Source organism: Lactuca sativa, chromosome 8 (assembly GCF_002870075.4).
Source record: "Lactuca sativa cultivar Salinas chromosome 8, Lsat_Salinas_v11, whole genome shotgun sequence".
Classification (NCBI taxonomy): domain Eukaryota; kingdom Viridiplantae; phylum Streptophyta; class Magnoliopsida; order Asterales; family Asteraceae; genus Lactuca; species Lactuca sativa.
The window spans coordinates 79,074,267-79,146,355 of NC_056630.2; the positions used below are offsets into that span (position 1 = coordinate 79,074,267).

Sequence of the window (72,089 nt, forward strand, 5' to 3'; positions counted from 1 at the left end):
AGGAAGTGTGCCAAAACAGTTTCCATAAATCAATTTCTGGAAATACACTTAATTAGAGGATTAAAAACATGAATTTCAAGCTTAATGGGCTAAAAATGAAAATTTCGGCCCAATGAGGCCCATTATGCGAATTTTTCTGTTTTGGAGGGCTAAAACTGTGATTTTATGTAAAACAGTGGACTATAAGTGTTCCAAACCCTTTTCAAAGGTTTAAAATGCTTTTTAAATTAATAAAGACCAAAGTTGCAAAATTTTTCCAATTTGGGCCAAAATTGTCAAAATTGCGAAAAGAAGGGATTAAAACCGAGAAAACTGCTTTTTCAGGGACTTAAACTGTTTTCTATGATAAATATGCTGAAAAATGATAATTTCAATAATTTTTGGTGTTAAAATGTCAAGAAAATTAGTTTAAGGACCAAACCGGGAAGTATTAAATAAAAGGGTTGAAAATGTAAATTTTACAAATAATGAGGGGCTGAAAACAGAAATATTTCAAGGCTAATTCAATATACACAATTTGATCAAATAATGGCACCGTTACTATCGACGAAATACAACTCATTACAATACCAAAAGTCGTTGTTAAACGAATTGGCTCGGTCTCGAGCCAATAGAAATCTACAACTACTAACTCTTCGATACTACGATTCATACAAATAACGTTTGGTAATACATATACATACGAGTGTGCACAGACGTCTACGCACCATCTTTGGGCCCCACAAGTGTAAAATCTTGTTCGTTGAGCCTAGCTAGCCCAATGACCTGATCTTAAGGCCCGAAGACGCATATTTTTCTACGAGGTGTTGAGTTTCACCGACTTGGCACAACGTAGAGGGACTTTCAATGGCTTGTATACCACTGGTCCCCAAGGGTCCTTGGTATTGCTAGAAAAGTCTGCATATTTTACGAGGCGGGTCGGGGACCCCTCGCACGCATATTATCCCCAACCGATTTATAGAGTCATCGAGGCCTTCGTGTCCTCTTTCTCTTCGGATGTGGGACTACACCTAGTCAGGGCGATTGGATAACGCGATTAGTACTGACGACGCCTTCGGGAATCGTTAGTATAACTATAAACTGGGCGTTTGTGTAACGCGGGTTTGTAGTAAATAATCCTGCTCGAGAACCTTCCAACGTCGCCTGGGACTGACACTTCTATCTTTGTAATGGTTTCAACGCAACTTAATGGATTTCAAAGGAACTAGGGGAACATCGGGTTTTCCTAGGGTTTTTAATACATACAGATTTGAAATGCATACATCTTCAATGAACATTTTTTGTCACAAGTATAGAAACAAACAAGCATACTTATGGATCTTCACAAACGTTTTCAAAAGCTTCTCTTTTCAGAAAATATCGGATTTTCTGGTGGTTTTTCAAACAATACAAACATTCGATTTCAAACACTACTTATGAACTCACCAACATCTCATATGTTGACGTTTTTCAAAATACTTGTATTCTCAGGGAACCAGTGAACCAAGGGAAAGCATATTCAATGATGGTTGCAGTTTATTTATGTACGAATCAAACAATTTAATTTTTGGGAATGTAATGTTTAAACAATGTATGACATGTAAACACTACTGGTTGTACTATGTTAATGAATGGTGACGAATGTTGTTATGATTCATATATATTCAATGTTATGGTATGCAATTGAGTCACGACAGCCCCCGGACGTTTCCGCCGTCTGGTTCGGGGGTGTGACAGGTCTCATCTCTGCTATCTCGACTTCGATACTTGGGCTTTGAGTCTTACTCAACTTGGCATTGCTTTGGATTGGTAACTCCCCTTTCTTGGAATTCTCCATACTAAAACGCTTTAGTACCTTGTCTAAGTAAGTATTCTTACTAAGTCCTATTAGTCTTTTACTCCTGTTTCTTACTATCCTTATTCCCAGAATATAGGCAGCCTCTCTGAGGTCCTTCATAGCGAAACACTTCCCAAGCGAGGACTTAACCTCCTATAGGGTCGGGCCGTCGTTTCCTATGAGTAGTATTTCATCGACATACAATACGAGAAAGCTAACTACACTCCCACTGGATTTGACATATACACATGACTCATCCTCGCTTTGCAGAAAACCAAACTCTTTGACTTTCTCATCGAAACAAAGATTCCATCTACGAGATGCTTGTTTCAATCCATAAATGGATTTCTCAAGCTTACACACTCTATTAGGATGTTTTTGCATCGACAAAACCCTATGGCTGACTCATGTAAACATCCTCAGCCAACTTACCATTAAGGGAAGCGGTTTTGACATTCATCTGCCATATTTCGTAATCATGAAAGGCAACTATGGCTAGCATCACCCTAATAGATTTTATCTTCGCAGCCGGTGAGAAGTTCTCATCATAGTCAACTCCGGGAGTTTGAGTAAAGCCCTTCGCAACCAATCGCACCTTATAAGTGTGTACCTTCCCATCCATGTCGGTCTTCTTCTTGAAGATCCACTTGCACCCGACTATCTTACGACCTAACACATTATCAACCAAATTCCAAACTTGGTTGTCATACATGGACTGAATCTCGCTGTCCATCGCCTCTTTCCATTTCGCAGACTCTGGGCCTGCCATGGCTTCCTTGTAACTGTTAGTTTCATTCAAAATTATTAGTGTACTATCACTAATAAACGTATCACCCTCACTTGTTATATGAAAAACATACAACACAGGCGGAACACTAACTCTACTGGAACGTCTAAGAGGTAAGTGATGGGTTTTGGTCATAAGACATCCTATGTGCTCATACAAACCCTAATGCTTAGATCTAGGTTTCTCTATTGTACATGCAAGTTATCCAAGACTATAAACCCTAATTCTAGCATTCAAGTAATCATATTAACATGAGAATAGGTTTAAGATGTTACCTTGATTGTTATGTAGCAATAACAATCCCAAATCTACTTGTATTGACTTTAGAAAGCTTAGAGTCACAATTGTCACTCCTCTAATGGTTCACAAACACCATAAGCAAGAGGATGAAGAGGAGAGAGGATGGAGGCTACCCAAAACATGTTCTAACCCTAGAAGAAAGCTTCACAACGTTTTTGGGTCATAAGGGTCTTATATATAGTTAGGCAATTAGGGTTATCTAACAAGGAAACCCTAATTTGGATGATTAAGCCCTAAGCAACCCATGGACTCCTTTAATTAGGGCCTTGGACGATTTCCTTATGGGTTTCCCCATAGAATTCGTCCACTCCTTAATTTAAGACAATCCATGGCCCAAATTGCAATTATCTTATAATTACAATTCCAGTCCCTTAAGTTTAATTAATCTCTTTTAGTCACAAAACTAATTACCAATTAATTATTGACTAATATTAATTAAACATTATGATTTCTCCTTTAATATATTATTCTCATAATATATTAATAAATCATATTTAATCCTTTCTCTCCATAATTCATCCTATCAAGTTGCTTTGGTGAAGGCAACCCAAAAGGACCATGCACCATCGGGTCAAGTACATACCAAAAATAGTTATGGACTTAGACACTAATCCAACAGTCTCCCACTTGGATAAGTCTAGCTAATAACTATTATGCGTATGACTTCAGATCGTGATCTACAATCGTAGCTTTCCAAAGCCGCTGTCAACTCTGATCCTATCAGATACGCGTGTCCTTAGATAAGGGATCATATATTCCTCCATTCTAGATATCATATGAGATATGATTTCAAATCATTCTCTTTGTACTATATCTCGATTCCCGATTTATGACGACTGACTAATTGAACAAATCAAATTAGCCCTAGCCCGGCCGAGCATTTACGTTTGTCATCACAAAATCATCGAGGGGCCCAAAGATATCGCTTTTATCCTACTTTGGATAAAAGGAACGGATAAACTTTGATTCAATGCTTGCTTGCACTTACTCACCGAATCACACACAACAATATGTTTTATGACACCAAGTTACTAGTGCGTTTACATATTATCAATGTGCAACCGATTCGCAAGATACAACTCACACATCTCGGTTTCAAGAATATAAGATGTTATCGTCTCACCAATCACTCGTGATACAATCCATGGTGTGATCCAAGTGAGCGTGGGTTTAATCCAATGCTCAAATCATATTCATAAGCACTCACGGACATTGCAGCAAACCTTTGCTATGTCTAACACGCTCTAGACAATCTACAAACCAATTCATGACAGTCTTCATTCATACTTACTTCCAACGTATGACTAACTGTGGTCCGTTTGAATAATTCGATTATTCTTAATAAACTCAATTATTCTGGAAGTCAAAACATGCAAAGTGAAACACAAGAATAATACTAATCTCATATGGCCTCAAACCTTTGAGTATAAATAAAACTCCTTTTATTTATCCCCATATTGATTACTCATTATTTTTCGTTTCGGGTAATCAACTTCTTACTTGAATTATTACACTTGTCCCATGCTCCTAGCATGCACACAATGTTTACCTATGGTTCTTACTTTGTGAAATAGATCAAATTGAACACATTTCCAATCATTCTCATTTCACAACTCCAAATCCTTTTCCATAAGTGTAAGAATATCAAATTCTTGCCACTTATAGAATATGTTAGATTTTAACATTTTATGCAATGATCCTTTCGTAATGTCACTGCACCAAAGTCACAAAGACTATTGCCAATTATATTACAAAGTTCTCTATTGGAGATAGTTACAAGACAATTCCTTAGATATGATGTCTCTCACTCAAAGTACATTCCTTTGAACATCCTTTGCATAAAAGTTTCTAATCTAGTCATAGATTTTTCAATATTCAATTCCCAATATGGACACATTTCCATATTTTCCATATGACAACTTATTCTTAATAGAATCTTATCTATTCGTAATAATGTCAATATGGTCCATCCAATATGGAAACATTTCCATATTTTCCATATGACAACTCATTCTTAATAGAATCTTTTCTATTCATAATAATGCCGATATGGTCCATCCAATACCATGCTTCCAACTACTCACAAGCGACCAATCCTCGTCGAACTTTGGATTGTCCTTTGATAGTTGTTTAATTAGTTTATTCAAAACCGATTCTAGTCCCTTTTCCTTCTAAATGCACTAGACATTTGGAAAATTTTAGAATGGTCAAATATCAAAGCATTTGCAATCGATCTTATACCCGAAGCGTATGGGATACGATGCATAATGTTTTATTTGCTATGTTCTCAAAATTCGAATTGTGAAGAGGAATGTCGTAATCATAATCGAAATTTTAAGAACACACTATGTATTTTTTGACTAAATTTATTAACATTTCTCAACCTAAGCCTTTAGATTTGAAATGAAGCATAATATTCTCTCCCTTAATTATAGCAAAACAACTATACAACCCTTACGAATTTGCAAGGTATAACTCTTGTTTTCTATAATTAATATTGCCAACTTGCAATACGTGCCTTAATAATCATACAATCATAACATTTATGCTTCCACTATCATGATGATTATTATAAACATAACACTTATGCTCCCACTAGCTTTGACATGTATTCAGAAACCAGCTTAACTTCTAGAAAATCAATACTTATTGAATTTCTTAAGTTCATGTTTCTAATACTTAGTGCTTTGATAATCTTTTATCAAGGCTTCTTGAACTTATACACCTTTGCCTTAGATATTTTATATGTGTGTCTAAACAATTAAGACTAATTGCCAGACCTCACAATTCAAATCATGGAAAGGGATACCGTAACCATAATTGAATTTGAGAATGCAATTTTACAATCACTATCTTCTTAAAATCTTTCTTAGTGAAAGCATTTCCTCACAATCATTTTCATGAAGGAGGAAATCTTATGACACTTAGATTTAAATGATGTATGTGTTCCTATCCATGTGAATTTGTCAAAACCAAAGTTTACGACAAATTCAAACTCATATGGACCGAACTTTCTTAATCTTGATTTCTTGCCTTATGGTAGCACAGCTGCCCACCACGTCTTCCAAGTAGCTAAGCAGCTCACCCTTTCCTATCAATGTACTCTTCATTGATCCAGGTCCTTGCCTTTTATGCATTCGAACGAGAACTCATAGAACTCATATGCATAACTAACTCAATTGGAACGACATAGAAACAAAATAATGTCAACACGATAGGTTGTAAACCTCAACTCGTGTGCTAGTGATGATCGATGAGGTTTATTTGATTTGTTCTTGAAACCTTTCAAGACCATTAAGACTCCCACTGACTCCTTGACATATAAGATTCTCTTGTCAATAAACATTTCTTGACAAACAAATATTCAAGAGTTAGTGTAGCTTTTATCAAAACACTTCATAAATTGGTCTTAGTTGGTCTTTGTCTTATCCAAGACATCATGGCTTATCAATTTCAAATGTGCGAGAACAAGAAAACCTTTTTCCATATTCTACATTTGATGAATGTTATAAACCTTCTTAATACTTGTCACTCATTGTCACAATCTTAACTTTAAGACTTGTTATTGGAACGAAGTATGATTGACTTCTTGATTTAACCATTTCTTCAATCCTTGATTCCTCTTCTTAAACATACAATTGTACTAAGACTCACTTAGAGGATCAATTGAGATATGGTTCTTAATCATTAAAACCTATCATAAAGCTTAAAAGGTACTCTCCCTTCTTCTTAGAATGGAGAAGCTTTTATCTTTCTGCCTACTTGATTCTTCTTATTCGCTCTGCTATTGATTTAAACTTTTTCAATCAATTCAGAATTACACTTAATCTTATAAGTACAGTCATATTTACTAAACCTTTAGTAAATCATGACGAATATTTTGTTATTCTTATGGTGGACTTGATCAACACGCAACTTTGTGTACTCGATCTCCTAGTCCTTCACTTGACACTTTGTCAATGAATTAGTCTAATATCCAAATATGAAATTTATCATTCATCGTGCAACCAAGTTGCATGATTCCATGTTTCTGCCAATTGAAACTTGGGCGATGAGAAACTCTCCCTATTTGGTAAATTCTCGACTTTCCATAAACATCATAAACAAGAATCATATCCACTTGTTGTAGAAATATGCAAACATCAATTTTCATAATGATTTCATTGCAAGGAAATAAACAAATAAATAAATAAGTCAAACCAAAATTTATTTTATTTATAAAAGCAGCGGAAAACATTTGTCCTTACAATGCAAAATCAACTGAAAACTATGTATTCAAAAGGAAAATTCCTAACAACTCTATCATAACTATATAAGCTCAAAATCTAATCTTCAAGTCCATGCGATATAGATCCATTTCTTTGTGATTAGATTCTTCCTGCTCTCTTACCAAGCTTCCTTTCTTTTCATCGATCCTGCAAAACATTAAAATGCAATCTTATCACATCATGTATCAAGAATCAATGAATAGGAACTTGACGGAGTTAGATAGTGGATTTTACCTAAAGCGCAACCATACTCTTTGACTCTCCCATCTTCTGGACTCTTCAGGCTCTTTGGGCAGACTTGTATCCAACGCCCTTTCTCTTGGCAGCAAACGCATGTCGGTTCTCCTAGAACGTCCTCGGAAGTATGGTCGGTTGACTTTCCCAACAAATACGCTCCATTGCTTCGCCAAATCATTTTTGATTCAGCAGCAATGAGCATGTAAGTTAGGTCAATGAGGTTATCGTCATGATCCATCATATAATACTTTCTTTTGAACTCATTATACGATTCAGGGAGTGACTGCAAAACCCAGTTCATAGCCAACTCATCCGGGAATGACACACCCAACATTATCAACCTATCAATGTGTGATTTCATTCCTAGAACGTGGGCACACACGGGTTTACCATCTTCATGTTTCATTTCCAATAGGGCTTTAATGATATTGAACCTTTCAATTCTTCGATCTTGTGGGTTAGGGAGAACAATTGGAGGAGGTGGAGGAAGTGAAGCATGATTTCTTGTTCCTCGATCGAATCGTGGAATACCATCTTCATGTGGAATGCTTGTTCCACGGAATTTGGGAAGACCATAGTTGTCGAACTTTGACATCTACAACACGGGAGAAAACGAATTCAAGTTAGTTGATTCATTGAGTCCTTAGTAAATCACCCAAATGAGATACTAAGGCTAGGACCCAACACAATATTCTACAACTCGGGAGAGGGATGTCGTAACCCATATTGCAGAACATTTGAAGGTAAGTGAATGACGATTCACTAATTTCCACCATGAAAAACGAAAAAGAAATTTAAGTTTTAAATCTATGAAAACTCCTAGATCCTATGAGATTCATTGAACATTTCAATGGCATGTTTAAATCTCGATATGCCCCTCTTGTTTGTGACTGGGATGCCGAGGATCACAAAGCGGGTGTGAATAACCATGCAAACTTACATGGTTCCCTCACATGTTAGAGTCACCTATTCGATGTGCCGGTAAACCACACACGCTCCATCGAACTATGACAAACATTGAGTCACCCTTTGCTACCTTTGCTTAGAACCATTTAGTGTGCCGGTAAACCACACACGCTCCACTAACGTCTTCGCAAGGGCACAAAGTGTAATTTCATGGAATTGCATCAATTCACTTTGCCTAAGTAACTAAGATTGGGAATTTGAAAAATATTTAGTTACTTTTATATTTCACTATACTTATAATGGAAGGTTTTCGTCCTATCCTACCCGTTCGGCTAACGACCCTCCACTAGTCAAGAGTGCGGTGGGTAAGAGTGGATACCCATTCAATCGCCATTTTATAGGCAATTTCCTTAAACACCCCTTATAGACCAGCTTAGTGAATGAGGCCTACTAACGGTAAAACTGACTTTTACTCATACATATATATAATGTTAGACTTTTAATGTTATATATAGTATATGGTGTATTTTACACTTTTAAAATATTAGGTGGTCAAATTTAATAATTATACCTTTAATTCAATTAAATTTTAAACCAAAACTTTTATGGATTTATTAAACCTCCTTTAATTATACACCTTAATTAATTAATAAAACCATAAGGGTGCGATTTGAACTTTTCAAAAACAATAGTAGGGTTTTAGAATTTAACATTCCTAAATTAAACCTTTAATCAACTTTTAAATTCCAAAACTTGAGGGCAAGTTTTGAAACATTTCAAAACATTAGGGTTTAGAATTTAAATATACATCAAAATTAAACTATTAATCAAAATTTAAATTCCAAAACTTGAGGGCAAGTTTTGAAACCTTTTCAAAACATTAGGGTTTCAACTATTTAAATTTCAAAACAACAAAACTTTTGGGTTCAAATTTAAACTATAAAACCTAAGGGGGAAAATATGAAACATTTCATAACACAAGGTTCAAATAACAAATAACCTAAATTAACATTTAATCACATAATTATCCATATTTGATTTATTTAATGATTTCTTGCAAAACAATTTACCAATTTAATCAAAATACTTAGTCAATTATCACATAAGGAAACAAATATTTTATTAATTGATAAATATCTTCAATTAGATCAAGAATATAGTCATATATATCATAAAATTGGATTTATATTGATCTAATATGATAAGGCAACTATCCTTAAGCAAAAACAGCAAGAAATCCCGGTTTTCCCTCCATCTGACCGGCCGACTCGCCGAGTCAGGCATGGACTCGTCGAGTCAGCATGGACTCGACGAGTTCATCTATGGACTCGGCGAGTCCAGCCTCCAGAACCACAAAAATCGAATTTTTTCAATCATATAATGCATCAATACAATAGAAACCAGTCTAGGCTCTGATACCACTGATGAGTTTTGGTCATAAGACATCCTATGTGCTCATACAAACCCTAATGCTTGGATCTAGGTTTCTCTATTGTACATGCAAGTTATCCAAGACTATAAACCCTAATTCTAGCATTCAAGTAATCATATTAACATGAGAATAGGTTTAAGATGTCACCTTGATTGTTATGTAGCAATAACAATCCCAAATCTCCTTGTATTGATTTTAGAAAGCTTAGAGTCACAATTGTCACTCCTCTAATGGTTCAAAACACCATAAGCAAGAGGATGAAGAGGAGAGAGGATGGAGGCTTCCCAAAATGTGTTCTAACCCTAGAAGAAAGCTTCACAACGTTTTTGGGTCATAAGGGTCTTATATATAGTTAGGCAATTAGGGTTATCTAACAAGGAAACCCTAATTTGGATGATTAAGCCCTAAGCAACCCATGGACTCCTTTAATTAGGGCCTTGGACGATTTCCTTATGGGTTTCCCCATAGAATTCGTCCACTCCTTAATTTAAGACAATCCATGGCCCAAATTGCAATTATCTTATAATTACAATTCCAGTCCCATAAGTTTAATTAATCTCTTTTAGTCACAAAACTAATTACCAATTAATTATTGACTAATATTAATTAAACATGATGATTTCTCCTTTAATATATTGTTCTCATAATATATTAATAAATCATATTTAATCCTTTCTCTCCATAATTCATCATATCAAGTTGCTTTGGTGAAGGCAACCCAAAAGGACCATGCACCATCGGGTCAATTACATACCAAAAATAGTTATGGACTTAGACACTAATCCAACAGTAAGGACTCGTCAATTGGTTCAACATGAGTTTCCTCCTCAGGTTGAGCGCCAGTGTTTGAGGTTCCTTCATCGTTCGATTCTTGAAGCTCTTCAAGATCGATTTGCCTCCCACTGTCCCCTTGGCTTATGAGTTCTCGCTCTCGGAAAACCCCTTTCCTCACAACGAAGACAACATTGTCACTCGGTCTATATAAGAGATATCTAAAGGAATTCTACGTGTAACCGATGAAAATACACCGCTCGCTACGAGGTTCGAGCTTGTCGTGAGTCTCTCGTCTTACGAAAGCCTCGCAACCACAAACCTTGATATGTGACAACAAGAGAGCTTTCTGATATTGCCATATTTATACTTATTTTTAGGCAATATTTAAGTACATTTTTATTAAAAAGTTGGTAATTTGTTTAGAATAATGGTACTTATGAGCTTAAATGTTATTTACAGTAAAAAAGAAGACATTTTGAAGAAAAGGGGACTGAAAGTGTAAAGAAAGAAACTTTGGGAATTAAAAGAGTAAAAGTGAAGTAAATCTGGAAAAAGGTTATTCAGGACGTGAGACTTAAAGGATTCACGATGTGAATCGTTGGTTCTAGAAGATATGTATGCGGGTGAAGGAATCCTTGACGGACACGGTTATCTACAACTCACGACGTGAATTGCTTACTATTCACGACGTGAATTTATGGATATCAGCAACTATATAAATCCTTGACAATTATGAATAGAGGCAGCTTTTGGAAGAAGAAAGGAATTCCAGAAGACGATTTAGAACGAAAGAAAGGTTCTGGAAGAGATTTTTCAACACCAAGAGAAGTAAAGGTTTATATTAGAACATGTCTTTCATTAGTTTTAGCTGTTTTGATTTAGTTGCTATGATGAGCAGCTGAATCTAGCTACTCTTGTTTAGCTAGATGAAGCTTTGAACTTATGAATAGTTATATACTTATGGATTAAGTATAGTTGGTAAAAATTGCTTGTGTTTGATTTGTTTAACCTAGCATGTTATTATTTGTTTATCTAATTGCTTGATTGCATGTTCTGTGTAGCTTAGTGACCATTAAACTGCATGAACCTGTTTACCTAATGATTTAGTGAACATTGAATTGTTAGAGCTAGGATTGACCAATCTTAGTTAGTAATTAGAATAAATAAGCTTAGTTGTGCTAGAGAACGTGTACTGTGACCATAATTGCGTTTATACAACAAATCTTACATAGCATATTTACATTCATAATTAGTTCTGTGTTTAATTATGTGTGAACATACATGGTTTGACATGAATTAGTTAATTATTGGTAAGATAGAACTAAATTAATAATACAACTAAAAACCAGCTTAATAATCCGTAATCATTAGCTAGTCATAAGGGAGAAGTGGATTCGAACTAAACAAGAGTGTGTGTTTTTAAATATTGAATTTGAATTTAAGTTCATCTGATCTTGTAAAATCAGATAAAACCCCTTTTAAACTTGTTAAAAAATTAGGTTAATTTAATAGTAAGTAAATTAATTAGTAACACCGTTCCCTGTGATCGACACCCGACTTACCCAAGCTATACTGTAATCTGACTAGGTACATTGCCTATAAGTGCATAGTTAGTTAAGTTTGTTAGGTTATAAATATTAAAATTAGTGAGTACTTCTGTGCACATCACTTTCCATGTCTACATCTCGTGAGGTGTCTTAGCAACCTTCTTTGTAGGTACTAGGTTAAGTAAATGGGCAGCAGTCTCTCAGGCCTACCCCCATAATGAGATAGGTAGCGAATCACGAATCATCATGGAACGAACCATGTCTAGTAAGGTTCGATTATGCCTCTCAGCCACACCATTCAACTGCGGTGTCCTAGGTGGCGTCAATTGCGAAACGATTCCACATTCCTTGAGGTAATCGTGGAATTCAAGACTAAGGTACTCTCCACCTCGATCGGATCGAAACATCTTGATTTTCCTGCCCAACTGATTCTCCACTTCCTGCTTAAACTCTTTGAACTTTTCAAAGGTTTTTGACTTGTGCTTGATTAAGTAGACATACTCTTATCTGCTATAATCATCGGTGAAAGTCACATAGAAGCGGATTGCATCCCTTGTGGTGGATCTAAAGGGCCCACACATATCAGTATGTATGAGATCCAATAAACCCTCACCCCTTTCACAAGTACCAATGAATGGTGACTTGGTAATCTTTCCAAGTAAACAAGATTCACACACGTCATCGTCCCTAAGGTCGAATGACTCCAACAATGATGGGTTTTGGTATACTACAACATCCTATGGTGCACATACAACCCTAAATGCTTTGGATCTATGTTTTCTCTAATTATACATGAAATATTGTTTTCAAAGCATTAAGCCTACAACTAGCATGGAAATGACATAATTAACATAAAAGAGAGTTATAGAATTACCTTTTTGTTGTAGCTTGTAGAACTTCTTGAGTTTGGCCTTTAAGAACCTAATGCCCCAAGTGTTGCACCTCAAATGGAATCACAACACACTTAGAACAAAGGTGACTTTTGAGAGAGTATTTCTTACACCAAAATCGACTCATGGAACTTCAAGGATCACTAGTTTATCTAGTGCATCTAGTCCCCAATTTTGGATGCTAAAGGGCTTCTTATATAATATGGCAATATTAGGGTTACACCATGTACACCTTAATTTGCATGACCTTCCATATTCCTTAGACTCCATGGGTTTAAACCCCCATGGATCATCCATGGGTTGTAACATTGGTTTAGCCCAACCTAAAGAACCATGGATCATTGGCCCACACCATAAGAATGAATGATTCACCAAATCAATCACCATATATTTAATTAGTCTCCTTTGATTACAAAATTAATTCCAAATTAATTCTTGATCAATACTAATTAAATATTATGATTTCATATTAATATATTAGAACTTATAATATATTAATAAATCATAAATAACCTCTTCTCAAAAGTCCATCATATCAAATTGTCCTGGTGATATGCAACCTAAATGGACCATGCTACTCTCGGGTCAAGTACATACCAATTATAGTTATGGGCTTAGACATCTAATCCAACAAACACTCCTTCCTTTTAGAGTTGGGCTATGCATTTCTTGTTGACATGTCCAAGACGACAATGCCACAAGCATGCTTTGTCCCAACTATTGGAAGAGTTGATATGCAACACATCATTTCCTAAGTTGTCTACAACCATCACAGTTTCATATATTCCATTACAAGGCAATGCTTCAAAATAGAAAACACCATTAAGAATAGCATTAATAAAACCTTTTTCATTATCAAACGAAAATCTAAATCCTTGTTTATATAAACCATGAAAATAAATAATGTTTCTTGCCATTTCTGGCGAATAGTAACAATTATTCAACTCTAGTCCTAACCCACTACTAAGCACTAAAGAGTAAACTCAGATCTTGGTCACAGGTGACGATCTTCTGTTCCCCATGATCAAGTTTATCTTCCCATGCTCCACATCCCTATTTCTTCTTAGGCCCTGCAAATCAGAACAAATGTGAAAACCACATCCTGTATCAAGCACCCAAGAAATAACATGTGATGAATTATTAGTTTGAATAGTATAAATACCTGCGAAGTACAGCTTGATCTTCCCATCCTTGATATCTTGCAAATATTTCGGACAACTTCGTTTCCAATGCCCTTTATCATGGCAGTAATAGCACTCTGCATCCTTCGGGTTCGAGGTGGGTGCAACGGGACCAACGTTGGTTCCAGTAGAAGAGGTGCCATCATGGGACTTTCCCTTATGGTGGCTCTTAGAAGGAGCCTTCCTCTTTTTACCCTTCCCCTGCCCAATAGCCAAGACGGGGGTAGCACTAGCGGGAGTTGATGCAAAAAATTTGTCCTTGAGGTTGCTCTCAACAGTCCTCAACAAGCCTTGAAGCTTGCTCAAGCTGACCTTCTCCTTGCTCATGTGGTAGGTCATGCGGAACCGGTTGAAACAATGTGGCAAGGAGTGAAGAATGATATCAATCGCCAACTCTTCATCGAAGTTAACATTTAACTTCAGTAGGCGGTCGACATATCTCTACATTTTTTGGAGATGAGCAGTGACAGACTCTCCGTCCCTCATCTTGGTCGTGATCATCGAAGTGATGATCTCGTACCTCTCCTTCCTGGCACTTTGGTGGTACCTGTCTAGCAAATCTTGGTGCATCTCATAGGGATAGTAGTCCTCATAGGACTTTTGGAGTTCTACAGTCATAGTCGCAAGCATGATGCAATGGACTTTCGTAGCATCTCGCTCGTGGGCCTCGAAGGCAGCGATCTCCTCGGGAGTGGCAGTGTTTACATTCACCTCCTTCAGCTCCTTGTCGAGGACATACTCCTTGTCCTCGTAGCGGGTAACCATTCGAATATTGCGGATCCAATCATTGAAATTGGTCCCATCGAAAATCACCCTCCCACACAAATTCATGAGTGAGAACGAGCCGAAAGAGGTTGAGCCTGAAGCGTAGTTGTTGTTCGAGTTAGACATCTGAAAAGGAAAAGAGACATAGTTTGATTAGATAAGAATCCCCAATTAAACACCCAAATGAGAAATTAGGGTTAGGATCCAACAACATTATTTGCAATTTAGAAGAGGGATGTCGTAGTCTAAACAACAAATAATTTGAAGGTAAGTGAATGACGATTCACTAATTTCCACCATGAAAAACAAAACAAAATTAAGTTTTAAATGTATTGAAAATTCCTAGATCTTTTGAGATTCATTGAACTTTTCAATGGCATGTTTAAATCTCGATATGCACTTCAAGTTTGTGACTAAGATACCGAGGATCACAAACACGGTGTGAATAATCATGCAAATTTACTTGGTGCCCCCAATGTTATAGTCACCTAATCAATGTGTCGGTTAGTTACACACGCTCCATTGATCTATGACAAACATTGAGTCACCCTTTTCCACCTTTGCTATACCCAAATTAGTGTGTCGGTTAACCACACACGCTCCACTAACGTCTTGGCAAGGGTACAAAGTGTAATTTCATGGAATAACATTATTTCACATTTTTTCTAAAGTAACTAAGATTGAGAATTTTATAAAAAAACATTTAGTTACTTTATTAATCATTATACTTTTAATGAGGAATTAGTTTCCCTGTCCTACCCGTTCAGCTAACGACCCTCCACCAATCAAGAAAGTTGTGGGTGAGAGTGGACACCCATTAAACTGTCATTTTATAGGCAACAACCTTATACCTCCCTTATAGATCGGCTTCGTGAATGAGGCCTACTAACAGTAAGACTAGCATTTATCTTATATATATATATATATATATATATATATATATATATATATATATATATACTAATTATTCTTATAATATTATAATAGTATAATGGTTGAATTTTAAACTTGTAAAATTCTAGGGTTTGGAATTAAATTATTTTAAAATTAAACTTTTAATCAAAAAATTTTAATTCTAAAACTTGACGACAGGTTTTGAAACATTTCAAAACTATCTAGATCAGAATTCAAATAATATAATTAAACAATTAATTGGTGATTATCTAATTTTGACATATCCAATTTCATGCAAGATAATTGATCAAATAATTCAAATAATTAAAGTTTATCAAATAAGGAAACAATTATCTAATTAATTGATAGAATCAATAAAATTCGGATTTTATTAATTAAAACATTTTTGTTAATTATCCCAAGACAAAATAAGCCAAAATCCCGAAAATTCACCTGTCTGACACCCCGACTCGCCGAGTCCCTTACAGAACTCGCCGAGTTCATCTGACTCGTCAAGTTCATATTGGGGCTCGACGAGTCTGTCAGGCGGAAGGCATAAAAATCAATTTTAAGCAATGAATAAACATACAATGCATCAAATACAATAGAAACCAAGTAAGGCTCTGATATCACTGATGGGTTTTGAGCAATACAACAATCATATGGTGCACATGCAAAACCCTAAAGCTTTGGATCTAGGTTTCTTTATTGTACATGCAAATTTATCCAGAGCTTACAAACCCTAGATCTAGCATGTAGAATCTGAAAATAATAACTAAAAACAAGTTTAGATGATTACCTTTCACAAGTAGCAAGAATCTTCAACTTCAAGAGCTTAGTATCACAATTGTAATACCTCTAATGGCTTACAAACACCAAGGCAAGAAGATGATCTTTGGAGAGAGGGAATGGAGGCACAAAATCGGCTCTAAGGAGTCTAAGGGTTTCCAGTGGTTGATTTCTGATGCCCTAGGGGTTCCTTATATAGTGGTGCTGCTAGGGTTTCAGTCAAAACCCTAATTGGATAGCTTAGGCCTTAAGCAATCCAAAGAACCTTCTGGAATAAGGCCATGGACGAAATCATAGTGGGCTTCCATTCTAATTTTCGTCCCCCTCATATCCATAAGGATCTACAAACCAAAATCCAATTATCTTATAATTGACAATACTAGTCCCCTTTATTCAATTAATCTCTTTTAGCACAAAGTTAATTCTTAATTTATTCTTGACCAATATTAATTAAACAATATGATTTCTTTTTTAATATATTATTCTTATAATATATTAATAAACCATAATATCCTCTCTATCTCCATTAATCATCCAGTCCAGTTGCTTTGGTGAAGGCAACCTAAAAAGACCATGCTACAACCAGGTCAAGTACATACCAAATACAGTTATGAACTTAGAAACTAATCCATCAGGGGTAACATACAATCTTACGGTCACTCGGAATCCTCTAAAATTTGTGAAGACCAAAAACAAAAAGGAAAACAACGCGAGTAAAGAATCTCTAAAATATTTAATGTTAACTGTGTGACAAGTATGGTCACTTTACTTCATGATGCCCGTACCGAATCAAAAATCATGAGGCTAACCTTAATCAAACACACGAAGGATATACAAATCATGAAGAAGGGATGTTTTTTTATGATGAATACAATTCAAGGAACTATGTTCTTGAACGAAGACAAATACATCCTTCCAAAAGTTGAAGCAAATGGCGATGAAGACGAAATTTGGTACTTAGACAATGGTGCGAGCAACCACATGACCGAAAATTACTCTTACTTTTCTAAAGGAAAAGGGTCGACTTTGTTCGAAGAAAAAGCGGTGAAAAAACATTAATGAAGGATATTTATTATATCCCATCACTTCGTAGCAATGTTATTAGCCTCGGGCAACCTAGAATAGCCGGTTGTGATATTCGTATGCAAGCTGATATCCTAACCATGCGAGATGGAGATGGAAGATTGCTTATGAAAGTCCTGAGAAGTGTAAACCGACTTTACAAAATTTAGTTAAAAGTTGGTAAACCACATTACTTGCAAGCCAAGACATCGAATGAAAAATGAATCGGTAAAGAGATCAAGACTTTCCATACGGATAGAGGTGGAAAATTCACATCGACTGAGTTGAACCGTTTTTGTGACGAAGAATGGACGTATCTTGACGGATCCTTATGCACCTCAACAAAACGATATAGTCGAACGGAGAAATCAGACTCTAATCAAGTGGCGGATCCAAAACAAAAGTTCAAGGGTAGCACAACCTTTTTACTTCGTAATATACAATATATATATTTTTTTTTTCAGAATTGGGTTTTTTCGGGTTCGGGTTAAACGAGTTCGGAATTTTGAGACTTTAATAGAAATGACCTGTATTACTGTCAAAGTACATGTTAATGTCAATGAAAACCTAATTTCAAGATATAGTCAAGTGTTAAACATGAAGTTTGTAATTCTGATTTTCTTAAAACCAATGCAATTGAAACCTAAGTACGTGTTAATTTTAGTGGAATCCTAGTAAAGTAGTCAAGTACATAACTACTTTCTAATTTTAGTGGGATCTCTAAACATCCAACGACTTTTTCTGTGTGCTCTTTGTTCGTCCGTCACATGCTTACAATGAATTCGTATTTTTCTAGGGTAGCAACGATTTTATATTTTTGTTCCTTGATTTGTGTCATGATTTCTATTAGTCCTCCCACTCCTTCAATTTCAACGACATGTTTTGAAAACCCAAATAATTCACAATTGGTCTCCTAGCCTTTTGGATTTTGGAGTTTAAACATTGGGATAAAAAAACTAAGGGATATCACACAGTTCTCTAACAACTTAAACTAAAATGAAAAAATATACTAATTCGGATTTTTTGAGGGGTAGCCTATGCTACCCCATGCTCCAACATAGTTCCACCAATGCTCTAATTGAGATGACACATTGCCTAATGAAGGCGAAAGATATTCCAAACCACTTTTGGGGCGAAGCGGTATGACATGCAACGTTCATCATAAATCGTACACCCACTTGAGCATTGATATGTGCTACACCATTTGAGAAATTTTATGGTGAAAAACCAAATCTTAAAGACTTGAAAGTATTTGGTTGTGTTGCATACAAATGAGTAGTCTCAAAAAATTTAAAGAAACTTGATGATAGGTCACGACCGTTGGTATATTTTGTAAAGGAACCCAATTTGGTAGGATTTCGTTTATATAATCCGCGCGAAAATAAAATCCTTATAAGTGCCCATGCAATTTGTGATGAAAAATAAGATATGACAATGGAATAATGAACTCAAAAATCAAGATGGAAATGGATCGGGTACATTTACGGTCTTGTGGAGTAAAGATCAAGCAACCCAACACAATGGTGATTCGGGCCTAACAACAACAAAAACCGAACAACTCACGAATCCGGCCCAAACCAACCAAACCAACGCCACTCCTCATGATGATAGCAACCCATCGTAACCCGTTGATGATCATAGTGCAAGTTCTGTCCCACCCCACCGATCTACTCGAACTTCAGTGTTGCCAAGAAGATTAAATGACTACGAGCTAGACGTGGATCATTTAATGTTAACATTTGATGAAAAACCGAAGAATTATAAGGAAGCCAAAATGAACAAGAATTGGCTCGATGCAATCAAGACTTACCTCAGATAAGGTTCGCAAAGATGAGAGCGTTGTTTGGCGTGCAAGAATTAGCCTCGACTCAGAAATTCAAGGGGGTGATTGTTGGCGAACTTCTAAGAACCGGGTGTGGTTGTAAGGCGTGTCTTGATCTAGAAGGCAATGACTTAGAGTGGTGTCCAAGTAACTTGGTGTGTGTGTGTGTGTCCAAGTCTTCCTATGTTTCCTTAAGCAACAAGGAAAATCATATAAGAAATGTTTTGTGATTATCTATCTAGATTCCTAGTTTAATACTAATGTGTAATGTTTAGCATAAATACCAATAGATGGGTTGCTGAAAGCACATCGATTGAAGTTTTTGAGTTATATTTCTTCAATAAAAGTTCTACCGAGTTAGGCTACATATTTCATGTTTTCTGTTTTTTCTTTAGCTTCAACAAGGAGGTTTATTGATGCAAAGACTTTAGTCATGGATGAAGATGCTACTAGATAACTCAATTAAACCTATTTAAAGGCAATATTTTTGGTTGCAGAACTTTAGACTGATTGCTTATTAAAGACAACTTAGATCCATAAGACGTGAAAATTGATTCTATTTTTCTATGTTATGTATGATTCTCACATGGAGATGTGTTATCACTTATTCGTTTCATGTTATATGTCATATTCTATTTCACTATTTGGAGAGAAATAGGTTGTTAGTGAGATATTGTTATTCATATGGTGGACACTATGAGAGAATGACTTTCTTGGGCAGATATAATACGTCTTACCATAACGAAGATGTTGCAATTTGAATAATGACTTAGACGATTAGGAGTTATATGCAATCTTCTTTTTGTGTTAAAAAACCGTGAAAATATATGCTTTTCTATAAGATTATTTTTCGGTTGTATTTTTAGATATTTAATAGAATGTATAAACTCAAAGTCAGTTGGATCATATGGTTATAAAACTTAACCTTGACTATCTATGTTTTGTATATTTTGCTTCTTTTTATATCTCTTTACTAGTTTGGCATATTTCGGTTGTTCAAATAGATAAAATGAATATTGTTTATCTTAACCATCTGACTATTTCCTAGTCAAACAATCAATTTATACTATTAATGAACAGATTGTAAACGATTTTGATTTTGATTTCGTGATACATAATAAACATTCAAACACTAGATCTTATATTTATATTAGTAAAACAAATCTGTTTATGATAAATTAATATTTTATTTTAAAACAAGAGAATTCTTTAGAAATGTTTATATATCATGGACCCAGTAAAGATAAAGTCAATACTCAATACTTTATTTTTTTAACATAAAAAGTAAGAAACGACAATTATCTATATACTTGAGGGTTTACCCACTAATCTTAAAAAGAAAAGTCTTTATATTATCCACTTATTAATTACTAAAAAATGATCTAATATTATTTTATATTAATTTTACTGTATAATATCTATATGACATAGAATATTACCGTATTGTAACTTTATTATATTTTTTTTTGTAAAGTATTTTGTTTTACTATATGATTAAAAGCCCAACAAAAAAATTATAAGAAACAATTATTTTCATATACATATTGATCGGTAGTTTAGAAAATAATTTTTTCATAAGAAAAATCAAAAACTATGATAAAAAAATATTTTCAAAGGAAGGATATACTTTTTTTCATTTTTCCATTTTTCATAATAAAATAATACCCCCTATCAAATAATTTAATAGATAAAATTATAAGATTCCAGTAAAATAATAAGATCTATCTTACATAAAAAGTATTGTAAAATTCCAATAAAATTATATTAAGTTATACCATTTGTGTTATATTATTAAAAGTATATAACTTTGGTGTTATTACATATCTTTTTTTTTTCTATTAAAAGAAAAAAGAAGTTATACCTAATATAAATATGTTTTTTAAGATTTTCCTTAAAACAATTACAAAGATTCTAAATGATAACTTTGGAGCATACATACCGATACGCGTATACACTTTCAGGTGTGGGTCCCACTCCCCATCCCCTTTGGGCCCAACTCTGACATCTTTGTCAATTAGCCATTAGCAAAGCGAAGCCGTTTAACTAAATAAAAGTAAAACCCCATCAAGTCCCCCACCGACTCGCTCCACCATTTCTTTATTTCTCTCAGATTTGCTTTCGCATTGTAATCCACTGATCCTACAAGCTACTTTGCCAGATTTTTTTTGCTCGCTCCCAATCGTCTTCCTCCGTATATCAGGCGGAGATCTCCGCCATTCTGATCTAATTTTCGCAACACCCACCTCGTAATAATCAAAACAACACCCTGTTAATCATCAGACTCTTATGCTCGGAGCTTCTTCTACGTGAGCTTAGTTTCTCAAAGATTCTGTTTGTCTCCTGATGCGATTGGTATGATTCTGGCTTTAATTTTCGATTATCGAATGTTATTAGGTGTTTGTGAAAGCGTGTTTCGTTTGATTTCGTCGTTTGTTTTCAGTTTTAAAGTGAAATCTCGTACTCTGATTCACGTACTCTTTATTAAGGTTGCTAATGTAGCTTTACACTCTCGAACTTCTATATTATTATTATTTTTTGATTTTAAACTTTTTGTCTTGCGTAATCGGTGAAATACAATGTAAGGAGCAATGGTTGAATTTACAGGTCTGCTAATCTTGTTTAAAGGTTAGATTTAGTTGATGTTCTAAGTTGAAGTTCATGATATAGTGCAATAGTAACTATGAATCTTGCGTTCCATTTATAGGTATCATGTTTTCAGTACTCTGTTAATCATGTTGATCATGATAATGATGTGAAAGCTCTGTGTATTCGAGCCACATATGATATACCAAGAACATAGTGATAAACATTAATGGATCTATGAAAATCCCTTATTTTGGTTTTTAGAAGTGAAGGTTTTTGTTTGTGGATCAATAATCTCTTTCAAACAACATCAAATCTCAAGAAACAGTAAATCAAACATAGGATTTTACTTCTTGACATGCATTTAACTATTGATTCATTCTCCCTTTATACCAAGTGACTGATTTATACACAAATTTCAGGCTGCATCATGGCAACAAAAGGGAATTCAGGAGAAAACAGGGCTAGAAGTTCCATAACCATATTCATAGTTGTTGGTTTATGTTGTTTCTTCTACCTATTGGGAGCATGGCAAAGGAGTGGATATGGAAAAGGAGACAGCATAGCTTTAGAGATGACCAAAACTGGTGCAGATTGCAGCATTCTCCCAAATCTAAACTTTGAAACACACCACAGTGGCGATTCTGTAATTGTTGATAACCCACAAACCAAAGTCAAAGAATATAAACCATGCAGTCCTAAATATACCGATTATACCCCTTGTCATGACCAAAAACGAGCCATGACATTTCCTAGACATGATATGATTTATAGAGAACGACATTGTCCCCCTCAAGAACAAAAGTTGAAGTGTCTGATTCCAGCTCCAAAAGGCTATGTGACACCATTTTCATGGCCTAAAAGTCGTGATTATGTTCCTTTTGCAAATGCACCTTATAAAGCATTGACTGTTGAGAAGGCTATTCAAAATTGGATTCAGTATGAGGGCAATGTGTTTAGGTTTCCAGGTGGTGGGACCCAGTTTCCTCAAGGGGCAGATGCGTACATTGATCAACTTGCTTCTGTAATCCCAATTGATAATGGAACTGTGAGGACTGCTTTGGATACTGGTTGTGGGGTATGTAATCTTGCATTTTTATAAAATCTTTAACAAGTTTCTAACTTCTTAAACCATCATACTTGGCTTCTTGTTGCAAACAAACCATTGTAAAAAAAGAAGCTATACTTTCAAGAATGAGTCAATTTGTACAAATTACAAAATGTGTCTTCTTTTTCTTGCTGATAATAGCAATGCACTTTTTTTATACCTATAATAACAACATACTTATTTTTTTCTACTTATATGTATGGATAGTGTACTTTATATTTTAAATAATGCTATTATCAGTGATAAATTGTAAGTACATTGCTATTATATGTAAAGAATTGCAAGTATCTTGCTACTTTGTTTCAAGAAAATATGTTGCTATCATGTGTTACATATTGCTATTATCTGTAAAAAAATGTAGGTACAATGCTATTATGCATAAAAGGTAAAGTACATTTCCTATATTAGTAAAAGGAGTAAAGCACATTAATATTTCCTTCAATTTACACTCTTTTTTTCACTTACAAGTTACAACAATGCAAGAAAGATGGTTTGGTTGCAGAAAACAAAGTCTGGTTGTTAAGAAAGTTGATTACTTTCTTTCTGAAATATTAATTTTTTATTTTTTTTGTAGGTTGCAAGTTGGGGGGCATACCTTTGGAAGAGAAATGTTGTAACAATGTCATTTGCCCCTAGAGATAATCATGAAGCACAAGTTCAGTTTGCTCTTGAAAGAGGAGTACCTGCCATTGTTGGTGTTCTTGGATCAATCAAAATGCCATTTCCATCTAAAGCTTTTGACATGGCCCACTGCTCTAGGTGCTTGATTCCATGGGGATCAAATGGTGAGAATCATTCTTACATTCATCACAAACTCACCACAATTCTTGTAAAAACGCCAACAAAAACGATTTTTAGTATACAAAAATGACAACAACAATAACATAAACAATACCCAAAATCCCATAATGAAATGGGGTGATAAGGGGGAGGTTAAATGTATGCCGATGACCTCTGACATATGAAACATAAAGCAGATATACAGACAATAAAGTATAAACATGTATACAGACAATAAAGCATAACGCAGGTATACAGACAATAAAGCATAAAACACATTTACAGACAATAAAACATAAACCAGGCTTACTGACAATAAAGCAAAAAGTAGGTTTATAGACAATAATGCAAAAAGCAGGTTTAAAGACAATAAAGCATAAAGCAAGTTTACAGACAATAAAGCATAGAACTGATTTACAGACAATAAAGCATAAAAAGCTGGTTTACAGACAATAAAGCATAAAACATGAATTGACAATAAGGTTTAAAAGGGGAAAAAGAGGGGGAATATATGCAAGAATGAGTGATATTGAATTTCTTTTTTGATTTATTTTTTTGTGTGTAGATGGAAAATACATGATGGAAGTTGATAGAGTTTTAAGACCAGGTGGATTTTGGGTGCTTTCGGGTCCTCCAATTAATTGGAGAAATAATTACAAATCATGGCAACGTCCAAAAGAGGATCTTGAAGAAGAACAAAGGAATATTGAAGAGGTTGCTAAGCTTCTTTGTTGGGACAAAATATCGGAGAGTGGCGAAACCGTAATTTTCCAGAAAAAACTAAATCCTGAATCATGTCGTGGCTCAGAAGATGCCCCTGGAGTTACATACTGCTCCCAAGATCCAGATGATGTCTGGTATGAACACATAAATTACAGAAAAGCCATTGTATTTTGGACAATTTTGCAGTTTAGTTTAACCACTTATATTTTAGGGTTAATCTCATAAAAGACCTTATGTTTTGTGTTTTATTTTCAGATTAAACCTCAAATTTATTTTTTGCTAGCAAAAAACCTTGTATTTTTTCGTATTTTCTGATCTGGCCCTTTTAGTTATTTTTTTTCCAAAAAAAATTGTGAAATGTGAGGGTTTTTTCGAGAAAAACTAAAAAAGTCGAGGGTTTATTTGGAACCATTTAGAAGGTTGAGGGTTTTATTGGAAAAAAATACAAAGTTGAGGGCTTTTTCGTAAAAAAGTGAAAAAATACAAGGTCTTTTTCAGGCAAAAAATAAATTTGAGGTTTAATCTGGAAAAAAACACAAAATGTAAGGACTTTTATGTCAAAATTGGTTAATTTGGAAAAATGTTTGCAACTTTTATGGTTTGATAGGAAAAAATAAAGTATTAATTTTATTTTTTTTTTCTTTTGAATTTGCCTTTTTAACAATATCCAAACAACCATTATATTTTTTGCATTTTTGCGGATTAAACACTTTATATTTTTTCCAATCAAACCATAAACATTTCAGACATTTTTCCAAATGAACCATTTTGACATTATATAACATGTCAAAATAGTTAATCTGGAAAATTACCTTTAAAGCCTAAAATAATGGAAAAAATAAAGTCCTCTTGGCTAAACCACAATTTTTGTTTTTTAAATTTTAAATTTTCTGTAATTTTCCATGATCTTATTCTCAATCCTTTTGATATTTAAATCTGTATCAAATCCCTCCATTTGATTCAAATATGTGTACAAAATTCCTTCCTTAGGTACAAGAAAATGGAGACATGTGTGACTCCTTCCAATTCCAACACCGGAATGGAATACAAACCGTTCCCGGAACGGCTTTATGCAACCCCACCACGAATTGCATCCGGTTCCATTCCGGTTTCTGAAGACAAATACATTGAAGACAACAAGCAATGGAAGAAACATGTAAACGCATACAAAAAAATCAATAGAATCATTGATTCCGGAAGGTACCGGAATATCATGGACATGAACGCTGGTTTTGGAGGTTTTACTGCTGCTATCACTTCTCAAAAGTTATGGGTTATGAATGTGGTCCCCACTTTGGCCCAAAATACCCTTGGAGTTATATATGAACGTGGACTCATTGGCATCTATCATGATTGGTATCATTCTTATATTCTTTTGTTTGTATAAATGATATGAAAAGATTTTGTTTACTTTTTTTTTTTTTTGAAATCTTTAATTTTTAAAATTGTGTAGGTGTGAAGCCTTTTCAACATACCCACGAACGTATGATCTCATTCATGCAAATGGGCTATTTAGTTTATACAAGGACAAGTAAGTAAAACATTGTATACCCTTTTTTCTAGGGTTAATCGCATAAAAAGACATAACGTTTTGACCATTTTTTGAATGAAACCTAAATTTGTTTACAATATGTAAAAAGGCCTTTCCGTAAAATGTGCTCAAATTGTTGTGTCTTTTATGCAAAAAAAACATTGGGAAATCTATGATAAAATCCCAATATTTTGGGTCAGCTTACAGTTTAATCCCAACATTTATTTTTTGAACAGAAAAGTCCTGAATATCTAATTTTATATGATTATCTGTCATTTTCTGTTGAAAAAAAAATGAATGTTTCGTTAATTTGGGCAAAATATAAAATAATCAGGATTTTTTTATTCAAAAAATAAAAGTCGGAATTAAACCGTAAACTAACCCAAAATTATTTTGGACTTTATCGGAGATTTCCCAAAAACTTATTTGCATAAAAAGACGCAATCTCTAGATCACTTTTTCATAAAAGACCTATATATATATTTTTTAATTTCCGGATGGAAACCGGGTAAAAAGACAAAAACAAAAAAGTTAGGTCAGACTTTTGGTTTTCATTTTTAGCAAAAAAAAATCTAGGTCTTATGTGAAAATGGTCAAAATATTGTGTCTTTAATCGGTTTTATGCATATAACCTAACTTTTTTCTTTTCAAGAAAAACTAATTTTAAAATCTTTAATTGAATGAAATTTATGTAGATGTGATTTTGAAGACATACTTTTAGAAATGGACCGAATCTTACGTCCCGAAGGCGCAGTTATAATTCGTGATGAAGTGGATGTTCTTATGAAGGCTAAAAGTATAATTGGAGGTATGAGATGGGACACAAAAGTGATGGACCATGAAGACGGGCCCTTGGTCCCCGAGAAAATTTTAGTTGCGGTCAAACGATATTGGGTGGTTGGGTCAAACTCCACATCCTCACGTTGATTGCGAAAAGTGGTAATCAATCAAAGTTTTCATCATCTTTAGTAGATTAAGCTTATGTTATCTAGTTGTTTAGTTATCATTAGGGGTTTGAGTTTTCCTTTTCTTTTATTATGTTTGTTGTAATGTAAAACGATTGAAAGCTTTTTAAGTTAATGGTGAGAAATGTTTTGTTGCGAGTTCCCATCTTTTGTTTCTTTTTAATGTTTTTCGAATGTTGGTGTAGTTAAAAGATCTACTATTTACATGACTGTTGTCTGATTTAAGGTTTACGGTTTAGGGTTTATAGTGTTATTGCACAAAGGTTCTAGCTCTTTTTCTTGTGTTATTGCACAAAGGTTCTAGCTTCCTTCCTGGTGTTATTTTTACAACCACCCTTGAGCTCACCCACACAGCCTACATGAGCATCATTGTGTTCCGTTTTAGTCATTTTTGATTGTAGGTGTAGTTAAAAGAAATACGATCTATATAATTAGTGTAAGATTTAGGGTTTATGGTTTATGTTGTCTTTGTACAAATGTTCTAAAATTTTCTTGCACAAGAGTTATCTTTTCCGACAACCGTTAAGTTGACATATACGATACACATTGTTGTAACCCATGGCACACACGTAGCCTATATCATATTGTGGTTGATGAGAGTCCAATCTTTGACCTATCTACAAGTAAATCATCCCTTGTGTTATGCATTTGGGGGCTAAAGATTCGAGATCTAGAAAAAGCATAGGATCCCTTTGTGTGGATGGAGACAAAAAGGGTGAATAATTTTTGCCCTAAAAGAATGGGAATTTCAAGAAACTCACATCATTGGTGTAATTCAATGGTAGGGCTTGTATCCACATTGCACATGAATTCATGTTCCCTATAGGCTATACACAATTTTATGAGCAATTTGTTGTGTGGCCACCCACCATAGATTAAAGTTGAGCTTCATTTGGCATGTATTGTGATTCTTATCATGACATGTATAATTTGGCTTACAAATCAAACTCACAAGGAAACAAAAGAAGCTGGATTTGATAACATAAATATAATTATTTTAGAACATTGAAAACTGTCGGCAATACATGTTTTAAATCATCATTTAGATGTTTACTTGTAGTTGCTAATAACTTTTTTGTTTCATTGTTAGTATGTGTTCTTGTATTTTTCTTGTTTTAGAATCCCCTTGTTTAAGCCATAAAATCTCAACCACAATCACGAACAACTGGCATTTTTGTTCAACCATTTTGATGGTTTTTTTTTTCTGATTTGTCTTATAAAAATAAAAATAAAAACATTATCATGTGACCAATGTTTTTATACAGTGACATTAGTCGGGAATCGGGGTTGTCGGCTGTGACAATGAGAGGATGTAGGGTTTCTAATGGGGCTGTTTAAGACTACAAACCATCAAACAAGAATGTTGAAGTTTATATGTAAGGTACCATTTTGAAAGCATTAGACATCGACAAGATGGACTATTTACTATTTAGCAAAGTTTTGAGTAAATTATAGAAAGTCTTTGTGGTCTTTGAAAAGTTGTAGGTTTGGTTGGATGTTTCATTTGTTGCATTTAATTTGTTATTTTGTTGCAAATTTGGTTCTTTGGACTAACAAACGTTTCCTCTCCCTGTTAACTTTCCCCATATGTGACACACACGAGGGCAGTGTTGTCTTTTCCACCTTGTATCTCATCTCTATGCGTATTAAGAATTTCTTTGGTTACCCCATATGTGTTTGCATTTATAGTAATTGAAAGAATGGTCCCTGTGGTATGTCAAAACTAGCAATTTTGGTCTAAAATGTGTTTGGTTCGCAAGGATAGTCCAATAGTTTCGTTTTGTTGCGAGTTTAGTCCAATTTCCTATGAAATTTTTTATAATGACGGATGAGAGAGAGAGGGAGGGAGGGAGTTTTTTTTTTTCTGATGAGAACTAACGAGAGAGAGAGAGAGAGAGAGAGAGAGAGAGAGAGAGAGAGAGAGAGAGAGAGAGAGAGAGAGAGAGAGAGAGAGAGAGAGAGAGAGAGAGAGAGAGAGAGAGAGAGAGAGAGAGAGAGAGAGAGAGAGAGATTTTCTTTTTTTCTTTTTCTATTTTTGATTTTTATAATAAAAAAATTAAAAAAGGAAAAATACCAAGGGCAAATCCGTAATTATAAAAAGTTTTAAAATTTTTGGACTAAACTTGCAACAAAATGAAACTATTGGACCATCTTTGCGAGTAAAACCCATTTTGGACCAAAGTTGCTAGTTTTAACATACCACATGGACCATTCTTGCAATTTTGTCTAGAATGAAGTCAACCAGGTTATGACTAAATGTTGGGTAACTATAGTGCATGTGTATGTATAATCTTATTATGATTGAAGATAGAGAAGATAAATGACAGTAAAAATGGAAGAAAAAAATTACTGATTTCAAGAGAAAAAAATGAGAGAAATATGTGAAATGACCCACATATCTTCATGTGTAAGGCATGTTAATTGGGCACTTAACTGATGTTATTTTAGTAGTGTTAGCCTAAAGAACCAAAATGGAAAATATGCAATAAAAGAACGAAATAAGGACCATGAAAGCAATAACGAAACATCTGGACAAAACATGAAACATGCAACTTTGTAAAGACTATGGGGACCATTTTTCTAGCTTACACTAAAGTTTTAGAGGGAATTCATTTGTATCAATTGCTTTGAACAACTGTTTTCTAATAAATTTGTCATTTTCAATAACTGTTTTCTAATAATTTTGTCATAATCCAAAAAAATGAAAAATAAAATCTAAGATAATCAAATAGAAAGAGATTATAAGAATTGTCTATGTGGTAACTCTTCTTTTAGCCATAAGTGGTTAGCTCATTTTAAAAGACTTATCAATATGTTTTTTTGTTCGAGAACTTTATTTCCATGGTAACAAATATATAATACACAGTTAAATAAATTATAACTACGACACTAATTTAATTTTTTAATCCAACTATTTAGAGGTTATAGGTATTAGGCATATTTATCAATATCTATAATTCTATACTAGCCGTAGACCCGCGCAAAGCGGCGGCGAAAAATAGTTTCTCATTTGGCAATAAGTTCTATACGGAAACATGTTTGATTTCAAGTAATACAAAACATATGCATATTGTTATCGATCGGTTTTACGGCAACAAATAAATGTAACCCTCGCAATACAAAAGAAAATAAATATTTTGGTGTGTAGTGTACGTTTATAGTCCTTCATTTTAGAAATCAGGACACATCTATACGAAGTGACTTGCTTATACCTTTATTGGTATTGATAAAGTTAATAAAATGGAGAATCAAAGTTAATCTTAACAACCCGGTTTGCTTGATATAGATAAGTCTAAACGGATATATCCTATTATCCACTTTACTATCTAAAGTTTTAAACCAAAAAATAATAAAATTAATACAACTATATTTCATGGAACATGAATAACAAATGGAATACTAATTTTCTATTAGTCATAAATCATACATAGATATTTTTTCTTCATATTAAACAAAGTATTTGATTTTACAACCGACTGGCCAATTTCGATTAGAGGGCATAAACAATAAATAAAACTTAAAAAAATTACAAATAAAAGGGCCTATATAATGAATTATTTGTTTTATTTTAATTGGATAAGAGATCAGGTCAAATTTTTGAAAGAGATAAGATTTCAAAGGTAATCAGATTAAAATTTAATATTATTTTATTCATGATTAGTTGTACTTTACGCTTAGAGGGTTGGACGTCTTAAAAAAATAATATTATTTTATTGGATTTATTTATAGAAATAGTAGGATTTCTTTTATAAATTAGTAAAGATATGTCTACTTATTTTTTAGATATATTTTTATTTTTATTTATTAAATCCTTTCAAATAAGTAGGTTCCAAACGTGTTTTGTTTTATAAAAAAGTCTGACATATTCCAATGGGATTTTGACATAAAAGTCCTTAGGTTTGTAGGTCTTGTTGGTTTTGTCTCTGTGATGATTTTTTGTTCAATAATATCCAAAATTTGACAAGTTTTTTTTTTTTTTTTTTTTTTTTTTTTTTTTTTTTTTTGTCATTTTAACAAATCTTTGATGTTTTTACCCTAAGTATGTTTTTCAAATTTGCAAAAAAACCTTCAAGTTTATAAATCTTATATGTTTTTATCCTAAGTATATTTTCCAAATTTGACATTAAAGTCCTTAAGTTTGTTAAATTTTGTCGGTTTTGTCCCTAGACACCTATTATTATAGGTAGCAAGGACAAAAATGAACAAAACTTTTAAAATTTTGGACATTATCGAACAAAAAATCATCATAGGGACAAAACTAACTTAAGATCTTTTAAGTCAAAAGCCCTATCCCAATATATATGTATACTCGAACCAGTGTAAAAGGGAGCAAATGTATATATTGAAATTGTATGCTCGGAAAGATTTGTACCCATTGATTAAAGGATTGTACCTTATGTACATGATGAGAATTGTGTAACATATAAGGACACTTAAAGGTAACTTCTTAAAGCTTATAAGATAATCAATAAGGATTTAAACCAAAAAGATTAGTAAAAATAAATTAGGAATGACAAATTAGGACTCATGTTGTATTTTAGCTGATATGAATATACAACACGACACACCAATCTTTATATAACACGAACACGACACGATACAATATCATGTTTTGATTTACTAATACGAAAACGACCAAATTAAAACATGATAAAAACGACCAACACGAAAAAAATAATAAATTAAACCTTTAGTTTATTTTATTCAAATTAATCTTTCAATAAACAAAAAACACGACAAACACATGTTAATATTGTGTAAATTTTGTGTCAAATCCTATATACGAACATGATACGATAAGACATTGTTTTTTTACACTTGACATGAACTCAAATTTAAATTTTATTTTCCTCTTAATTATGTTGCATGTCGTCTCATAGATTGTCACCTCCTTTATATAAAAATTCATAGAATGAGAAATGGTATCTAAAGTTTCATAATATGTTGAAATGATATTATACTCGAGTGTTATAAGCATGATTAGTATAATGCCATAAATATCATAAATACAAAATATAATGTAACGATCCAGATTTCCTTTCATCATCGGGGTCAGTGTTTTGTTAACTTTTACTCTTAAACTAACATTTCCCTTGATCTAAAGTAGTTTTTTTTATTATTTATTTATTTAGTTTGTGTGTGTGTGTGTGTGTGTTGGGGGGGGGGCTAAAGTGTAGTAAAATAAAGCTTGGTACTGTACATGGGCCTAGGAGTCATTGTGTGATACGTTAAGGGCCAAATAATGAAGTTGTGGGGTATTTAAGCGAACCTAACCTTAGGATATGGGTTTGCAACCCTATTTGCAACCAACACGTCTTCTTGAGAAAGTTCCAAAGTGAGATTATGAAGTGTGAAGTGTGGGAGTGACCCAATAGAAGAGGGAGTGGATTCCTAAAGCATAATTGGTAGTATTGGTATTATTTTCCTCTCATTGTCCTCTCTATTGTATTGCACACGATTTCCTGAGGTTAGCACCCCCAATCTCTAACCTCTTGTTGAAGGGTTTTATATGTTGAACGTATTCACGACCTTTGAACAACATGACATGCCTTTTCTAGAAAGCAAAACATTTCCCCTAAAGCATGACATGTAATCAGGCTGTTTGATTCTGCTTTCTATTTTAAGGCTCGTTTCTAATCAGGTTTTCATGCGTTCTTTTACAACTTTAGTATAATATCAAGAACTTATAAATCTTGACAACGAGCTGAATGATCTAAATTAGTCTATATTGTGTGTGAATTGACATGCTATGTTATGTGCTGAAAAACATGTTATCTTATTGTGGTATGTGTTAGTAGGATGTAAAGTATGCTAGATGATATTTATAGTGAATTGGTATGAATTGCAGTGGAATATTCATGCTAGTTATAATCTATGGATCATTGTGCTGTATGAATTAAGCTGCATGTTATTTTCTATAATGTTAGATTATCTATGGTGTTAGGAAAATTACATGCTAGTGGTGTATTATGTATTAATTAAATAATGAAAATTATGCATGATAACATGGAAGTGTAAAAATGACCTTTTGTATATGATTAAATATGAATAACTAGAATGTGGGGAATATCCATAGAGGGGAAAAGGGAGTAACCTTAATTAGGTGTATACCCTATCTGGATAGTGGGATGGCATATGTGTTGAAAGATACATTAAGTAAAATAGCTTAAGCCATAGTGAAGTTGAGTAGTTTCCTAGATGACCATTTCGAAACATGGTCCTAGCAGTGTTTGGCCTGGAGTGATGTTGGCTCATGTGGTTATAGCCATTGCAAACATCACATGAGTTATGGGAGGTGTATGCGATAATCACCGTTTGTACCAATCCTTAATGACACCATGAAATACTTGTATTTTATAATGTTGGAGTAGCGAATGCAGTTTTTCGGCTGGCTATGTCACAAGTGAGAGCGGTGCCTCATCTGGTGCATTAGTCTTTCCGGTCAGGCTAGTAGTGAATCGGGTTATCCTTTTGGGTCTAGCTGTTGGATTAGTATTTAAGCCCGTAACTATATTTGGTAAATACTTGACCCGGTTGTGCATGGTCCTTTTGGGTTGCCTTCACCATAGCAACTTGACAGGGTAATTTATGAAGAGAGAGAAGATATTATGGTTTATCAATATATTATAAGAATAATATATTAAAAGGGAAATCATATTATTTAATTAATATTAGTCATAAATTAATTAGGAATTAATTTTGTGACTAAAAGAGATTAATTGAATAAAAGGGACGTAAACTGTCAAATGTTTGATAGTTGTATTTTGGGCTGGGAAACCTAATGGATTAAGGGGTGAACGAAATTATGATGGGAGCCCATCATATTTTCGTCCATGGCCTGTATTCCAGAACGTTCCATGGGCTGCTTAGGGATTAAGTTGTCTATTAGGGTTTTAACTGAAACCCTAGCTGCCCACAGTATAAATAGGTCCCTATGCATGCAATTTTCGGCCACTGCTTTTCTAAGAACCCTAGAGTCGACTTTGTGTGCCTCCTCCCTCTCTTAAATACTACCCTCTTGCTAGTTGGTGTTTGTAAGCCATTAGAGGAGTTACACTTGTGACTCTAAGCATCAAAGACAAGGAGATTCAAGCAAGAAACAAGAGGTAATTTTCAAGATCTGATTTGGTTATTACAATTTTGAACTCATCTCATTAGATCTAGGGTTTAAAAGTCTTGGATGAATGCATGTACAATTAGAGAAACATAGATCCAAGCATTAGGGTTTTCATGAGCACATAGGATGTTCTTTCGTGTAAAACACATCACTAGCGGTGTAGAAACTCAATTAGCGATGTAGGGACGTGTATGCGTTGAAAACTAATAGTAGTAGTTACAGTGAAGAGTGAGGGTGTGTAATTATAGCGATAAAATATTATTAATATTAATTATGCGGTGAAAATTAATAATAGTAATTACAATGAAGGGTATGTAATTATAGCAATGAACTATTATTAATAGTAATAAAAACGATGAATGAGAATAAGTAATTACAAAGTTGAATTAAACAATAAAAAATATATAATGCAACATTAAAGCAGCATATAATGATTGTGCATGGTGTTATGTACTTTGTGAAGTTGAAAACTTGTTGCGTGAATGACAATATAAATGATTAACCTGTTAGGCGATTTATATGTTTTCACCTTGAAGCTATACAACTGGTTGGCTCACTAAGCAGCTGCCGACATTTGTTTATTTTTGTTGTTTGTCATGTTTGTCTTGTATTGGTACACGCTGCTTACATATGTGGCTTAATGAGGTTAGGATCTTATTGGATAGTTTTTTTTTATTTTTAGTTAGTTAATATCACTTGGATTTGTTATGTTTGTCATGTTTGTCTTGTATAGTTTTTTTTTTTTTTTTTATCTTTTTTTATTTTTACTTAGTTAATATCACTTGGACTTGTTATGGTGTTCATTATGACATTATCAGTATTTTGGTTTATCAAACCTAAAGAGTTTTGTTTTAAGTTATTTTTGCAATTAAAATAACATTGGTGGTTGTTTTTGAATTATTGTTTAAAAGACTTCCGTTACAATTTTCTATTAAGAACAAGAGGGTAATATTCTTAAGGCCGATGTGTATATTGATCAGGAGGCATCTGGTTCTTTTTCTAAACCATCAGGTTTTGGTGGTCAACGTTTTACAGTGGATGACTCTAGATGTCTAAAATCTCAGTTTTAAAAAAAAAATAACAAAACATGTTGTGCTTCTTTTTCTCAATCTTCAAGTTTTAGAAGTGAAAACAATTCCCAGTTTTCTAATTTCACTTTATTAAAGAGAGATGGTGCATCTTTTATTGACGGGGTTTAAAAGTATTTACTCATCATGAAGGTTTTGGGTCATAATATGATTGGTACAAAAGACAAATTGCAAAAGATGTTGGTAAGTATGGGTGTGAGGAATGTGGATCCATGAATATGTCAGATTAGGTGTCTAATCCATTAATTATAATTGGTATAAACTTGAATTGATGGTAACACAGTCCTTTTGGGTTGCCCTCAAACCTAACAATTGAATAAGATAGCTTTTAGTGAGAGGGACTGATCTATTAATTTATTATACGATTAATAAATTAATTAGAAATCAAAAGAAATAATTTGTTAATATATTATGAAATAATATATTAATTGGAAATAATATTATTTAATTAATAATTAATCAGAAATTAATTGGATTAATTAAAAGTGCATGACATGTTTGGTTATTTATTGAAAGTTGAGGAAAGGAACCCATGTACCTCATTGGGTGAAGTGGACAAAAATCATTTGGGCAAGCCCAAGGAATTTCGTCTAAGCCCTTCCATAGGGAAGGGAATGGGCTGCTTGGTCACCAAGTAAAGTGAGTAGGGTTTTCTCCTTAAACCCTAGCTTTGGCACCAAACTACCTCAGCTATATAAAGGGCCATAACCCCTCATAATTTCATGAATCCTTCTCCTAAGAAGACCTGGACAAAATTTCCATCTCTTCTCCTCTCTCTCTCCCTCTCTCTCTCTTCAAGTTCCTTGGTTGTTAGGGTTTGGGTGTGAACCATTAGAGGCACGACACTTGAGGTGCTTGCTGCCAAAAGTTTTGAAGAAGGAATTCAATATTGTTTGCTATAACAATCTTCAAGGTAAGTCTATTTCTCTTACGAATTAGTTTTCATAAGAAAGTTTTTGTAGGATGACAATTCATAGTATGTTGCGTATATGTGAAAGACATAGATCCTATTAGGTTGCATGTGCCCTAATCATTTAAATTTTTGAATGTTTTTCCGCTTAGAGAATTGTAGTTGTAACCCTAATAACCCATCAGTGGTTTCAAAGCCTATGCCTATCTTTCATGTATTTGCACATTGGTGAATCGATCAAAGAAAGAAAAAAACTTGTTTTTGGATTTGTCGCAGTTCACGTCGTGAGCATGCAAGCTCACGTCGTGAGCCCAAGCCAGATCCGAGATTTTGTGCCTTATCTGCCTAATCAGCTTATAATTACTTGCTATTCTTATCCTCCAAATCTGATTTTGGTGTATCTATGATGATAAAATAAAAGCCTAGAAGTTAGGAAATAAGTATTTGACTTGATTAATTGTTTTGTTGATTAATATGATTGATCTTTTAAGTGTATAAATAATAAATCTATTAATTAAACTTAATAATTAATGTCATATGTTATTTGGTTTATTTTATAAACTTGGTATTTTGAAAAGTTTAAAATACATCCTTATGGATCTTATTAGTAATTTAATTAAGTAATTAATTAAAACATAATTAGTAAATTCATCAAATGGTTTAAATTTAATTAAATTAAAAGTTTAATTTATTAAAAGATTAAACTCTTTCAATTTTAAAATGTTTTAAAATACACCTTATACGATGTATATAATTAAAAGTTTAATATATATTATATGTATAAGAAAAGTTAGTCAAAACGCTAGTACGCTTCATTCACAAATCCATACTATATGGGGAGTTTAAGGAAGCGGCCTATAAAATGATCGTCATTGGGTATACATTCTTACCCACCACTCTCTTGTATGGTGGAGGGTCGTTAGCCGAACGGATTTGATAGGCCATAATCTCATTAATAAGTATAATGAATTAAAAAGTAACCAAACCTTTTATTAAAATCTCAATCTTAGTTACTTTAGGAAAATGTGAATTTGTATGTTAATCCATGAAATTGCACATTACACTTTATAAGTTGTTAGTGGAGCGTGTGTGGTTAACCAACACACTAATGGGGGACTAATAAAGAGTGGTAGTGGGTGTCTCAAAAATTATCGTTGATTAATGGAGCACGTGTGGCTAACCGACACATTAAAACGAGATGATAAATGACATTGAGAGTGCCAAGCTAATTTGCATGGTTATTCACATCTCGTTTGTGATCCTCGACATCCCAGTCACAAAAGTGATAGCATAATCTGAGATTAAACATGCCATTGATTAGATTCAGTGAATCTCAAATGATCTAGGAGTTTCATAAGATTGAAATTGGTAAAAGCCTTACCTACCTAAAATAGATTCAAATTTGATTACAGCATCCTTCTTCAAAGTTCAAATAAAAAATATGGATCCTAGACTTAATTTAAAATTTATGGTTTAATAATTAAGGATTAAAATCAACTAACTTGAATTCTCTTTTCTCCTATTGTAGATGTCAAGTCAAGACATTAATGGTCTTCCTTATTCTTTTGGAAATAGTTTTCCTCTTCCTTCTAAAGATGATCTTCCACATTTTGATCAAGGTGAAAGTATGTTCCCTTCTTCGAGAAATGGTGTAAATGGATATCATGCTTCTTCAAATCTTCTTCCTCCTCTTCCTCCTCCAGTGACCCTCCCCATGTTGCATTTCCCTCGAGTTGAAAGATATGAAACTACTCAAGCCCTATTGGCATGTAAACATTGAGATGTAAATTTTGTGTGTGCGCATGTTCTGGAAATGAATCATACATTGACAAATTGGATAGATTGGGTGTCATCTTCCCAAGGGAGGAAGCCATTGATTTGGTTCTACTTTCGCTTCCGAAGTCATATAGTCAATTCGTTGAGATCTTTTATATGAGCGACATCGATGTGACCCTAATTGACCTGACCGAAATGTTGATTGATGCTGAGGCAGAAATGATTAAGGGCACAAGTGAAGCAAAGTTGCTTGAAGGGACCGATTCAAAAGTTTCCACGGACATTGACAATGGTGACAATGGTGGTCCAAAAAAATTTCTCTTCCCAATGGAAAGAGATCGGCCAAGGTTAAACTGTTTGATCGTATGGTAAAAAGAAAGGCTAGTTCTGAGATAGTTCCATGTGATAACCCTAAAAGGTCCATATGTTTCTATTGCCAATTGAAGGGACATTGGTTGCGAAGCTGCCCTGACTACCTGAAAGATCTCAAAGATGGTAAAGTCAAGTCGTGTGACTCTACTTCAAGTACATCCATTATCTAACTCTATTATCTTAACAAGTTCCTATTCATAGACTCTTAATACATGATGTGATGATCACATTTTTATGTTTTGTAGGATCTATGAGAAAGAAGGAAGCTTAAGAAGAATAAGCCGAATCTGATCGTGAGATATGGATTTCGGTCGCATGGTTCGATGATCATATTTTGGAAGCTACTGCTTAAGAGTTATGATAATTTAATAGTTTGCTTAGGAAATGTTTAGAAACATAATTTTCATTTTATGCATTGTATGGGGAAGTTCCAAAATTTTCATTTATTATCAATAAAAGTGAAATTTTGGTCAATCTAGTTGGTTTACTTTATATTTCCTTACAATGGAATTTATGAAAGTGTTAGTTACATTTATATTATTAGCAATTTTAATTGTGGATTTGATTATTGTTATATTGTTTGTGGTAATGTCATAATTGTTGGATTAGGTGTCTAAGTTCATAACTATTTTTGGAATGTACTTGACCCGATTAGCATAGTCCCATTGGGTTGCATGGCATCATGCATTTGGATAGACCAAAATGAGAGAAATAACACTTAAGGTTTATTAATATATTATAAGCTCTAATATATTAATAATATTATTTAATTAGTATTGATCAAGAATTAATTTGGAATTAATTAAGTGATCAAAAGAAGACTAATTAAATATATGGGTTGATTGTGTAAATCACCCATACTTGTATAGTGGGCTAATGCTCCATGGATTATCAAGTTGGGCTAAAACCCATAGGATGCTCTATGGATGCTCCATGGTGTCTTTGAACCCATGGATCATGGAAATGAAGAGCCATGTCAAATTAAGGTTTACATGGTGTAACCCTACTTATGACACAATATAAATGGAATATGTTGTAGACCAAAATCGGCACTAGTGTGAGAATAAGAGGGCATAGCCGATTTTAGAAGTGTTCTATTTCTCTCAAGGTTATTCCAAGTGTATTTGGTGTTGTGTGAGACATTTGAGGCATCACACTTGAGGTGCTAGGCTCACAAGGTTCTCAAGGAATCCAAACTACAAAAGGTATGTTCTTTTTCTAGCATTTATGTTTAAAAGTTCCCCATGGTATGCTAGATAGTTTAAGAGCCTTGGAAAATCAATTTTGCATGTATCATAGTAAAACATAGATCCAAGGTTTCTAGGGTTGCATGTACAACTTAGGAGTGTTAGAATGCTCAAAACCCAATAGTGGTATTAGAGCCTAGGCTTTTTTGCTTGATACTTGACACAAAATTGTGAATAAAGCTGAAAATCTTGCTGTCTGGACAATGGACTCGCCGAGTTCATGGGGGGGGGGGAGGGCTCGACGAGTCCAAGCACAAATTCATCCTACTCGTCGAGTAGGTTCATGCACTCGAAGAGTAGGATCCCCAGAATGCAGTTTTTCGACTTTTGCTGCTGGAAATGGACTAGAAACATTACCCTAAACTGTTTTGGTCTTATAAAACATGTTTTAGATGGTGTAATGGTTATGCTAATCCATTTTCAATAGCTATTATCAAAATTTCAAGTTTTATATGGTTAATTTTATGATTCTTGAAATTGTTGATATGCATGTTCATGAACTTATGAGTTTAGAAGATCATAGGAATTATTTGTAACTTACTTTTTAGTTTAATTCTTGATCATTATGTGTTTTAATGGAATCCATAATTTGTCCTCCAGTTATGGATTGCCAAAAGTCACTCTTTTAAAGTCCATTATTAAACACATAGGTTACATAAAATGAAAAATCTCTCATTTTATTAAACCATTAACTCATAAGTTATGAAAAATGAAAAGTTTTGAAAGTTACAAAACTTGCTCTCAAGTTTTGAAACATGTAAAGTCTCTTTAAAAACTTTAGTTCCAACCCCTAGAATTTTAAAAGTTAAAATTCAACCTTATACTTTATAGCATTATAATTTAATAATAATTATATATGTATAAGAACAATTCGTTTTACCGTTAGTAGGCCTCATTCACAAAGCTGGTCTATAAGGGGGTATAAGGTTGCTGCCTATAAAATGGCAGCTTAATGGGTGTCTACTTTCACCCACTGCTTCCTTAATCGGTGGGGGGTCGTTAGCCGAATGGTTAAGACAAGGACTTTAAATCTTCATTAAAAGTATTAATGATGAATATAAAGTAACTAAATGTTTTTATAATTCCCAATCTTAGTTACTTTAGGAAAATGTGAATAAGGTGCTAACCCATGAAATTACACTTTGCACTTTGCTTAAGTCGGTTAGTGGAGCGCGTGTGGTTAACCGGCACACTAGCTAGACTTAACAAGGTAGGCAAAGGGTAACTTAATGTTTATCATAGTAAAGATGGAGCGCGTGTGGTTAACCGGCACATCGATTGAGGGGTAATACATTAAGGGTACCAAGTAATTTGCATGGTTACTTCACACCTTGTTTTGTGATCCTCGGCATCCCAATCACAAAACTTGAAGGGCACACTCGTGATTGAAACATGCCATTGAAAGTCAATGAATCTCAAAAGATCTAGGAGTTTCAAATCCAATTAAACCTAATAATTTATTTCGGTTTTCATGGTGGAAATTGGTGAATCGTCATTCACCTACCTTCAAATTTTCTATAGCTTGGATTACGACATCCCTCTTCCAAGTTATAAAATATTGTGTTGGGTCCTAGCCTTAATATTTCATATTGGGTGTTATATTAAGGACTTAAAATCAACTCACTTGAATATCTCCCATTGTAGATGTATGGTTTAGACAACTGTGATCTTTCCAAATCTCATGGAAATCATACTTCTCTACCTCCACCTCCTCCATTTATTCTCCTTGACGCATAAGCTCGAAGACTTGAAAAATTCAAGGTCACTCAAGCCCTACTAGCAATGAAACATAAAGATGGAAGACCTGTGTGCACTCATGTCCTAGGAATGAAGTAACACTTTGACGGGTTGAGAATGTTGGGTGTCATTGTCCTAAGAAAGTTGGCCATTGATTGGGCTCTTTAGTCACTTCCTGAGTCTTATAGTGAGTTCATTAAGAACTACTATGTGACAGATAACGACATGACCCTAATAGATCTATCTTATTTGCTTATTGCTGCTGAGTCAGAAATGATGTGGCGAAATGGTCAAGCAAATATGGGTGGAAGGTCTATTTCTCAAACTTCCATGGACATTGACAATGGTAACATTGGAAGTCCAGAAAAGCTTTCTCTTCCCAATGGAAAGGGATCGGCCTTGGTCAACCAGTTGACCAAAAGGTAAAGGGAAAAGCTAAGTCTGTGATAGTACCGTGTACCATTCCCAAAGAGTCTATATGTTTTCATTGTCAAGAGAAGGGGCATTGGTTGCGAAACTGCACTAACTGCCTGAAACATCTAAGAGAGAAGGAAAAATCAAAAGGATTTGACTCTGCTTCAGGTAAGTCCACTATCTAACTCTGTTAAGTTCCTTATTAATGATTCTTAATACAAAATGTGACTCGATTATATTTTGGTGTTTGGCAGGATCAAGCAAAGGGAAGGAAACTTAAAGAAAGTGTATGCTGAATCTGATCGCGAAGATGGATCTCAATCACATGGTTCGAAGATCGGATTCTTGAGCTACTACTTAGAGAGTTATGATAGATTGCTAGGAAATATGTAATAGCATTGTTTTCATTTAAAGCTGCATTGTAAGGAAAAAAGTTGTAAGTTTTTTTTTTTTTTTTTGCATTTTTATAAATAAATAAAAAATTGATTTTATTTTAGTTTATATCTCCTTGCAATGGATTTTATTGAAAATTGATGTTTATATGTTTCTAGCAATAATGGAAATGTGTAGTTGATTCTTTCATTTGTGGTAGTGTCTAAATTTATCAAATAAGAAAAGATTCTCATCACCCAAGGTTTCAATTGGACCGAAACTTGGAATCATGCAAGTTGTATAGTATGATGAATGAGAACTTTCAGCTTTGGGAAATTAAGACTAATTCCTTGTTCACATTTATATGTGAGTCAAGTGAAGGACTAAGGGATCGAGTACACATTCTTGTGCACTGGTCAAGTCCACCACAAAAGATCGATAAGATTATTCGTCATGATTTACTAAAGTTTAGTAAATATGGTTATACTTACCAGTTTAAGTATAATTCTGAAACATTGGAAAGATTTCAATGTTTTGCAAGACGAATGAGAAGAATCAAATTAGGCAGAAGGATAAAAGTTTCTCAAATATGAAAAGATGGGAGAGTACTTTAGTATCATGTTTAGTGATCATCTTAATGATTAAGAAACCATATCACAATTGGTTCTCTAAGGACATATTAGTGCATTCTTATGGCTAAGAAGAGGAATCATGAATTGTTTAAGTGGTTAAACCAAGAAGATGAGTCATACTTCATTCCAAAACAAGTCTTCGAGTCATACTCCCAGATTGTAACTTGAGTGACATATCTTAAAGAAAGGTTTATAACACTTGTCAAATGTAAGAGTAAAAGTGTCCTACTCTTGTACATTTGAAATTGGTAAGTTGTGATGTTTTGGATAAAACAAAGACCAACTAAGGCCAATTGTGTGAAGTGTTTGTCTTGATAAATAATCCGCACTATCGCTTGAATATTTGGCAAGTGAGTCTTATATTTCAAGAGGACAGTGGGAGTCTCAAAGATCTTGGAAAAGCTTCCAGATCTAATCAAGAAGAAAAACCTATAGTTTATCACTAGCACACAACTTGAGGTTTATAACCTATCGTGTTGACATATTCCTATTTCTGTGCCCAGTCCAGTTAAAGTTGGCTTTGCATATGAGTTTTGAGAGTTCTTAATTGGTTGCATAACAACTTGTAAGCATTCGCAGGCTCTTGAGCTGCCAGGTGGCAAGAAGTTAAGACTGCACAAGTTCAATCCATAAGAGTTTGGATTTGTCACTAACCTTGTCTTGTGATTATGGTTTTGAAAAATTCACATGGATAGGAACACATACACCATAAAATCTAAGTGTCATAAGGTTTCTCTCCGATTCATGAAAATGATGGTGAGGAAACGCTTTCACTAAGTAGATTTTAACTAGATAGCAATTGTGATATTTGCATTCTCAAAGTCGTTAGTGGAGCGCGTATGGTTAACTGACACACTAACATGGACTTGTGAGAAATGGCAAAGGTTTAAAAAATTGAGACTATGATTACGACATCCATTTTCATAGTTCTGAAAGTGTTTAGACACACATGTGTGCTATCTAAGGAAAGGTGTATGATTTTGATAAAGTTTTATCAAAGCATCTCGTATCAGAAATATGAACTTTGGTAAGAAGGTCAATAAAGTATTGATTTCTAGAAGTCCAGCAGATTTCCGAGTACATGTCAAAGCTAGTGGGAGCATAAGCTTCATGCTAATAATCATCATGCAAGTGGGAGCATGATAATTATAATAAGTGTTGCAAGTTAGCAATGTTAATTATAGAAAACAAAAGGTTTCAATTGGGAAAAAGTTGTTTTGCTATAATTAAGGGAGAATAAATTATACTTCACTTTAATTCTAAAAGCTTAGATTGAGGTTTTAATCATATTTAGTCAAGGATATATATATATATATATATATATATATATATATATATATATATGAATTATATGTTGGAATGGCTCAACATAAGGAAATTCTATATAAGGGTCCATTATTTGCGTTTTAAAATTCGATTATGATTACGACATCCCTTTTCATAATCTGAATTATGAGAACTTGGCAAATAGAAATAGAAGTATTATAGCAAAAGGATGGTCTAGTATCATGTCTTTATGAATCGTGTCCCATATGCTTTGGATATAGGATCGATTGCTTGTGTTATAATATTCATCTGTTCTAAATTTTTTCCAAATGCCCGGAGCATTAAGAGGGAAAAGTACTAAAACTAGATATGACTAATTTGATTAAACAATTGTTGAGGACAATCTAAGGTTTACCAAAGATTGGTTGCTCAGGGACAGTTGGAAGTATAGTGTTAATTTTGGAAATACGATATTGACATATTCTGAAAAGAGACAACTCTTGTTCAGGAGTAATAGTCAAAAAAGGAATATGGAAATGTTCCTATAGGTGGAAGTTATTCATTAAATATGTGTAAGATTAGGAAACTTAATGCAAAAAGAATGTTCAAAGGCAATGAACTTCGAATATGAGACTTCGGTTCCATGGAGTTGATCTCCATTGGAATACTCTGTAATGCCTCTTGACAAGTCTTTGTGACTTTGTGAATAATCATTACAAGAGGACCAATGCATATAAGTTTAGAATCTAATAGATTTAGGTAAATGACAGGAATTTGAAATTCTTGCATTTGCGGTAAGGATTTGGGATTGTGAAATGAGTATCATTGGAATTATGTTCAACCGATCTATTTCACAGAATAAAGATCATAGACAAACTTAGTGGCCTAACTAATGTTTGGAAAAACATAGTGTGCATACTTGGTGTATGGCATGACTAGTGTTTAGAAAAAAACATAGTGTACATGCTTGGAGCATGGGACATCTATCGTTTTAATTCAAGTATAAAGATGATAGTTTGAAACAGTATACAATGAATGATGGGTAATTAATATGGTGATAAATAAAAGAAGTTTTATTTATATTCATAAGTTCTGAGTTTATATTGGATTCGATTATTCTTGTGTTTCACTTTGCATGTTTTGACTTCCAGAATAACTAAGTCGCTCTTCCTGAATGACTAATTTATTCAAACCATCCACAGTCGGTCATATGTTGGAAGTAGATATGAATCAATACTATCATGGGTTGGCTTGTAGAGGTTTAAGATGTTAGACAAAGTGGTGCTACAACACTCATGAGTGCTCATAAGTTATGAGTATTGGATTCAACCCACGCTCACTGGTATCACTTCATGGAATTTATCTCGAGTGATCGTGAGACGGTAATATCATATAATTCTTCAAACCTAGATATATGACTTGTTGCCTATGAGTGGGTTATACATTGATTGTATGTAAACGCATTGGTAACTCAATGTTATAAAACGTGCCTTTGTGTATGATTCAACAAGTAGTAGAACAAGCATATGAGTCAAAGTTTATCTGTTCCTTCTTGGATTAGAAGCCATATCTGGGCCCCTCGATGATTTTGTGTTGACCCATGTACCGGGCCCGGTCAGAACTAAGTTGATGTGTTCAAATAAGTTCTATGTCAAACAAATCGGAAATCGGGAAACAAACTACTAGACAATAAGTAAGACATTGTTCCATGTATTTGTCCGACTGATATCTAGAACAGAGGATTATATGATCACTTATCTTAAATGGAGTATCATCGTCATCTCAGTTCCGCGAGACCTTGAAAGAGCTACGATTTTTAATCGGTTCCTGAAGTTATTCTTACAGATATAGTTATTAGACTTATCCAAGTGGGAGACTTTTGGATTAGGTGTCTAAGTTCATAACTATTTCTGGAATGTACTTGACCCGATTAGCATGGTCCATTTGGGTTGCATGGCATCATGCATTTAGGTAGACCAAAATGAGAGAAATAACACTTAAGATTTATTAATATATTATAAGTTCTAATATATTAATAATATTATTTAATTAGTATTGATCAAGAATTAATTTGGAATTAATTAAGTGATCAAAAGAAGACTAATTAAATATATGGGTTGATTGTGTAAATCACCCATACTTGTATAGTGGACTAATGCTCCATGGATTATCAAGTTGGGCTAAAACCCATAGGATGCTCTATGGATGCTCCATGATATATTTGAACCCATGGATCATGGAAATGAAGAGCCATGTCAAATTAAGGTTTACATGGTGTAACCCTACTTATGACACACTATAAAAGGAATATGTTGTAGACCAAAATCGACACTAGTGTGAGAACAAGAGGGCATAGCCGATTTTAGAAGTGTTCTATTTCTCTCAAGGTTATTCCAAGTGTATTTGGTGTTGTGTGAGACATTTGAGGCATCACACTTGAGGTGCTAGGCTCACAAGGTTCTCAAGGAATCCAAACTACAAAAGGTATGTTCTTCTTCTAGCATTTATGTTTAAAAGTTTCCCATGGTATGCTAGATAGTTTAAGAACCTTGGAAAATCAATTTTGCATGTATCATGGTAAAACATAGATCCAAGGTTTCTAGGGGTGCATGTACACCTTAGGAGTGTTAGAATGCTCAAAACCCAACAATAATTAACTAAGTGATAAAGAATTCTCATCACCCAAGTTTCAGTTGGATAGAAACTTGGAGTCATGCAATTTGAATTATGTGATGCCTGAGAATTTGGATCATTGGAAGATTATGACTAATTCATTGATCATGTGTTTATGTGACTAATGGATATAGTACATGTTGATATGGACTATTCAGATCCACCACAAAAGACAATAAGTCTATTCGGCATGATTTACTGATGTTTCAATAAATATTGTTATGTTTATAAGATTAAACATAATTATGGTACTTTGAAAAGATTCAAAGAGTAGCAGAACAAATAAGAAGAATCTGTTAGGCAGAAGAGATAAAGGTTTTTCCAATTTGAAAGGAAAGGAGAATACTCTAGTATCATGTTTTAAGATCATCTTAATGATTGTGGGACTATATCACAATTGATCCTCGAAGAACATCTTAGTGCAATTTTTTTGACTAAGAAGAGGAATTAGATATTGTTGAAATGGTTCAATCAAGAGACGAGTCATACTTTGTTTTCTAATCAAGTTTTAGAGCCATGCTCTAGTTACTACACATCTTATCTTGAAACTTATTTTATACTAAGTAGGTTAATAACACCTCATGAAATGTGGAGTAATAATTTTTTCTTACTCTAGCACATTTGGAATTGTAAGTTGTGATGTTTTAGTTAAAACAAAGGATAAACTAAGACAAATTCCATGAAGTGTTTCTTGTCGAGAATCCACACTAACTTTTGAATATTTGTTTTAGCTTGTCAAGAAATGTTCCTTGAGAAAAAAACTTATATGTCAAGAATTCAGTAGGAGTCTTATTTATCTTGAGAGTTTCAGGAGTCTATCAAAAATAAACCTTTTATTTATCACTAGCACTCGATTTGAGGTTAACAGCCTATCGTGGTAAGTTGACATATTCTTGTTTTTGTGAACCTTCCAGTTGAGTTGGAAATACTTATGAGTTCTATGGTTCTCATTTAACTGCAAAAGGCAAAGCACATTGGTCACTGAAAGTACATTGATCACTATGGGTGAGTTGCTTAACAACATGGAAGCACCGGTAGGACCTTGTGCTACCAGAGGGAAAGAAGTTAAGAATAAGCGAAGTTCAATCCATGAAAGGAAAGCTAAATTTGAATTTGGTTTTGTCCTAAACCTTATCTTGTGATTGTAGGTTGGAAATGATAGATTCACATGGATGAGAACGAATACACCATAATATCTAGGTGGCAAAAGGTTTCGCTCTAATTCACGAGAATGATTATGGGGAAACACTTTCGCTGATAGATTTTAGAGATCTAATAAATATCATTATGGTTAGTGGTTATGTTAATTGTATTATCAAATTCGTAATATGATTACGGCATCCCTTTTCATAGTTCGAGTTATGAGAAATGGTAAGGAATTGTTGGAACTTTCAGGACATATAGCTATAAGTTCTGAAAGGGTTTAAACACACACACACACATATGCTATCTAATGGAGGTGTATAAGTTTAAGAAGTCTGGTTGGAGACTTGTCGAAGTATCACGTATCAGAAATCTGCACTTTAGTAAGAAAGTCAAAAGTCTTGATTTCTAGAAGTCCAATTGATTTGTAGGTACATGTCAAAGCTAGTGGGAGCATAATTGTTATGCTAGTGGGAGCATAATTATTATGCTAAGTGTTGCAAGTTGGCAATACTATTTGTAGGAAACAAAGTTTACAAATTTGCAAGTTGCAAAGTTTGGAAATTGTTTCGCTATAGTTAGACTTAAGTGAGAGGGCACTCATACTTTGTTTCAAATCTAAAAGTTTAGATTGAAAGGTTTTAACGAAACTTAGTCTTGGACATGTATGAATATCATGTTGAAAGGATTCAACATCGGAAATTCGATATATGGAAATATTATAGCAAGAGATACAAGGTCTAATGAATCGAGTCCTATATGCTTCAGATATAGGATCAATTGCATGTGCCATAATATTCACTTGTTCTGATTTTTCCAAATGCCTTGGGCACTGAGAGGGAAAAGGGACTAGAACTTTGTGTGACTAAAGTTCTTGAACAACTGTCATGAATGTTCTAAGGTTATACCAAAATATTGGTTGCTTGTGGACAGTTGGAAGTATAATATTGTTTGGAAGGACCATAATGACATGCTTTAGATTAGGATGATTCTTAATCTGAATTGATGGTCATATGGGAATATGAAAATGTTTCCATAGTAGGAGTTGATTATTGAAATCAACATGTGATTTGGAAACTTTAATGCAAGAAAGGTTTTCAAGGAGTGTACCTTGAATTTGAGATATCATTACCATGGAAATGTTTTTTGATAACAAAGTGACAATGGAACCTTTTGTAATATCATTGGCTAAGTCTCTGTGACTTTGAAACCTCAACATTACAGAAGGACAATGCATGTAAAGTTGAAGTTCTAACACATTTTAGTAGTGGTAGGAATTTGAAATTGGGAAATGAGCATCATTGGAATAGTGTCCAGTCGATCTGTTCACAAAGGAAGGACCATAGAAAGACATAGTATGTATGCTCATAACATAGCATGACTGGTTTTTAATTCAAGTGATTAGTTGATTACTCGAAACATTATACAATGAATAAAGTCTTAATTAATATGGTGATTAAGTAATAAGAGTTTTATTTATATTCAATAGTTTTGAGACCATAGTTAATTATGTTATTATTGTGTTTCACTTTGCATGTTTTACTTCATGAATAATTTGATTATTCGAAATTCCACAGTCGATCGTACTTTTGGAAGTAAGTAGCGAATTAAGACTGTCATGAATTGAATTGTAGATTGTCTATGGAGATTAGACATAGCAATAGTTTTGCTGCATTGTTCACGAGTACTTAGTAATAGGGATTTTGAGTATTGGATAAACCTACGCTCAGAGAATCACTTCCTAGATTTTATCACGAGTAATTCTGAGATGATAATATATTATATTCTTAAAACGGAGATATATGAGTTGTTGTTTACAAGTCATTTGTGCATTGATAATATGTAAACGTATCAGTAACTTGATGTTATAAAACATATTGTTGTGTATGATTTGATGAGTAAATACTGCAAGAATATAAGTCAAACTTTATTCGTTCCTTTTGCCCTAACGGGAAAAGCGATATCTTTAGGCCCCTCGATGATTTTATGTCAACATCTAAAGTGCTTGGCCGAGCCCAGACCAAATTGATGTGTTCAATTAGTAGTCTGAATTCAGTCGTCATAAATCGGGAAATCAGAAAACAAAATTTTGGACAATGAGATTGATTTCAATCCAGGTCTCGTTTCCATATGATATCTTGTAGAATGAAGGAATATTTGATCACTTATCTTAGGAAACGTAACTGACTAGGTTAGAGTTTGACAACGGCTTTTGGTAACTACAATTTGTTGATCAACTCAGTAGTTATATTGGCAGTTATTGTTACAGACTTATCCAAGTGGGAGACTGTTGGATTAGGTGTCTAAGCCATTAACTATAATTAGTATAAACTTGAATTGATGGTAGCACCGTCCTTTTGGGTTGCCCTCAAACATAACAATTGAATATGATAGCTTTTAGAAAAAGAGATTGATTTATTAATTTATTATATGATTAATAAATTAATTATAAATCAAAATAAATTATTTGTTAATATATTATGAGAATAATATATTAATCGGAAATAGTATAATTTAATTAATAATTAATCACAAATTAATTGGAATTAATTTCAGGAATAATTGGATTAATTAAAAGTGCATGGTTTGTTTTCTATTTATTGAAACTTGAGGAAAGAAGTCCATGGACCTCACTGGATGAGATGGAAAATAATCACTTGGGCAAGCCCAAGGAATTTCGTCCAATCCCTTGCATAAGGAAGGGAATGGGCTGCCTGTTTACCAAGTAAAGGGATCAGGGTTTCCTCCTTAAACCCTAGCTTTGACACCAAGCTACCTTAGTTATATGAAGGGCCATAACCCCACATAATTTTGTGACTCCTTCTACTAAGAATATCTGGCCGAAATTTCCATCTATTCTCCTATCTCACTTCAAGTTCCTTCGTTGCTACGGTTTGAGTGTGAACCATCAGAGGCACAACACTTATGGTGCTTGCTATCAATAGTTTTGAAGAAGGAATTCAAGATTGTTTGCTATAACAATCTTCAAGCTTAGTCTCTTCCTCTTATGAATTAGTTTTCATAGGAAAGTTTTTGTATTCATAGTATGTTGCCTATATGTAAAATACATAGATCCTATTAGGTTTCATGTGCCCTAATCATTTAATTGTTTAAATGTTTTTCCGCTTAGAACATTGTACTTGTAACCCTAATAACCCATCAAAATATTATGTCTTTTAATATTTGTGGTTTGGGAACGATTTATAAAATGAAATCAATAAACAAAATTTACTTGAGCCATTCTATTAGTTTTTTAGGTTTGCAAGAAACGTTTCTTACTAAAATAGACCTATTCAAGATTCATGTTGTTTGGGGTAATAATAGGTTTGAAATTGCTTCCAGTCAAGATAGGGGTCACTCAGGCGGTATATTTTCCATTTGGGATCCTAATGTTTTTGCGAAAATACGTATTTTTTGTTTGGATAATATGGTGATTGTTTAAGGGGTGTGGATTAACTTTGATTTTCAAGTTTATATGGTTAATGTTTATGCGCCTCAAAGTATTCATGAAAAATATGATCTTTGCGCTTTTATTTATATATTTAGGAATTGTAATCCTTGACATTATATTTTTTTTGGATGATTTTAATGATGCCAGATGTCCTAAAGAAAGGTAGGGGTCAATGCATTGCCAGATTTCAACGAATCATTTCAATAATTTTATCAAGCTTTATTTGATATTCCCATGGGTGGTTTTAATTTTACTCGATGTACTAGAAGTGGCGATAAAATTAGTAAATTGGATAAATTCTTAGTTTCAGAAAGGGTCGTTCATAGTTTCATAGATTTCATGGCTATTGCGCTTGATAGGTTAGATTATAGACACATTGTTTTAAAGAATGATAATGTTGACTATGGGCCACCTCCTTTCAAGTTTTTGATTCATGGCTTGACTTGAAGGGATTTGTGTTCATGATTCTTGGTCTAAGTTTCAAGGATATATTTCTACCAATCCTTTTATTTATTTTGAGGATAAAATCAAGTTCTTAAAATCCAAGATTAGAGATTGGCTTTGGTTTAATAATTTGGCTGCAAAAACTAAGAAACAAGTTATTGTAAATCGTCTTTGTGAGATCGATAAACTATTGGACATTGGTTATGGCTCACAAAAACTCTCGATTGAGAGTCATAATCTTAGATCTTAGCTTATTTATATGGAAAAAATAATAGTTAGTGTCTTGGCTCAAAAATTTAAATTGAAATGGTCGGTAGAAGGTGATGAAAATATGAAGTTCTTTCACGAGTTGCTCAAGAAGAAACGACACCATTATAATGTTAAGGTATTCGTGTGGACGGTGAATGGGTTTTTCATCCAGATGGAGTGAAGGATGAGTTTTTTTAATTTCTATATAGAATAGTTTGATTCATTTCACGGGGTTTGAATTTCCAATCCTAACCCGATATTGAGGTTCATGTTGCAATTTGGGCTTGCGGGAGTATTAACACATCGGGTCTAAGCGATTTTGTCTTTCGCTTTTGTTAATATGTATTGGGATATTCTTCATGAAGATATATTTCGGTTCGTTTATTTCTTTTTTAGTTGAGTCCTATTACGGGTTACAATTCTTCTTTTATCACATTGATTCCTAAAGTTGTTAACCCATTTATTATTAAAGATTTTAGTTCGATACCCTCTTATTGGTGTCCAATATAAAATTATTGCCAAATTACTTACCCTTCATTTAGCCAAAGTTTTCGACTCAATGATGGGATTGGTGCAGATTGCTTTTGTGAAAGGAAGATAAATTCTGGACGGGGCTCTTATTGTTAATGAGGTGGTTGATTGGTGCAAGCTGAAGAAAAAAAGCTAATGATTTTCAAAGTCGATTTTGAAAAGGCTTACGACTCGATCTTCTGGGATTTTCTTTCCAATTCAAGGTTTCATGGATTTTACAGAGTTTTGGATAAATTTGATTTATGCTTGTCTGGATAGTAGCCGGTCTTCTATTCTTATTAATGGCAGTCCGACCCGAGAGTTCCCTTTAAAACGTGGGTTGAAACAAGGTGATCTATTATCACATTTTCTTTTTATTGTAGCAATGGAAGGTTTGCATGTTGTTGTTCAAGATGCAGTTTTAGCTGGTATCTTTCGTGGCATTCGTGTTGTCGATGAGAGTATCCTTCTTTCTCATTTATGTTATGCTGATGATGCCATATTTTTTGGAGAATGGTATCGTGATAATATTATGAACTCGATTGGTGTATTGTGTTGCTTTTATATGGTTTATGGGCTTTAGATTATTTTTCAGAAATTTAATCTTTTTGAGATTAATGTCTGTTAAGAGGTGGTGGATCAATTTGCTTTACTTAGAAGTTGTAAAAGTGTGAAATTACATTGTACTTACTTGGGTATCCCATTTGCTGCTTGTATGTCATGGTTTAATGCTTGGAAGGTCATTATAGATAAGTTTCAAAAGAAACTTGCTTCTTGCCAAATTTGGTTACTTTCCATAAGGGTCATGCTATGTTATTGAAGTCGGTGTTAGGTTCTTTAGGAATCTTTTATATGTCTCTTTTCCGCATGCCAAGCCAGTGTTAGATCAGGTATTTTTTGTAACATCCAAAAAAAAGGTGAAGTTTTCATTTTTCAAAACAACCCAAAACCATAAATGTTTACAAAACATAGTTTCCAAAGTGTATAATCACAAACCAGAGTATCCCAAAATAGAATCTCATAAAAAATGAAGGATGTGCACGATCAAACCTTCACTTTTCCCCAATCATCTGAAGTACCTGAAACATAAAACTTAAACTGTAAGCTAAAACTTAGTGAGTTCCCCTAAGTACAGCATATGGTTTACACAATATATAAAATGCATGTCGGGTCCACAGTCTCCCAACTAGTTTACCCTGGCCCACAACCTCCCGGTTGGATCGCTACTTTGGCCCGCAATCTCTCGATTGGATTGTCACTGGCCCACAATCTCCCGATTGGATTGCCACTCAGGCTCACAACCTCCCAGTTGGATTGCCACCAGGTTTGTTGGCCGAGAACACAAAGCAATACATCCTCAACCCAAACTACACTATGTCGACATATGCAATTGATAAATATATAACAACAAACAGATAAATATGCAGATCTCATCAGATCACTACAACATAGCAACATTCTAAACCATGATATATAATCTATTAGGCTGGCATTGGTTCCTCCGACCCACAAGTACAGTGAGGAAAGCTCATCTCACAGTCAGAAAAGATAGTAGGAAAGAATGTTGCTCCAATGCCAACTCTACATGTCACCTATACAACTAACAATGACCTAAACTCAAACTTCAACTCAAAATACCCAAAATACCCTTAAGTCAAACTTGGTCAAACCCCATATCAAAGGTCAAAGTCAGCAGGTCAAGAGAGTCAAGGAAAGTCAACTGACTGAGTACGCCTCGTGTACTCAATGACTACGTTGGGCGTAGTCGAAGACTAAGCGAACCATCAAGGGTTCAGTCCAATACGCGCAACATATGGTACAGTCGACATACTGTGTTTGAACCCTTTTATCTTTAAAATGTACTTATTTCTGTAATACCTTTCATCCAAACTCAGATCTAGACCCAAAACATTGTTCTAAGTCATAAAGTTTCCACCTTTACGACTTTTCATGGCTAGACAAGGTCCAAAAGCTAAAACCCTAACTTAGTAATCCATTAAGATATCATAACTTTTGTATGGAAGTATGGAAGGGATAGAAGGACCAAAATCACATTTTTATGATTCCTAACACCTAAAAACGTCTAAAAGGACAACTCTTCTGGTTAGAGTAACCCATACTCATGAGCACCAAGCTTATGAGACCAAAATGAACACAAACTCAAAGCTAACAAGATCTAAGCAAATATTCATCAAATTTAAGACTTTATACCTCTAAATGATGCTTGAGGGGGAAACACTTCTGGATCCAAAGTGCCTTAAGCTTCCAAGATGATTTCTTTTTCCTTCTCCTTCCTTCAAGAACACCACAAATGCACTCTTAAGCTCATAAAGGCTCACACAAAGGATTAGGGTTTGTAGGGACAAATTAGGAGATGAAGGTTGATGAATGAATAGGTCTCAGTGAGATAATGATGCTTAAGTAGGGATCAAACCATAAAAAACAGGGTTTAGGCATCAACCATGTATGTCTTGCGTAGATAAGTGTACGCCCAACGTACCCACAAAAGGGCGCATTTTTCACTTAAGTGACAAAGGGGCCGATTTTGCAACGAATTTCATATTTAAGGGTAGAAATGAAAAAAATAAATAGATCAAGGTGTTACATTTTTTGGGGAGATGACAAAGGTGGTTGTAAATTACATTGGGTTAAATAGGAAATAATTTTAACCAATAAACAAAAATGTGATTTTGATATTGGTTTGTTGGAAGCTTTTAACAAAGCTTTGTTACTTAAATGGAAGTGACATTTTTTTGTTGATTATGATTCGATTTGGGTTAAAGTGTTAAAGTCTTTTCATGGAAGAATGGGTGGTTTTGGTTGGAACGTACTGCGGTTCTTAAAAGAGGAGTTTGACATTCAATTATTGATATTATCAATCAACTTCATGACACTGAAATAATCATTAGAAAAGTTGGTATGAAATGAGTACTGCTTTTTGGAAAGATTTGTGTATTGGTGATAGTCCTTTGGTGGTCCGGTTTCCAAGAATTTTTAGATTGGAGACCGATAGAGATTGTTGTATTAATCAAAGATGGAATGGGGTTGATTGGAATTAGATTTGGTCTCGCCTATTGGGGGGGGGGGTACTCTTTTTACGATTCTTCAAGATTTGAAGACCCTTATTTGTCGGTTCGTTTTTTTTCGGATTGTAGAATAAGTAGATGTGGGATGTTGGTGGTTCTAATGAGTTCGTCGTTTCGGAGGCCCGTAGATTCACTTAGATTCACTGATGATATTTCTTTTCCAGATGGTTATCGTTCTACCAAATGGAATAAATATGTCCCTCATAAAGTAATATATTTTATTGGAGATGTTGTTTAAACAGGTTGACAACTCGTATGGAATTGGTTGATAAATGTGTAGATGTACCCTTCGTGATTTGTCCTATTTGTAATGCTTATATGGAAGACATATTTCATCTTTTCATTTCGTGTGAAGTAACTGATAATCTTTGGACGTTTGTTGGGAGATGGTGCGATGTCTTTGTTCCTTATTTTGCAGAAAGATGTGGTTAGGTGGATCGATTCTTTGTTTGTCTGTTATCAAGAAAAGTGCAGTGATAATGATTGTCATGATCATGTGGTGGTTGCTTTGGAATTTTAGGAATGATATTATTTTTAGTGATCAAAAGATAAAAAAGGATATGTTGATTGATAGTTTGATCAATTACTCTATGATTGGTTTGTTTTTAGAAATAAGAAGTTTTATATTAGTCGGATTGAATGGTTTTCAAATTCGATTCTTTTCATTCCTTTATAATTATATATTAGTGTTTTGCTAACTTTTTTTAATAAAATATACAGCCTAAGAAAAACATTAAAATTTTAAAAAACTATGATTAAAATTTACATATAAACCACAAAATAAAATAGTTGATGAACGGGTGTTGGGATGGATTTGGATTGCACTTTCACACCTATTGTAAAATTACAGAATATGCTCTTTTTTTTTTTTATTTGTTAGATTTATGATATTTTATTAAATAATTAATAACATACTTCATCGAGGATCATATAGTTCAAAACCTTACGAAGGTATATAGCTCACACACGAGATATCAAAATTCCAAAGAGGCAAAGACTATATATGGGCGGGGGGACTTTTTTTTTCGATATTTTCTATCCTTTCAACCCATCCCTATACTAATAAAAGAGTAGCTCTTTTGCCATGTGTCACCATATTAAACATTTTAATTAATGTGTTGTCATTTATCAATTTATTAGTTTTCCATTTTAAATTTATTAGACTTCATCATTAATGTGATTTTATTTTAAAATTTAAAATTTAAATTATTGTTTTCATTAATTCACAAATAAAAAATATCTAATATCTATTAAAAATTAGTTTTATATATTTTTTTGAATCAATAATTGTAATTTCAAAATAACTAATAAAAATATCTCTTAAATTAATAATGTATTTAAAATAACTTATTAATAATTTTAAGTTTTTTATTATAAAAATTTGATTAATTTTATAACCGTGGTTCCACGGGTTATAAACTAGTTAGTAATATTCATTTCCTTTTTCTTTTCATTCCGTTCACAACATATAAAGACTTAATTATTTCATTCATTCCACCTACCTAACTTTTAAATTAGTTTTTTTTATTAATTTAAAACTAATAAAATAAAAATAAAATTAAACATAACATTTTTGTAATTAAAACATAAAATACGACAATTGAAAAATAAAATGATAATATGACAATTAAAATAAAATACGATAATTAGATTCTTTGAAAAATAAAATGATAATACGACAATTAAAATAAAATACGATAATTAGATTCTTAAAAATTATGGTCGGTTTCTTAAATATTTCACGGTGCCTCGTGTCAAAATTGTTTCATATTATGCCGTTCACAATAATCAATTTTTATTGCATTTAAAACATTAATTTCGCACATTCTGGATGGACGAGTATTCATATTTTGGATGAAAATGAAAGTGAACTCGCTAACTTTCTACTTAATATCATTTCATTTGGAGTTAATTTATTGTGTTGCCCCCCCCCCCCCCCCCCCCCCCCCCCCCACCCTACAAAAAAAAGTTGTTTAAAGTTAGGCATAAGTATTCCACAAAATCAAATGATCTTTGTGGATTTCTCATTTGGGAAATCTTCATAAAAATCCTAAAGTTTTTGGCCAATTTATGATCTGGTCCTAAATTAAATTTCGTTAACAAAAAAAGGCAGTAAACCGGGTAATGTAATCACTTTAACCCTTTTTACCTTTTCAGCAGGTTACTCCTTCCCTCATGTTACCTTTTCGCATGGAAGTAAGATCGGAGCAAGAATTTGTTGCTTACTGTGGTAGTCTCCCATTCATTCTTCTACAAACACATATAATCAATACATATCTTATGTCTATCTCTATTGATAATATATGTGTTAAATATGACATGAAACAACAGTAGAGCAAACATGCTCTTAAAAAGACTCAAGGAACAAACATTACAGCCATAGGTCGATCTATGACTCAAATTGCAGTTTCTGTAAAAGATGTTCAACAATCAAAGAAATTATTTGGTCAATCACGGGTCTATTCAAGAACCTACAAACTGATGTTTCTATAAAATATGCTCTTTATCCCTCTCAAGAAGTTTCTGCCATTAGAGGTGCTTTTGAGAAAATGATGAGCTTTGTTAGTGAACTTGAAGTTGTACCTACATCTGCTGTAATTGAAGGACCATTGGAACCAGGTTTGACCAACTCCTGGTCAATAGATGTACCTGAGGATTCTTCAATTCCATTCCGACTTACCACAAATCAAAACCAATTCCATCACCATATCGTGACAAACCTTCCCCCCATCCCAATTCCATTCCGACTTCACCTTCACCATTGATGAGACAACCTTTTTCACTTGTCTCTGTTTCTGCCCTTAAACCACCCTTCAATATACAAAGAAATGTTGGAATCTCGTTGCTTCAACCCTTAACGAACATATATGAGTCTTCATCTGATTCGTCAAACAAATCACAATGCCAATACTCTGTCTCGGGTTGTATGCGAGCCTTGTAAATGTGCTCCACCAAATCCGCATGAAGGGAGTGACGAATGTCGCGATCATGTACTTCTCTTCTAGTTTCCCTATACACTTGCATACCAAAAACTACTCCTTCGACGTTTGGAAAAACTTTGTTTTCTTCGTATCGGCGTATCGTTCTTCATTCATCTTCTAGAATCATATTATGTAATATGATGCATGAGTACATTATGTGTTGCAATCTTTTCACTTTATATGATCATGCCCCGACTTGTAGTACTTGCCAACACCTCTTGAGTACACCAAATGTTCTCTCACGTCCTTTCTAGTTGAATTTTGTGCATGCTTAAACTTTTTCCTTTTTTCATTATTCAGAAATGTGAATGATTTCATAAAAAACATATAAGGTAGGATATATCCCATCAGCAAGATATTATCGACGCTTATATGCTACCCCATTTACTTCAAACAATACATCGTGCGACTTTCCAAGGTAGACGTCGTTGAATACTGGTGACAGATCGAGAAAATTGATGTTGTTGTTTGCACCAGCTAGACCAAAGAATGCATGTCATAACCATAGATCATGTGATGCGATTGCTTCTAGAACATTGCCGACCCTTTATGATCACCTCACATGTATTGACTCCGCCATGCATTGGGGCGCAATGCCCAAGACTATTGCATACAATCGATGCTACCTTGGATTCCCGAAAACTCATGCGTATTTTCATGCACCGTGTATAATTGTTGGACATCATTAATCGTCGGTTTGCGCAAATATCGTTCCCCGCAAACCAAAGTAATAGTTTTCGCGAACTTGTAAATAATTTCCCGTGTGGTATGCTCAGTCATCCTCAAATACCCGTCTAATTTATCTACTCCTATGCCGTATGTTAACTTACAAATTGTGATTGTGCATTTTTTGAATTGGAAAAAAACCTTTTCTGCCTCTCGCATCCCGCTTCAATTGAAAATATGGAAATCGGTCTCTCAAATCGCCAACAATATGTAAAAATAACTCTTCCTCATCTAGAATCACTATCGAAACTTTTCAGATACACGTTGTCATCATCAAAATAGTATTCTATAAAATGATTGTGTAGTGTGTCAACTTCGCGATCTCTCTTCATCAGAGGTCTTCTTGTTTGAGGCCGTGAACGTGAACTTTGACCTTGTCGGTTTTGGAAATACGCTACTGTTTTTGTCATGACGGAACCGATAAATAATGCCTCTTCTTGCACTATCGAATCGGAGGATGAAGATGACGATGACGACATTGTGTCTGAGTGAGTTTTTTAAGAGAAAGTGTTGAAATAGGTGCGAAAATTATGTTAGACTTGTTTGGTATTTATAGAGTGGTAAATATATTAAAATAGTAATAATAATAATAATTTATACATATTTATTATTTGTAGCTGTTGATGTTAAAAAAAAAAAAGAAAAATGATTGTTTTGGCTAGCCATTGAATTCAAAAGCACAAAAGAAAAAACATTACGGGGTAGTCTCCCCTTACCCTTTCCCACGTCAGACCACTTATTGTAGTTTTGTAAGGGCATTCAAAATTCATTGAACTTTAGAATTCAATGGATTGTCAGATAATTAATTAAACACCTATACATCAACACTTACAATCCAATAAACACATTCAATTATAATCATAATTGTATTCCTTCTATTGAACCATTCAATCATCATTCAACTATATTTCATATCATCATCTTAACTTTTATTCGACTCTTATTCAATCTTAATCATCACCGTATTCAACTTTTATACCACTTGTATTGTGAATGTTCTGAGTTTCATTAGGAATATCACCGGAATAAAAGATACTATCAAAATAAATTGTATATATAGATAGATAGGTACAATCGACAACAAAACAAATAAACCGAATAAATTGGTTAACGAGTAGGTAACTTTTTTAGTGTGTAATAAAATGCATGTCAAATTGTCAATAAAAGACAACGAAAATCATGATTCATGAATGAGATATTCATTTAACCAATCTATGAGTTATGAACATATGCATGTGGACCTTACTCATCTTTCGCATAATAACTCCCACCACCTACAAATGGTTGGCATTTGGCCAAGTTGTTATTCAACTTCCTCTTCTTCTTCTTCATTCAAATCTCTCACAATTTCCAAGATCACTCCCTGTTATTCAATTTTTAAGTGGCTTCAATCCCCACCAAATCTTTTATCTTTCTGTATTCTTCTTGTTTTTTGCTACGAATTTCCATGGAAATCTATGCTTCTGCTTCAGCTTTTGAAAAAAATCTTACACTCCAAACGCAAAATAGCTTTCGAGATGCCTCTTTCTCATCCTACTTGAATAAAGCAGAAGAAAACATGATTCGAAAACTCACCAATCAAGCCGCGGATATCCAAAACCAAAAGGATCAAAATTATCCACTTCGTAAGAAATCAGAAGACGAAGAAATTGGCGTTTTTGGTGCGGAAAAGTACTTCAAAGGGGAAATTGAAGATGTGGATAATAAGAATGATCGGAGATTCATCGATAGTGCTCTTGCTAATACAGCGAGCAAGATGTATCACGAGGAAGAAAAAATTGAAGAACTTGATCATGGAATGAGTGGGAAAGAAAGACCCGATCGAATAAACATGCACACACCAAGTGTTCGATCAAATGTCAGCTGCAATAGTCGTAGTGGGTTGTTGCCACGTACGATGCAGACTCCTGGGAAGAGCGAAAAAGGAAGCAAAACTAGGATTTTTCTTTCTCGTTTTGGATGCAATTGTATTGACAAAAAATCGACTCAAATCAGTGAGAAAAGATTCATCCACTCGAAAGAAATCTCGAACAAGAAAACTGACTCGTCGTCAAGTAAATTATCAGAGAAAAGCACCAGAAATGATTACTTTAGCTTCCCTGTATTGAACTCCAACGATTACAATTCAAATTCGAGTTCGAATTCGAAATCTGGAAATTTGGCGGGTAAAATTCATGGAGATAACAATGGCGGACGTTTAAGCCTCGGAAGGAAAATAAGCCTGTTGAATGATTGGGATGTGGACATTCCAACTGAAGACGAAATGTACATTCCGTCACGCGTAAAGTACAACCACGACGTCGACAGTGATTCCAGCTCCGATTTGTTTGAGATCGAGAGCTTTTCAACGACCGGAAACAGTTCGTTTTTACCTCACCGGGCTTCGGAATCAGACTGTTACGCCCCTAGCGAAGTCAGCATCCAGTGGAGCGTCGTAACGGCGAGCGCCGCTGATTTCTCGGTGGCTTCCGACTACGAGGAGGTAAGAACAGGTGTTGGTGGTTGGAGAAATTCCGGCCGGAAATCTCAGGTAACGGATCACATTCACAAAGACGAGCAAAAGAAACGGCCTGGTATTCTCTCCGGTTGTACGGATCATAAAGCGGTGAGAGTTGCAGGAGGTGAGTATAAGGTTAGTGGTGGTGGAGGGCGGCGGCGATCGGCGGATTGTATGGCGGTAGGAAGTATGTTTCGAGGGGTGAATACTTTAACCCGATTTGATCCGATAAGAGGTAATTATGGGTCGGATGTGTGCCCCATATCCTAGACAAAAAGTCGGCATAGTTTACAACACTTGTATTTTCAGCGTTAATCTAAGTAAATAGGGATTTACTTGTAGATTTTAATTCAGTGTATTATTATTATTATTGCTATTGTATTTAACGGATGTGGTTTTTGTTTCCACTTAGGAATTATCATCTATTTTATTTTTTAAAAATATGATGCAATAAATCGACAAATAATGAAATGATCAAGTCAACGTCACATATCCATCTATTTAAAGAAGAGAAAGTAACAAGGGAAAGTAACTAACATATTTTTAAATGCTTAAACTAACAACGTATTATATTTACTTAAAGTTCATTACGTAAATGATTCTTTTTTATGTGTATTTATTTGGTTTAATGGTTTCAATCGATTTATTTTGATCGGTTTAACCGGGTTTTTCTAAAACTGGCCGGTCCAATCCGATTCCGAAATCGATGTAAAACCAGTGATAGTTGAACCGCTCTCTCCTCCGGTTTCCGTTCCAACCGTAACTACATCCATTGACAATAATTACACATATCTAACCCAACTAACAATTTCACGCTGCTTATATCACCGCTACGGTGCCTCTCTCACCATTGCTTAACCATCCCTGACCTTCCTGAAACCTCATCGTCCTCTCCATCCTTTGGCCCTAGAGATTCCCATGATAATTTTCTTGTAGATTTTCGTTCTAATATTATATATTTTTGTTCTAGTTTTGTAAGGTTACAATTTTGTTTTAGATGTAATTTTTGAAATTAATGATTTTGGAGATGGAATTTTGTAATATCTATCTAAATTCATCCCTAAGTAATTCCAAGTATTTATGTGGTGTACGGAAGAATGAAAGACTCCAAAATTCTTTATTAGCATAGATGTAACCTTTGAATCTGTTATGTATAAGAAGAGAGCAAGTGGTACAAGTGTTACAAAGAATGATCAATGTGCTAGTAAGAAGGTAGTGTTTGCAATACAAACCCCACATAGATATGATGAATCCCATGTACAATCTATAGGGAAGAAGTGTATGGTGATAATGATGCCGGAAAAGATAAGTTGAAGGTGCTTATGAATAATGAGTTTGTGATGATGGATTTGGGGAATGAAAAGACTATACCAGGGATGGAGATTTGGAGGGATAGAAGAGTAGCATGGTTTACAGTTCTCATTACATTGAGAAAGTCCTGCGGTTGTTCTATTTTGATCAGTCCAAACCTATTGGTACTTCTTTGGCCGTTCAAGGTAATCCGAGGAAAGCTCATTAGGAAGCGGTCAAGTGGATATCACAACACTTGAAGGGAACATGTAAGATCTTGATATTTAGGTATTTCCACTTTTAACCATTAGTATGAGAATTAATTGCATTTTTACCCTTAGATGTGAATTAATTGCAAAATTGGCCCATAATGGCATTTTCGTAATTATTGGGTAAAGCTTGCGAACGTTGGGCGTTCGTGCTAGAATCCTAAACCATAATATTTAAGGTTTGAACCCTATTTAAACTTCCTTAAGTCCTAAGCCTATCTTCTTTCATCAACCTCCAGCCCCAACTTCGACCTTTGCAAACCTTAATCCATTATGAGCCTTTGAGTGTGTTTTGGTGATCTTAAAGGAGGGGGAAAGAAGAGAAGATCATCTTGGAGGAGTGGAACACTTTGGATCCAGAATAACAACATCATTTGGCACCATTTGGCACCATTTGAAGGTAAAAAGCTTTGAATTTGATGAAACATTGATTAGATCTTGTTTAGCCATGAAATTGTATTATTTTGCTCCCATAAGCTTGGTATTATGAGTATGGGTTACTCTAATCCATACAAGTTGTCCTTTCAGATGTTTTGGAGTGTCTAAGGTCATAAAAACGCAATCTTGATTGTTGGTTTCCTTCCATGCATGAGTTATAAGGTCTTTATGGGTTCAGAAGCTAGGGTTTTGTTATATTGGTCACTTACTACCCATGCAAGACCATATAGTTCGAAACTTTATGGTTAAGGATGTTAATTTAGGGCTAGATCTGGAATATGGATAACAGAGCTTAAGGATTAAGCTCTTAATAAGAAGAAAAAGACTTAGTCGCAAACGTTGGGCGTTCCCCAGGAACGTTGGGCGTTCATGGTCAACCATCACATTTCTGGTCAAACTCGTGTACACCAAGTGTACAACCTGAGTACGCTGGGTGTACTCAACAGTGTTGACCGGGTTTGACTTCTTGACTTTTTGACTTTGACCAACATTTGACCAAGTTGCACCTAAGGGTATTTTGGGTATTTTGAGTTATAATTGATATTGGTCACGATTTGATGAATAGGTGACAGTTAGAGCTGGTATTTGGAGTAGTGTCCGGTTCAACGACCTTTTCAGATTAAAAGGTGAGTTTTCCTCGCTGTAATCGTGGATCAAAGGCACCAATGCCAACCCACTAGGTTGTGTGTCTTGGTATAGCGGATGTTGCTATGTTGTAGTGATACGTTAGATCTGTATCCTGGTATATAGGATATTGCTATGCGGTAGTGATCTATAGATCTGCCTATTAGTTTGACTGATTATACGATTTTCTGTTTGCTGGATACATGTTATCCTGTTATGTATATGTTGACATGATATGGTTGGGTTGAGGCAATCCTGCTCTATGCGGAAGCCAACAAACCTGGGAGCAAGCCATACATAAGTTATGGGCCAGTAAGGCAAGTCATAATTATGTTGTCGGGAGCAAGCCATAAATGAGTTGTGGACTAGAAGACAAGCCAGACTCATGTTGTGGGCTTAGGGGTAATCTATTATGTTAGCTGTGGACCCAATGTGGATGTTGTTATATGTTTGTGTGGTGGTATTTTAGTGGAACTCACTAAGCTTCGTGCTTACAGTTCGGTTTGATGTTTTCAGGTACTTTAGATGATCGGGGCAAGTCGAAGGCTTGATCGTGCACATCCTTCAGTTTTTATGAGATTTGATTTTGGGATGCTCTGATTTGTGAATATTTACACTTTGTAAACTATGTTTGTAAACATTTATGGTTTTGGGTTGTTTTCCAAAATTAAAATTTTACCATGATTTTTGGGATGTTACAGAGCGTTTAATATTTGTCTAGTATATGATGCTAATGCACAACATACATACTTGATTGGATCGATAGACTCATACAATGAAGGCGATCCGGTGATAAGAAGATCGTCGGCGTTTGGTCTCATTTAGAGTCTTGTTTTGAAGGTGGAGAAATCTATTGTGTTCTATGATAGATTTTGCATTCAAAAGTATGATACCAAGGAAAATTTGGAAGACATGTTGATAAGGTCGTTGCCCAAAAATAAGTTCAAGCTTTGCTTAGACTTGGTTGATGTTCGCAAGTGTTAAGTCACTACTATAAGTCAAAGTTTATATGTTCCTTTTATCCTGAGAGGGTAAAAGCTATATCTTGGGCCCATCGATGTTATTGTGTTAACTTATGTGTCGGGTCCGGTCACGACTGAATTGATGTGTTCAATTAGGTTCGTCATCAAACAAATCAGAAATCGGGAAAAAAACTGCTGAACATTGAGAATGATTCTATTCCATGTCTTTGTCCACATGATATCTTGCAGAACAGAGGATTATATGTTCCCTTATCTTAATGACACGTAACTGACTAGGTCAGAGTTTGACAACAGATTTTAAGAGCTACGATTGCTAATCAGATTCTGAAGCCATACTTACAATTATAGTTATTAGACTTATCCAAGTGGGAGAGTGTTGGATTAGGTGTCTAAGCCTATAATTATAATTGGTATGTACTTGATTTGATGGTAGCATGATCCTTTTGGGTTGCCTTCACACTGGCAACTAGACATGATGACTATTGTAGAGAGAGGCTGAATTTATTATTTAGAATGATAAATTGGGGCATAAATATGATTTATTAATATATTATAAGAATAATATATTATTTAGAAATCATATTGTTAATAAGTATTTAATCAGAAATTAATTTGGGATTAAAGGAACAGACTAAAAGTGTAGGGGATATTTTGTAATTATTTGATAGTTGAGGCTTTGGGCCATTGTATAACCCTTATTAGGGAGGGCCGAAAATCCCTAGAAGGTACTAGGTATTTTCGTCTAAGCCCTAAGGTAAGGGGGTCCATGGACTTGCTTAGGCCCTAAGCTAAGGAATTAGGGTTCCCACTTTAAATCCCTAGCTAACCTCAAGTATAAATAGAGCCCTTAGCTCTTGAATTCGGCCACACCTTGTGAAACCCTAGAAGGACCAATTTTTAGAGCAAGTCGCTCCCTTTCCTCTCCCTCTATCATATTCACCCTCTTGCCCTAGTGTGTTTGTGAGCCATTAGAGGTACTACAATTGTGGTAGTTGTTCTCAAAAGCAAGGATCTTTAAGTTTGATTTGTATTACTATATAGCAAAAAAGGTATGTGGTCTAATCTTTCATATGTGATTTTCGAAAATATTAGATGCATATTAGGGTTTCCTATTTGTGTTCATTTGTTGTATGTCTAATAGAGAAAACATAGATCGAAACTAGGGTTGCATGCACACATAGGATTGTTTGTATAAAACCTATCATTGGTATCATAGCCTTTTGTTGTTGTTTTCAATTAGATTTGATACAATAGTTTGAACTTGACAAGTTAGGGTTTATGGAAATTAAACCCTAGGGCTTGGATTTTTTGAAATTAGGATTTCAAAACCCTAGGTTCGAAAGTTGATTAGGGTCTTTGAACTCGTTCCTTTGGCCTTCATACTTTCGAATTTTAGGGTTTCCTAACCTTAGAATTTTCGAAATATGCCTTTCCCAAGATTAAATTTCGAAAATCTAGGGTTTTGGGTAAGCATTATCTTTTAATTGTTTAAATGGATAATTGATATCCTTTCCCAAAATTTCGAAATCTAGGGGATAAATGGATTAGGTTAAATTATTTATTTAATTTAATGGATAATCCTATGAGATTTAATAATTTAAATTAATTTTTTAGTTTTGGATAATTATTAAATCATGGTTTTTAATATTTAAGATTTAAATTAAAAGGTATTAATTTCAAAAATTTTAAATTAGATTAAAAACCCTAATATTTTGAAATGTTTAAAATACACCCTTATACTATATATATAATTAAAAGTTTAATATTATATATGTATAAGAAAAGTCAGTCTTACTGTTAGTAGGCCTCATTCACGAAGCTGGTCTATAAGGTGTGTTTAGGAAGCAGCCTATAAAATGACCGCCATTGGGTATCTATTCTTACCCACCACACTCTTGACTAGTGGAGGGTCGTTAGCCGAACGGGTAGGATATGACATTAATTCTCTCATTAATAAGTATAATGATAAATATAAAGTAACTAAATGTTTTTATAAATTTCCAATATTAGTTACTTTAGGAAAATGTGAATTTGATGCTAATCCATGAAATTGGACATTGCACTTTGCCAACTCGTTAGTGGAGCGTGTGTGGTTAACCGGCATACTAACTTGGACTAACAAAGGGTGGAAATTGGTAGATCGTAAATTATCATTGATCAATGGAGTGTGTGTGGTTAACCGGCACATTGATTAGGTGGTAAATGACATGGAGAGTACCAAACTAATTTGCATGGTTATTCACACCTTGTTTGTGATCCTCGGTATCCCAGTCACAAACTTGAAGGGGATAATTGAGATTAAACATGCCATTGAAAAGCTCAATGAATCTCAAAAAATTTAGGAATTTCATAAAACCTAATTTTTTAATTTTCGTTTTTCGTGGTGGAATTGGTAAATCGTCATTTACCTCCCTTCAAATAACTTACAATTAGATTACGGCATCCCTCTTCCGAATTGTGAATTATTGTGTTGGGTCCTAGCCTTAATATTTCATTTGGGTGTTATATTAAGGATTTCCTATCTAATCAAAAAACTTTCTTTCTTCTTTTTCAGACGTTTGACCCAAACAACGCTCCTAGATTAACCTCCAACAAATCCTTGAACCTACTCTCGTTCCTAAACATCTGTGGGAGGGTTACTTTTGATGGATCCAATTTCAATGATTGGATCAGAAACATCAGAATGGCCCTGCGATATGAGGATAATGAACACATTCTCGACAAGGAACTCGTCAGGATTGATGAAACTACTGCTACTCCCGAAGAAATGGAGGAGTATAGGGCCCGATGCAAGGAAGTGACCAAAGTGTCGTACATTTTGGTGGCCATTATGACTCCCGAGCTGCAGCGGTTCTATGAGGACTTCTGGCCTTAAGAGATGTGCCAAGACTTTATGGAAAAGTACCATCAACGAGCACGTCAAGAAAGGTACGGGATTGTCACCTCATTTATAACTACCAAAATGAAGGATGGAGAGTCCATCACAACCCACATGAAAAGAATGCAAAGGTATGTGGATCGTTTTCTCAAGTTGAATGTCAACTTTGACGAGGAGCTGGCTATATATATAGTCTTGCACTCCTTACCTCCCTGCTATGATCAGTTCAAGATGACTTATCATTTAAGCAAGGAGGAATTCTCGTTGAGCAAGCTTCAAGGTTTTTTGAGAACTGCTGAAAGTGGAATGAAAATCAAAGCTGTTGAATCCACTCCTACTGCTGGCCCAGTCCTGACTATTGGACATGGAAAAGCGAAGAAAAGGAAAGCTCCCTCAAAGATCTGAAAGGGAAAGTCGCATGATGGATCTTCTTCAAGTGGAACTAAAGAAAAAACCTGTTCTGCCACTCCCTTTTGTGATCCTAAAGAAGCAACGTGCTTCTACTTCCATGATAAGGGGAATTGGTAGAGAAGTTGCCCGAAGTACTTGTAGGACATCAAGGATGGGAAGATAAAGCCCTCATCAGGTATTTATACTATTCTATCTAATAACTCATCACATGCTAGTTCTTGGGTCCTTGACACAGGATGTGGTTTTCATATATGTTTTGATTTGCAAGGGCTAAAAAGAAGTAGGGATGTGGAGCATGGGAAGATGATCTTGATAATGGGGAATATGAAATCATCGCCTTCCACTAAGATCGGAGTTTATTCTTTAGTGCTTAATAGTGGGTTAGGGTTAGATTTGAATGAATGTTGCTACTCGTCAGAGATGATGAGGAATATTATTTCTTTCCATGGTTTGTACAGACAAGGTTTTAGATTTTCATTTAATAATGAAATTGGTTCTATTAATGCTTATTATAATGGTTTATTTTATTTTTAAGCATTGCCTTGTAATGGTGTATATGACACTGTGATGGTTGTAGATAACTTAGGAAATAATGTTTTGCATATTGATTCGTCTAATGGTTTAGACAAGGAATACTTGTGACATTGTCGTCTTGGACATGTCAACAATAAGCGCATACCCCAAATCCAAAAGGAAGGAGTGTTGGAGTCATTTAACCTAAAATCAGATGAGACGTGCGAATCTTGTTTACTTGGAAAGATGACTAAATCACCTTTCACAGGTACTTGTGAAAGAGGTGAGGGATTGTTGGATGTCATACACACAGATGTGTGTGGGCCCTTCAGATCCACCACAAGGGATGCTAACCGCTTCTATGTGACTTTTACCGACGATTATAGCAGATATGGATATATCTACTTAATCAAGCACAAGTAGGAACCTTTGAAAAGTTCAAAGAATTTAAGCAAGAAGTGGAAAATCAATTGGGCAGGAAGATAAAGATGCTCAAATTCGATAGAGGTGGTGAGTATCTTAGTATCGAGTTCCATGACTATCTTAAGGAATGTGGAATCGTTTCATAATTGACGCCACCTAGGACACCAGAAATCAATGGTGTGGCTAAGAGGCGCAATCGAACCTTGTTGGACATGGTTCGTTCCATGATGAGTCGAGCTTCACTACCAATCTCATTCTGGGGGTATGCCTTAGAGATTTCCACCCATATCCTTAATATAGTCCCAACTAAGAAGGTTGCCAAAACACCTCACGAGATGTGGACAGGGAAGGTTCCCTCGTTGGCACATATCAAGGTTTGGGGTTGTGAAGCTTTCGTAAGACGAGAGACTCACGACAAGCTTGAACCTCATAGTGAACGGTGTATTTTCATCTGTTACCCACAAAAATCCTTTGGATATCTTTTCTCCAGACCCAGTGATAATGTGGTCTTTGTAGTGAGGAAAGGACATTTCCGCGAGAGGGAACTCATATGACAAAAGGACAGTGGGAGGGCAATTGATCTTGAAGAGATTCAAGAATCAAGCGGTGAAGGAACCTCAAACACTAGCGCTCTACCTTAGGAAGAGATTCCTATTGAACCGATTAGCGAGTCATTACCTCTTAGGCGTTCCACTCGAGTTAGAATGGCACCATAGTTTTATGGTTTTCATATTACTATGGATGGTGATACATTTATCAGTGATAGTACACTAGTAAATTTGGATGAGCCTTCTAGCTACAAGGAAGCCATGGCGGGCCCTGAGTCTTCAAATGGAAAGAGGCAATGGACAGCAACATCCAGTCCATGTATGGCAATCAAGTTTGGAAGTTGGTTGACAATGTAACATGTCGTATGACAATTGGGTGTAAATGGATTTTCATGAAGAAGACCGACATGGATGGAAAAGGGGCACATGTTCAAGGCACGAATGGTTGCAAATGGCTTTTCTCAAACCCCGAGGGTTGACTATGATGAGACCTTTTCACCAGTGGCCAAGATCAAGTCTATTAGGGTTATGTTAGCCATCGCTCCATTTTATGATTATGAAATTTGGCAGATGGATGTCAAAACCGCTTTCCTTAATGGGAAGCTGGCTGAAGGTGTTTACATGTCTCATCCACAAGGTTTTGTGGATGCTAAATACCCCAAAAGAGTGTGCAAGCTTGAGAAATCCATTTATGGATTGAAGCAAGCGTCTCGCAGATGGAATCTTTGCTTCGATGCGAAAGTCAAAGAGTTTGATTTCTCTAGAAGTGAGGATGAGTCCTGTGTGTATGTCAAAGCTAGTGGGAGTATAGTTAGATTTCTAGTATTGTATGTCAATGACATATTGCTCATAGGAAATGACGTTCCAACCTTGCAGGGGGTTAAGTCCTGGCTTGGGAAATGTTTCGCTATAAAGGATCTAGGGGAAGCTGCTTATATTCTGGGGATAAGGATCTTGAGAAGTAGGAGTAAAAGACTAATATGACTTAGTCAGAGTACTTACCTGGACAAGGTGATGAAACATTTAAGCATGGAAAATTCCAAGAAAGGGGAGTTATCAATCCAGAGCAATACCAAGCTGAGTAAGACTCAGAGTCTGAGTACCGATGTCGAGATAGAAGAAATGAGTCGAGTGCCATATGCTTCTGCTGTTGGCTCGATCATGTACGGTATGAAATGTACTCACCCTGATGTGGCTTTTGCGTTGTGCATGGTTAGCTGATATCAAGGGAACCTGAGTAGAGCTCACTGGATAGCAATTAAGAACATTCTTAAGTACCTTCGAAGGACTAAGGACTGGGTCGTTATACTTGGTAGGAGTGATGACTTGAGAGTGACAGGGTACAGTGAAGCCAACTTTCAAACCGACAGAGATAACTTCTGCTCTCAGTCGGGCTGGGTGTTTACCCTAAATGGAGGAACAGTGACTTGGAAAAGTTCCAAGCAGGAGACCGTGGCTGATTCAACGTGTGAATCAGAGTACATAGCTGCAAGCGAAGCATCGAAGGAGGCTATATGGTTGAGGAACTTAATTGGAGACCTTGGAGTTGTACCAACCATAAATGATCCTAAGGAGATTTTCTGTGATAATGAAGGAGCGGTTGCTTTAACCACGGAACCAAGGGATCATGGAAGATCCAGACATATCAACAGAAAATACCATTTCATCAAACATCGGGTAGAAGAAGAACTCCTTGTGGTCAAGAGGGTATCATCAGAAGAAAATCCTGCAGATCCCCTCACAAAGGGTCTGAGTAGGATTAAGCACGTCAACATGTGAGGAGCATTAGTCTGAAGGATGATATTAGTTTTAGTGATTAGATAGATATTTCAGAAACTTGTAACAATAAATATGTAATTGA

The 72,089-nt window shown here is 34.6% G+C and overlaps 2 protein-coding genes across 3 annotated transcripts; both read left to right on the forward strand.

Annotated features, from left to right (window-relative positions):
- The first annotated feature begins 21,535 nt into the window (after window positions 1–21,535).
- LOC111896053 (probable methyltransferase PMT2) lies at window positions 21,536–27,298 on the forward strand. 2 transcript variants are annotated; one of them, XM_042896890.2, is made up of 8 exons: window positions 21,536–21,822; window positions 21,911–21,956; window positions 22,476–23,131; window positions 23,736–23,946; window positions 24,507–24,798; window positions 25,655–26,020; window positions 26,118–26,195; window positions 26,891–27,298. In XM_042896890.2, the coding sequence occupies exons 3-8, from the start codon at window positions 22,484–22,486 to the stop codon at window positions 27,120–27,122; spliced, it is 1,827 nt and encodes a 608-aa protein (XP_042752824.1). In that variant the 5' UTR covers window positions 21,536–21,822; window positions 21,911–21,956; window positions 22,476–22,483; the 3' UTR covers window positions 27,123–27,298. The 2 variants fall into 2 exon arrangements, with proteins under 2 accessions (XP_042752824.1, XP_023747845.1); XM_023892077.3 differs by lacking the exon at window positions 21,911–21,956.
- Window positions 27,299–60,559: 33,261 nt separating this feature from the next.
- LOC111896059 (protein PHYTOCHROME KINASE SUBSTRATE 2) lies at window positions 60,560–62,266 on the forward strand. Its single transcript, XM_023892083.3, has one exon. It carries the CDS (start codon window positions 60,802–60,804, stop codon window positions 62,119–62,121), a length of 1,320 nt encoding a protein of 439 aa, XP_023747851.1. The 5' UTR covers window positions 60,560–60,801; the 3' UTR covers window positions 62,122–62,266.
- The last annotated feature ends 9,823 nt before the right edge of the window (window positions 62,267–72,089 follow it).

What these genes read in the sequence shown, in the direction of transcription:
- LOC111896053 (XM_042896890.2), top strand. Translation starts at nt 22,484, where the DNA reads ATGGCAACAAAAGGGAATTCAGGAGAAAACAGGGCTAGAAGTTCCATA. An exon ending in CTTTGGATACTGGTTGTGGG is followed by an intron (nt 23,132 to 23,735) that starts GTATGTAATCTT and finishes TTTTTTTTGTAG; the next exon opens with GTTGCAAGTTGGGGGGCATA. An exon ending in GATTCCATGGGGATCAAATG is followed by an intron (nt 23,947 to 24,506) that starts GTGAGAATCATT and finishes TTTTGTGTGTAG; the next exon opens with ATGGAAAATACATGATGGAA.
- LOC111896059 (XM_023892083.3), top strand. Translation starts at nt 60,802, where the DNA reads ATGGAAATCTATGCTTCTGCTTCAGCTTTTGAAAAAAATCTTACACTC.